Consider the following 72,089-nt stretch of genomic DNA (forward strand, 5'->3'; position numbering starts at 1 on the left):
TGCTAACAGACATAAACACAATAATTCAAAAATATCGTTAATGCATTAAAGCCAAGCCTTTTGTCTTTGTCAGAGATAAGATAAAACGTTGTAAAAGTATTACTGTCTATACTGCACCCAGATAGGAGATAAAAGCAACGTTGTGTTGTTTGCATGGCTTAATTTGAGAGGGTAGTTATAGGTCGGCCTCACAGACACTCATTTTTTGTGGACTGATAATAATTTTTGATCCTTAGTCTTTGACCCAAAGCATGGGAGAGAAAAACACAAAATGTGGGCAGATTACAGTAGCAAAGAAATATAGCAGGGATGATAAAGAACCTGAAACCGAGCATGTGCTGGCTGGAGGTGGATGAAAGAGGCATGAGATTTAATCAGCACTATGCAACCTTGGTATTGGTACCCCAACATGCCAGCCATGGACCTTTGAGTAAAATGTTGGGCACCCAGCACTTAGGGCTGGTGATCTTAAGACTGCCAGACTGCCATACCATCAGTGGTGGTCTGTACGCCGCTTCCTAGTCGGTAAGAGTGCCCAATTACGAGAAAGATGGTCAGACTACCACAAGACTGCCACAACCGCCAAGGATCTTGGATCCCACAGTGGTTGGGAAAGCGGCAAGCTATGGAGGCAGTGCCGATGCCGCACCTTGCCTTTCCGCTGACCTTTTAATGGCGGGAACCCTGCCATGAAAAGGTAGGCGGAAAGGCAGGGAGGTGCCCCAAAAATGGCCCAAGGTTGTTGTAGCTATAGGGGCATGCATAAAGTCACATGTTGTGACTCTCTATTCGTGCACTGTGTGCCATACATGACATGGTGCATGGTACACAGCATACCAACGTGCATAGGCTGCAGGCTATCTATGAGCCAAAGCATGCAACACTGCCAGCCTGGTGGTAAACTCAAATGTGGCAGTCGAAATGCCACTAGCTTTGTGGCATTCTCCTGACTGCCACAATGGCATTCCGACGGGTGGACAACCAAACTTGTAATCAGGGCATTATTCCTTTACAAATTAAGCATTGGATGATAGAGCTGACTTTGTGAACTAGTCAAGCTTTTTGTTTTGTAAAATGGGCGCCCTTCTTACATGGTAGGAAGATGCACCAAACCAACCAATAGAATGATGTGAAAGTGAAATGCTTTTCTGGATGCTGCCAGAGCCCATTTTTGGTACATTTTAAATAACTAATAATTATAGGTCATGTAGACAACTTTATCCTCAATGTAGACTGAAAATGGAAACTTCCAAATAAATCTATCAATTAATATTCAATTAATAGTCAATTAATTAATAGTCAATCTTGTTTATGTTTCTTCCAAACTCTTTCACGAACCAAATTAGCAATTGAAATTCCACAAAAGAAAAGAGTCCAAATGTCAGAGGGCAAAAAAAGATCTCCAAATCAAAATGAATTCAGAATAAAGATTTCCCAAAGTCAACTTATTTAACCCAATTTAAAGAACATTGAATCCCAATACTTTCCCAAGGACTGACGACTCCCAAAAATGTGGATCAAATCTTCCCTTTCCAGTAACCTTTGTGAACATATCCTCGTGTCAAGTCTTGGTTTAGATTGCATTTGTATGGTAACATTTTCAATACTACCTAACAAGTCAAAAGGGTCAAAATCAACTTCTTACGTTCATAATAAAATAGACCACAAAAGTAAAGTACAAAAAACCAAAAACATTATGAGATCAAACAGAATAGGTTCAAACAGAGACGACAAAGATAAAATCAAGGTGCAAACAAAGTGCTGTCTCCGATTCAAAGCATGGCAGATTCAATCTGATCCCTCAAAGATAAAATCAAACAAGCGTGTGCAATGCAATAGGTCTTGCTATTACGAGAGTTTGAGCTATTGGCATTGTAAATGAAAATGCTAATTGCTTAAACTCTCTCAAATGCGAGACCTATTGCATTGTAAGTGCTTGTTTTGGAAAAGCTCCCCATGCGGTGCTTTCACATTAATGGCAGCCATGCCCCTTTCTTTAAGCCCAGCTTGTCTAAAGAAAGGGGCGCAGCCACCATAGTGAATGCACAGTATGGGGTGCTCGTTAAAAAACAGAAAAGCATCTGTTTGTCAAGTTGACAAACAAACGCTTTTTTGCCCCAGGCCAAGGTTTCACTTTATTAGAGGCCGTACACTTTTGTTTAGACAAACTGTGTTCAGAGAAAGGGGCAATTTATTACATCAAAGTGAAAGCGCCTTATGGGGAGCTTGTAAACCAAAAACTCAATAGTAAGAAAAAAAACAATGCAGCTGCGTTCGGGCCACAAATAACAAACTAAAGGCATGGCCACCACTGTATCAGTGTGGTGTGCCCTGCTAGGAAAAAATAAATAAAGCGTTGTGGGAGATATCGTGTTTCCAAACACTTAATCAAATAGTGCTCAGAGGTTGTAATTAAAGCAAGCGCTGCCCAAGCTCGACCTAAAAATAAACAGAGTAAGATTTCCAAGGGCAGTGGAGATATGAAAGCTAAAATGGGTCAAAGGCCAAACAAATAAGGATGTCATCAATATATATAGAATTATCCATATGATCTATTTGCCTTTAGCATCAGCTTTAAATAAGGCTTAAACAGAAATGACAATCTCCTCTGACCCCAGAGATTGTTAAAAGTGCAAAGCTTCTCTACAGTGACACAGGGAGTGCTTGATTAAAAGAAGTTTTAAAATTATTGACCTACAAACAAAGTAAAAGGCATGGTAAAAATTATATGTGAAAAGTACTTTGTACTGAAATCTGGTCGCATGAACAGGGCACAAGATTGCGTGACCAGTCATTGCACTGAGGGAAAATAACCAACCTATAACAACAGATTAAGGCGAAACCTGAGCAGAATAAATTGCTGGTAGTGCTGTGCATCGTACAACAGGAATGGTTGAATGCTCCAGGGGGGATTAAGTAGTGTATAGCAAGCAACATAATGGAGTACAAATGCCTTTGCCCACCAATCTTCCTCTCAAAATGTGTAAAACATGTTTCTGACAGTTTTTCTTATTATTGTGGGCAAGGAGCATGAAGGGTCTTCAAATAAACCCCGCCTGCTAAAGGCCACTGCCATGTTCCTGATGCCTGTCAGCCAGGGAATTTTTAGGGACCATGTGAGGGACAGGCACTCCTCACTTAGCAATTTGTTTAAAGAGATAGCTTCATTGATCCAAATCCTTTGCCATAGAAACAGTGGGCATGCTCTTAGAATGTCCTTAGGATGGCTAAGCCATAGGTCCTTATGAGCGATGAAAGAAGTGGTGGATGATGGCAAGGCCAGTAGGCAACATGTGAATTTATTTTCTGTGGTCTGTAATGGCAAAAGCACCTGTGAACTCCATAGCCAAGCAAACACATGTTTTACTGTAGATAGCCAACATGTGGACAAGCGACCTTTTGACAAGTTTAGTGACAAAGGGAATGCAGCTTTAATGCTCCTTGCTATTTGGTTATTTCTGTTTTCTATCTGTAGGTGCCAAGGCCCCCTAACAATTAAAGGTTACGACATAAAGTAATTAAAGTTAGTTTTGTGTGTGACAGGGGTAGTCTGGAGCTTGAAGACAGGTCTCGGGCCCACCCTGTAAGCACAGGACATTACAAAGGATTTAGTGGTGTTGATCTTCATGTCAAGCCATCCATCCATAAAGGATGTGTTGTATAGCTCCTATATATCCTTATATCGTGTTAAGTTAGCATAGGTACATTTGAGATTTAAACGCCATTTTTCCTTTCTTGCAACTTCTGCACACGACCCTTAATTGTTGACTTAGCTTTCAACCTAGTGGTTTGCCGTGGTGTATGTGAGAATAATATGTTATTGCTCTGATATCAGTTTTGTTTAATAAACCATGTCTGCACGGAGAGTGCTGAAGTTTCAGGAGCAACACGATATGGAATTGTTATGAGGTCTGATCTCCACGCCTTCATAGTCATAACACAAGTGCAGCCTTTGCCAACTTGGGCTTGAGGCGGGATTGATATTGCTTTGCACGAGAATTGTTAACACACTTGATGCGGTGCACATGCAGAGAGAGCTGGTGTATGCTGATGTGATTCCTTCATGCTAGGACACTAAGGTATGGGCCCGCCCTAAAACAACCCAAAGAGACCTTCTTAGATAATAATATAATATATGTGTTAGGGAGGGTGAGATATAAGTGTTGTTAACTCTTATTCATTACAGCATGTTAACATGCTGTCACCATTCGCTTTTTATGTCTTAGTAACTATGCTGATAATTTTGCTACTGATAATAAGTATACTTGTATTATCAAAGATACTGCGCCTGAGAAGACGGCATTAGTAAATAAACATTTCAAATGCACATGTGTCTTCTTTACTCCATGTTCTGGTTTGTAATGATAATATAACGAAAGAGTGTTCATGAGTCCCACGTACCCTGAGGTACTGTAAGTTCATGTTCTGGTTTGTCTAAACATTGGGTGTTTGATATGTCCAATGAGACACTGTAGCTAGCTCGGTAAGGGGTGAGTTGGTTGCTAAGGTAAGTTTTGGGACATCCTAATTTGCCGAGGTTCCACTCCTCTGTGCACAGTTCTGTGTGAGTACAGAAACCCTGCAACATGGCGCCCAACGGTTTCGGTGGTCTTATATCATCACACTCGAGTAGTTTATCGTTCATGCCTTAACCCCTTCACTTCCGTTTCCGGAAAACGGGGTGTTGGTGAAACCTACCTATTTCTTGGAATAGGTCTTTATTCAAGCTTGATTCTTACGTAAACGGTTTCTTTGGATTACTACCCAGTTGTGCTACAAAGTATTCTTTGTTTTTTCTTGTTTCCAGTTCTGTAATGGCGGCAGCGGTGGCTATTGCGCAGCATAGTCGCGTAGCGGTACGTAACCATCTTCAGACGTACCAGGTCCCAGTAGATGGGATGGCTGTGATTTTCGTGGTATGTGCAGATCCGGCGTTTCCTTACGAGTTGTTTTACTCTTGGGTTACGTTTCCGGCTGTGGACGCTAATTCTGGTTTGTTCCACTCCTACACCGCCTCAGATGTCCCAGCTGAATATACGCCGTACAGGGCATTGGAAATACCTATTGATCATTGGCAGCATCGAGTTTGGTTTGATGGCGCCCTCCCCCACTCTATGTCCCCTGCGAGGTTAGGTCCACTCTCAATTCCAGGTACTAATTGGCCTGCGTTGGGTGGCTTTACCCCGCACCCGAATCACGGGGCTTGCACCCTGGCTGAAATTCGCAGGCTGCATGTAGTTTCCATTTCCGTGATTCGTGCTTTAGTGCAATACATCGGTCGACATCTTCCTGGTGGTCCCCAGGGGGGTGCGGCCGCTCCCATGGAACGAGGCGGTATGCGTCTCAATCCAGTGATGGTAAATTCGGTTTTTGGTGCGCGTCCTGTTGACAACGATGACTTCCCATTCTGGCTAGCAGAGAAGTTTGATCAACTGGAGGCGGTTTTTCCGAATTCTACTCCTGCTGATAAACATAGAATGTTAACGATTACTCTACCGAAGGATATTACTCCTGAACTTGCTGACTGTGACAGCTGGGGAAAAACATTTGCGGCAGTTTATACAAGGTGTTTCGGCACCCCGTCTATGACTGCCCTGCCTGAAATCGTTAGACGTGTTCAGAATGATCACGGTCCAGAGGCAGCGGTTGAATTGGGTATGCGCCTGTGTGGTTCTTTTGAGATTGTAAGTGATCTCATTCTCTCCAATGTTAAAGGAGATGCAGTTAACTTTCAGGTGTCGAATGCTTTGGCTGCTCTGCCCGATGCCGACAAACCCCGCCAGTTAGCAAAGATTGTGGTGGCCGCTTATAAAACAATTGGCCGCACAAGTAGAGGTCTAAAATATTTTCCAGTAAAGGAGAAAAAACAACCACAGGGACAATCTGCAGTGACAGATGCCCAGCCCAAGTCCAAGAAACAAAATTGGCCTAAAAAACAGACACAGGGGAAGCAGACAACGCAGACTCAGGGTAATTTTCCTGCAATACAAGCTCCTGCGCCACCCGAAAAAGTTTATGATTTGCGCGACCGCGCGATGATTAAATCGCCTGATCGTTTTCAGGGTTCTGATCAACGCTCTCCTCGTTCCTTTCAGGACACATCGGCTCCCAAGACCGGTGGAGGAGGAGGGGGTGGACGTGGACGTGGTGGCCAACAAGGACGTGGCCAGTCCCGCCAGACGGACGGCGCAGTGAAGCAGGAGGATTCTACGCCTAGGCGTCCGCAGTTTGCGAAAAAGAAAGTCGCAGCCTTAACAGCGCATCGATATGCCACAGATAGTGAGAACGCGGCTTCGGAATCTGACGTGGGCTCTGACCTTGCTGGACAGCGCGGCGGAGATAACCATAGTCAGAGAGGCGCTGCGTCCACTACTGAGGGTGACAGCGACTGATGTCTACGTTGTGATAGAAACAGCGGATACGAGACTTGCTCCCCCTGAAAGACTATATGAAATTGTCCTGTTAATTGAAGGTGACATACAGCGTACCGTTAAAGGTGTATTTTGGGAGAATCTGTCTTCTACATATGATATTTTACTTTCGGAGGCTGACTGGCCCCCACCTTTTGTGCTCGCGGCGCCGCGAGGGGAGGAGGTAATCCTACCCAGTTTCGCGAACACTGTCTCGAAAGAGCATGCGCAGCATTTTGCAGAAGAGTGGGCTCGGGCTCTCGCGCCGGCTCTGTACCGTAACCAATGTGGTTGGGATAAATTGTCGCCTTGCCACGAAATTCCGTTGCGGTCTCAGCCGCAGCCTCAACCTCAATATCCCATTCGGCGTGAAGCAAAATCTTCCGTCGCGGAAATCCTTGAACAATTGGAATATCAGGGAGTTATTGAAACGTGTGTGTCACCGATGAATAATCCCCTTTTTACTGTGAATAAACCTGACGGATCATATCGTTTGGTTTTGGATTACCGGCATTTAAACTCGCATTGCCGTAACTGTGCAGTACAGAATACCCACGGCTCTGCCCTAGTGGATAGTCTCGTGCGTAAGCGTTTCAAGACAACGCTTGACATATCCAATGGTTTTTATGCCCACAGATTGGACAGCTTTAGCTCCCAATGGACCAGTTTTACAAGCGCTGGAGTCCAAAAGCAATTCCGGCGTCTTCCAATGGGCTACAAGAATAGTCCTGGTGTATTTACCGCTCGAATTGTCTCTATTCTGGAGGCACTCGACCCTGATGCTTTTTCGTATGTGGATGACATATATCTCACAGACGACGATATTTGGGAGCATCTGTGTCGTGTAAATTCTCTTGTTTGCAACTTCGCAGACATGGGTTACAAATTCAACTTTGTAAAATCGCACATTGCTGAACACACAGTGTTGTTTTTGGGCTATGAGCTCAACAATGAAGGTAGAGGTTTGGCTCCTCACTTCTTGGAGAAGTGCGCACAATTGCGCGCACCAACAACTCTGAAAAAATTACAATCCTTACTGGGCTTTTTGAATTTCGGCAGAACTTACATTCCGGAATATGCCCAGCGTATCAAGCCTTTGTATGCTTTGATACAACCAACTTTGTCAAAATCATGCTGGCTGCCTGAGCATTCAGCCATTTTGCAATCCTTGCAGGCTGATCTGCTCGCTTCTAAATATTTACTGACTCGTGATAACCACACCAACCTGGTCATAAGAATAATTCCTGGGACGGTGGGTTTCACTTACCTCACTTTTAATGAAGGTGACACAGTACCTATTGCTTACAAGTCACACTTGTACACCTCGGCTGAGATGCGGTTTCCAACCATAGAAAAGGTTTTAACTGCTGTACAGATGGCTATTCTAAAGGAACGAGCTCTGTCACAGGGGAAACGCATGCTAGTGGTAACACCCTGTCCTCATTTGGAGGCAGTCACGAAAGCCAGTGTACCAAATTCAAAAGCTTTGCACCCTCGGTGGATTCAGTGGGCTGCGTCATTGTCATCCTCGGATGTCATGTTTATTTTTGACGCTTCCTTACGGTCGCAGGAGTTCTTGCAGTATGAATTCGTTCACCCTGCTCCTCTGGCGATGCGACCTTTGGAGGACTTCCATTGCATCATTTACACTGATGGGTCGGCGCAGGTTGCGCATGGCTCTAAACATGCCTACGTTTCCGCTTGCGCCATTGTGGTCGGTGCTATGTTGAATGATGAGTTCATTTCCAGGGAGGTACACACGTTGCCCCTGGGCGATTGCACTGCACAATTGGCAGAGCTTCGTGCTCTCTTACTAGCTTTGGAGTACGCAGATCCAAGTGTTACTACTCTAATTGTAAGTGATTCTTACTACTGTGTCCAGTCTTACAATGAAAACTTGTTCTTTTGGATTCAAAATGATTTTCATGATTCCAAGGGTAGCACAATAAAACATAAAATGATCTGGGTTCGAGTGGCAGAGCTTAAGGCTATGTTGCCACTCGTTTATGTGATTCATACTCTCGGTCATCAGCGCGTGGGAGTTCACGCTGTTGGCAACTCGCTTGCTGATGAAGCAGCGAAATCAGCAGTATCTACATACTTAGTTGCAGCAGTTACTAGGTCGACAACCAAGATTGATAGCGACATCTTGGCAGCGATTGCTGCCTCTGAGAAGGGAAGTAAACATCCTTCGGGATTCCCTTCGAAGTATAAATACCACTTAAGTCCCGAAAAGGTTCCTTTTGTGACAATTCCTGATGTTGGGGAACGGCTGATTCCCAACTCTGATCGCAGAACAGACTTGATTACAGCGGCTCATGAAGGTGTGGCGTCTGCGCATGCGGGCGTCTCAGCCACTGTAACGCAACTACAACAACGTTTCTGGTGGCGGGGACTGTACAAACAGACGCGTGATTATGTCCTTCTTTGTGACATATGCCAGCAGATTAAACCTTCAACTGCTACGCGTCCGCCTCAGACTCAGTTGTACATTTCTAATAAACCACTGGGCTGTGTTTATTTAGATCACTGCGGTCCATTTTCATCTGATACTGCGTATAAATACATCTTAGTAGCAGTTGACTCATGCACACGCTTTGTGTGGTTATGGCCACATCGCAGCGCTGATTCCCGGACTGTCATCAGAGACTTGCGTATCTTTATAGGGATTTTTGCCTGTGGTACCTTCCATTCGGATCAGGGTCCGGCTTTCGCCTCTAAGGCGTATAAGGATGCCATGACTTCGATGGGGGTCCAAGTCAAGTTTTCGTCACCCTACAGACCCGAGGGTAATAGTGTAGTTGAACGAATGAACCGTGATTTAAAGCAATCTTTGACAGCCCGAGTTATAGGCACTGGCAGAAATTGGCTGGCTCACCTCTATGGCGTGCAGCGTGCTCTTAATAATCTCCCTAGAAGGTCTCTGGGTGGGCGGACCCCATACGAAATGCTCTTTGGCATCAAGATGTTCGTCCCTGACCTTGACGGTCTAGACTCGGTGGTTCGCGCCACTTCCTTTGACGCAGATGAACATTGCAATGTTTTACAGAATCTACAAAAGACGAGAGACACTCTTGCAAAGGAACATTTGCCCTCCACATCGGATGATGCGTTGCAGATCCCGGTAGTTGGCTGGCTACCCCAAGTTGGAGAACTGGTTCGAGAGAAGATCGACAACAAGAAAGAATTTGGTCCCTCCTATCGAGCTCCGGTCCCAGTGCTTGGAGTGAAGGGCACAAGAACAGTCATTTTACCACCACTTCCAGGTCGTAAGGAAAACAGGTTTATTTCTGTTGACAATGTCAAGATACACAGAGTGGCCGATTCTTCTTAGCATGACACCGGCTGTTTCCTGTCCTTCCATTGTGAGAAATTCAATTATGCCCACTGCTTCTAATAATGAACCTGAGGTGGCCATCGATTTACCTGCTGTTTCCACTCCATTCTTGACTTCTTTACCAGGAACTAACCTTGATGAGACAGACTATACATACCCCACTGATTTGTCCATGCCTGACCTGCAAGCTCGTTTAGCCACGGAATCCAGATTTTCATTTGACTCTGCTTCCCTTGCCTCGAAAAAACCCTCTAAAATTGCATTATATGCTAGCCTGTTTAAAAAACATTTTTTGATACCTCCTTGGATATACATTTGGCTGGTCCTTTTTTCAGTTTACCTTTTTATGTCAATTGGTTTTGTGTTTTATTTTTTTCGGATTATGAATGGACACTATGTCGAGGAGAGAACTTGCATTACTCATTTGAATGGAACTTTGGCCCCACTTTCCTCTTCACATTCTACACACAGATTAAAAAGAGACTTGACTTTGGTTAACATCACAGCGTGGCCTGTTCTGGATGGAATCGCGTGGGATGCAGTTCGTTTTCAGATTCATGGTCCAACGGAAGTCGTTAATGTCCCTAATGTACTAAAAGTTAATATGGGGGATGTGGTGAAACAAAACATTCGTTCTGATGATTGGGATGTTAATGCTGTGGAAAGTTTGTTTTCTGATTTGAAATATTATGCTGCTTTTGATGCTGAGGATTTATATTTAGAATCTGCTAATTATGGTGAATTGTTCTGTTACCAACATTATGGCAATCACTTCTTACACAAGACATCTTCCCGAAGGGATGCGGTTAATTTTACTCAGTGGGAACATTGCCCAGCACCAACACAAGGGAGTTCAGAAACGTTTCTTAAAAAGTATACTTATTTCACTGACTTTAATCAGTCCAATCCCGAGTCCTTTTATTTTAAATTTCACAAACAGCCACTGTCCAAGGTTCGACTTACAAATACAAAATTGTTATATTCAAAGGCCTTCCTGGATCAATTAGTTACTGGAGGGTATGAGTTATGGAAGGATACCATAGACCTTAAATCAGTTTGGGGCTCAAGGGCCTGGCAGGTACGAGGCACTGAGGCTTTGCACCGTGCATGTCTCATCCCGAATCATATGTTGTTTTTAAATGACACCATTTCCCAGACCACATGCTTTGGATTGGCTACATCTAAAAGGTTAAACACCCCGTCTTTCCCGGAGTTGGAGGAATATGAGAATTGGAGTAGTTTTACTAAATTGTCCATTAGAGATATACAGGCTCTGCTTCTGAATTCCTCCTTTAACATTTCCAGTATGACTCCCAAGGGTTGGCTGCTTGGGCACCGTAGTGCTGATTCTTGCCAAAAAAGATTTTTAAATATAACTGAAGGGTTTAAGACTGTTAGATCTGATCCCCGTTTTGATTTGAGTCATACTGTCACCTCTTACTCTGTTGGCAAGTTGTGTCAAGCTTGGCTGAAACATTCAACTTTACCTGCGGTTAAGTATCACCTTTCCAAACTGAATGCAGACGTGGATTTGAATGATTTCATTAAGGGCCCAGCTAGTGGCAGGTCGAAAAGGTGGTTATATGGTGTTTACAATGAAATTTGGAAACTCTCACAGATTGAGGCTGCTTCACGCCTTAGGGCTATTGATCAGGCAAATCTTGAGAAAGTGCTTGCAGTGGTTGACAATAGCATTAACGTGCTTTCCTCTAGAATTTACACATTAGATAATATTGTGTCGTCTGTTGTTGATATTGTGCATGATGAAGTGTCTGTATTATACCATGGTCAAAATCAATTACGTTCAATCATGCAGTTTGCATGGACACTACAGACTCTAAAAATGGGTAAAGTTCCCTGGGGATACATGAACGTTTCCTCTTTATTTGCACCGTTTAATTTGACAGACAAACAACGCTTGCTTTCAATGCGTGATGCTTCCTTTTCTATGCTCCATATTGAAAGATTGGAATCTTTACCTTTTTCTGTGGCAGAGACCACTGCTGCTACGTGGCTTATCCACGGTTTCATAACACTGCCTTTTGCTTTATATAAGTTTTCAAATTGTATGAAATATGTGCCAATAGGTCGTTTTGAACCCTTAGGTAGCGGTTTTCTTCATGAGGTCTGGTCACTCCCATACACATACAGATGTTTCAAGGATGAACAAGAGGTTTATCTAACAGGGGATGAGTGTACTGAGACGCCAGATCATTCTTTAATGTGCAGACACATACAGTTACACGGTTCATGTAACAAGGACCGACCGAATATGGCTTGCGTTTTACAGGGCACGCCAGTTCCTGCTATCATCCCCACGTTTAAATTGTTAGAGAATGGTAGTTATTTAATGCTCAATAATGAAAACTGTTGTGGTTTAATTAAAGGTATAGCTTTCATAGTAACGGTTAGTGAGCGAGTTATTTGCTGCAGAAATGTTCTTTATCCTCCCACACGTGAACATAGGGAGTCTTCCATTTGGCCACAGATACCGACCTTGGGAGCAGAATTCAGCGGCATGGCTAGAATAAGAGCTCTATTGTCCCAGAAAGAGGTGGCCTTGAGCTCGGCCCGTGAAACTTTCGTGCTTCACATTGCTAACACCCGTACGGAGGTTCAGGCTCTTTTAAACACTGATTTGCCTTTGCATTTCGGAGCCATGGTCCGTTCTATCTTTAACGCATCCTCCACAACGGGCCTAGCACATTTTTTTAAAGTTGTTAGCGGTGGTCTCGTGACTTCCTTTGAGAAGATTTTTGGAGTCATCCCTGCCTTCTTCCATTCTATTTTTTCATCCTTATTTGGAGGGTTCCCGTTTTTACTTGCTTTAGCGGCTGGCGCATTGGTGGTTTTCTGCCTTTTTAAATATGGATGCCCTTCCTGTGCAAGACCACGCTCAGCTGCTACTGACGCGGTTTCGCAACCGCATGCTTGATTATTATGGCACACTGCCGTTGGCGACTCTAAGCACGGCGTTTGGATTATCTTTTCGGTTCTCCTATTTCACCTGTGTCCAGCCTGTATTTCACTGCCTGACCTGTGATTTCCTTTGGGCCATTGATTTGTGTCTCTGCGGACCAATATCTTCTGACGTCGATTTTGATCAACTGATGAGTCCTATCATTGCTCACGAGTTGGTTTGTTCTGACGAAAGGATTATGGCCTTGGCGGTGGCACATGGACTAATGGGTCCCTGGGATGTGTTGTCGGCAGCGCAAAATTTCTTGGAACGAAGTTTTCTTGAAAACCCACCGAGCTGTCCTCTGATGGTTATAGAGGATGCGGTGCTGGAAGATCACGTATGTTCCTTTCATCTTTTAAATTGGATGGCTGAACTGTTTTCGGATGAGGACAGTGACTTCCTCCTGGAGGCTGTTGCAGCTTACTTTTCATATACAGTCTTATCATAGACACTGCCTCAAATTGACATGCTGATTGATAGCATTTCCTTGATTTTATTGACTTTTGGTCAAGACATTTTATTTTTTGCTTGCCTATTGGCTTGAGCCACATTATACTTGTGGGCTATTTTTTAGCATTAGTTTTTATAATTGAATTTTTATTCATGCTCTTTTATAAATGGATTCTGCTCTCATGTGATGGCACTTCTGTTATCTTATTTAGTCCGTTCTCGGATCATGGGGGGGTGTTGTATAGCTCCTATATATCCTTATATCGTGTTAAGTTAGCATAGGTACATTTGAGATTTAAACGCCATTTTTCCTTTCTTGCAACTTCTGCACACGACCCTTAATTGTTGACTTAGCTTTCAACCTAGTGGTTTGCCGTGGTGTATGTGAGAATAATATGTTATTGCTCTGATATCAGTTTTGTTTAATAAACCATGTCTGCACGGAGAGTGCTGAAGTTTCAGGAGCAACACGATATGGAATTGTTATGAGGTCTGATCTCCACGCCTTCATAGTCATAACACAAGTGCAGCCTTTGCCAACTTGGGCTTGAGGCGGGATTGATATTGCTTTGCACGAGAATTGTTAACACACTTGATGCGGTGCACATGCAGAGAGAGCTGGTGTATGCTGATGTGATTCCTTCATGCTAGGACACTAAGGTATGGGCCCGCCCTAAAACAACCCAAAGAGACCTTCTTAGATAATAATATAATATATGTGTTAGGGAGGGTGAGATATAAGTGTTGTTAACTCTTATTCATTACAGCATGTTAACATGCTGTCACCATTCGCTTTTTATGTCTTAGTAACTATGCTGATAATTTTGCTACTGATAATAAGTATACTTGTATTATCAAAGATACTGCGCCTGAGAAGACGGCATTAGTAAATAAACATTTCAAATGCACATGTGTCTTCTTTACTCCATGTTCTGGTTTGTAATGATAATATAACGAAAGAGTGTTCATGAGTCCCACGTACCCTGAGGTACTGTAAGTTCATGTTCTGGTTTGTCTAAACATTGGGTGTTTGATATGTCCAATGAGACACTGTAGCTAGCTCGGTAAGGGGTGAGTTGGTTGCTAAGGTAAGTTTTGGGACATCCTAATTTGCCGAGGTTCCACTCCTCTGTGCACAGTTCTGTGTGAGTACAGAAACCCTGCAACAGATGCAATGTGTCCAAAAGGCACTGCAGTGCTAGGGGCATATGACGCATGATGATGGCATCATCGGCATACAATTGGGCTGGAATTGGGTGCTTTCCAGTCTGAGGTATATCCCTAGTCCTTGAGACTAACTCCCCCTATAAGCGGTTGATGTAGATGGGGAATAGAAAAGGCACAACGACACACCCTTGCATGATACACCTGCACAGTCTGAATGCTTCTGAGCACTAACCCCAACCTAAACCTTACAGCAGCACTGGATTAGCGGTAGATTTCCCTACTGGTAGTGATGCCTGATCTATCAATTCCCACCCCTTTCTTGATGCCCCACAGTTTATAGTGGGCACATAGTCAGGTCCATTAAGCCCAAGTAGATCCCGCTGCACAGAGCAATTGTATATTTCCCCAGAAAGAGACAGATGTTGATACATTAGCCTTTTGACCCATCCCTCTCCTGATCCCATACTGGATATGTGAGAGAGAGCGCTTCTCTTCTGCCAATGCCTCAAAACAGGAGAGTAAGATGCGGCACAGCACCGTCAAAGTAGAGTGCAGGAGGTAGATTGGGTGATAACAACTGGGTCCTCCGAATTGCCATTTTTAAAGAATGGGATGAGTGAATTGGATCAAGAAGATGGACAAGCTTGCCTCTTTGAGGACGTTTGCTATCAAAGGAGCCCACAGTTCCAGGTTGCTGTTGTATAGCCCCATCGGGCCAGGAGCTTTCCCACTAGGGTTGGCTTTCATTTCTAATAACTTTTATTGGCTTTTACAAAAAATTGTTGATTGATTTACACTGTAACACTGTTCAAAATAAAGCATTACTCCACAATGAACAATGATATTTGTCAAAATAATACAACACAAGTGTCCTACAGATGGTAAATATGCTGCACTTACAAGATTTCAGTCTCCAATAAAATGTAAACACTTGTTTTATAATGATAGGGAGTTACAACTTGGAAAGGGGAAACAAAGTACACAAACATATAACCCAAAATAGTAGGCAGGTGAACAGATAGAAGGGAATTCCGGATACGGTTTGAATCCGAATGCATGTTAAGCGTTAACATGCACTAAGCTTCTCAGTACCCACCATGAAGAACAATGGTCAGGATGCGGGAGGAGTCCCTGCACATCAAGATTGTTAACCATCCATACGAGTAAAGGTCTCTATATACTATATTTGTCACTCATCTCCATAAACAACACCCACTTGCAAGACAGGAAACCAGGAACAATATAGTGTAAGATTGTCTTTATCCGGTTGGCTTGATAACCACAATCACCTCTTCTAGTGAGGGTAATATTTGGGGAGGAAGCAGTGGGGGGGATCGCTGGTATTTCCTGGCTCATCACTAGTGGAGTAAACCCCCCCAAAGAAAGTGGCCAAATCAGTGCCAGATCTGACAGAATCAATCAGTGGTGTGTTGCTGTTTTTAAAGAATCGGTAATTATTGATGGTCCAGAAAACCTTCAGACCATTCCTAAGGCTTGCTTCTTGAATTACCTCCCAGGCTTTTAATCAAAGAATGTTTTTCCTTGCTACAATTGTCCTACAGTGCTTAACATTTTGCAGCAGACCTAGGCTAGTTAGGAATCGAGACCATCAACATTTTATCTGACTTGGAGCAAGCTGCATCAAACAAATGCCTTGTCTTACTAGGTCCCACACCGGACACCCTATGTAGTGCATGTGACACTGCTTCTGAAAAGATGCTAAAAGCTCTCTTGATACTAGCTGATACCAAGCCCCTTTTTGGGTGACCGGAAGAAGATGGAATAGTTGGTAGTTGAAGTGTTTTGAACCCATTAATGTGAGCAGGAAAAACACCTCATGTTTCCTGTAGACAAATACTTGAATAGGAGCCCACACAGTCAGACCACATATCATTGTCAATGTTCCCTTTAATTTCATCCACATTCCAAACTAGAAAGGATAACTTGGGGATGTTATTGATTTCGATGTAATGGCCAGGTAGTTGCATGCGTCCATGTCACATTGTAGTTGGGGTAGGATGAGCAGTCCATCGAGCAGATCTGCTGTAGGAAGAGGTGTGGGCATACCACTCACATTTTCAAAAATTGTGTTTCAAGCTGTGTGTGGAAAGCTAGATCAAGACCCACAAATGGGAGATTATGCACCTCCAGGGATGGTGGGGAGTATGTGGATAAGCACCAGGGAAGGCCTATTGTGAAACTCTTCTTAAGTTCATGTGCTTGCGCTTGCAGGTGGGCTACGCATTCCTCTGGAATTGCTTACGGCCTGCTGGAATAAGGAAGTAACTTCTAAAAATTGACCCCCTTTGTTCACATTAATGGATGTCAGAGGTGCCGGTAAGAACATACAGAAATCAGAGCCCGAGGCTCCTCTCAAAATTCCAACAACCAGTGCATTATGACTGCTAGGATTTGTTAATAGTGGGCTGGGATATTGAAGCAGTAGTAACAACTTGATCCCCTAAAGGGAGAATGTGTCCATACAAAGTTAACGAAGTCAAGGGAGGACCACGTAGTATTAGTGATGTCTGTCCCCTTTTGGACTGGATTTTCCCTGAACTCAGTAGACTCTAGGGGCCAGATGTAGGTAAATCTGATTTACCGACTCTAGAATACTGAATTTTACCGATTCGGTATTCTAGATTCGGTTAATCAGATGTAGGTACAAATTCAGTAATTTTTACCGAATCTGTATGATTCGGTAATTACCGAATCTGTATTTACCGATTCGGTAATTGCCATTGATTCCTATGGGCCTACAGGCCCATAGGAATCAATGGCAATTACCGAATCGGCAAATACCGATTCGGTAAAATTACCGAATTGTCAAGGGGGACAGGGTTTCACCTTGATACCCTGTTGCACCCCTGATTTTGGCTTGTGTGCCATGTGGCACACATACATGCCCTAAGGGCATGTATGTGTGTCACATGGCACAGGTGTACATGCACAGATGTGCATGTATACAGGAATTCGTTATTTACCATGAAATAATATTTCATGGTAAATAACGAATTCTTAAGGGCCTGTGGCACTGTTTTCAGTGCCACCTACATCTAGATTTACCGATTCGGTAAAATTACCGATTCGGTATTTTACAGAATCGGTAGATTTACCGAATCGGTAAATTTACCGATTCTGTAAATTTTAGGCCCCCTACATTTCAGTCACCAAATACTGGTCGGTAACGGCCGAAATCGGCCGTTACTGACCGGTATTTGGCAACCTACATCTGGCCCTAGATGTGTAGAGTTGCTGTGTCTAGTGCATACCACTGCTCCAAGCAGTTTAAAATGGTGCTCCTGTTGAGGATATCTTGTTTGCCACTGGAAGCATAATGCAGGATAAACTTGAGCTTGCTCATTGGAAAATTTTGATGAGTGCCGCCTCCTGGGTTGCCACTTCTGATGTCTTGAAGTTGTTCGTCCAATTGCTTTGTGGAGCTGTTGAAGTCCTTGCGGAAGAGAAAGAGTGGGTGGTGGTGAAAATGGACCTTTGATGGTTTGTAAAAGGATATTCTTTGCAAAGTTGATGGAGCTCAGAGGCTGGAACGGGGATAATAAACTGTTTAGCAGTTAAAGGCAATGGCGATGAATCAGTTATCAATTCTGCGAATATATGGGGCCAAGGGGGCATTATGTCATCGCTCCTTGTGGAAAATGTAATTCGTCCAGCAGCAGCAGCAGTGCAGTTCAATGAATGTATATTGCTGATGTAAGGCTTCCCAGTTGATGATTCTGATGCATAAGGTGAAGGTGTCAGTGCTGCATGCATGCTGGTGAAGCAGAATTAGGATCTCCCTGCCCTCTTGTCCTCTTTGTGGTCTAATGTTTGGACTAGATTGCAGTTGAACAATGAGTAGATTTTGATTTTAATTTTGCTGGAAGACTGCTTGCCCGGAGACAGAGGAATGGCTAAATGGCAAAATGGCAATATTATTGATTTCAGCCTGTACACCAATGTTTATTAGGTTCAACTATATTATTTAGGTTCTTTGGACAATAATCAGTGTGTGCTGCTTCGTGTAAAGGACCTACCACTGTCCTCTACCTCTATCTGCTATGCTTAGGGTGCAGATAGCTGAACACTTTGTACAAAGCCCACTACGTAATGACCTCTAGAGTTTCAATGCATTATAATGATATACTTTGTATATGAAGATAAAAGCAACACCTGCATTAGTAAGTCCATGATGCATTACATGTGCATGGACACCAGGTCGAAATTAAAGGGAACAGCAACAGGTTTTGGCAATGCTATGTGAAAACAAAGTGCAACACAAAAATGGGTTATACTTTTAAACTTTCAAGCTTGAAAAACTAACAGAATTAGATGCTTTCCAAACACAGAGGAGGATAAGTCCACAATACCATGGACATCTCCGGTGATAGGTATAAGGGTATTATGGACACGCACAAACACTACTCAGGAGACCTGTGAATAAATACCAGATGAAACGTTGGTGGTGCCATCTTGCAGGGATGCTGTTCTGGAAACCGAACTATTCCTGGGATCACAGTATGCCAGTATGTAGAGAGTGAGACACCATACCACATCAGTACCTATGAGAACAAATTCCGGTTAGCCTACCCTACTAACCTTCCAAGTGTAAGAGGTAAGTTGGCACCCCTGAATACAACATTCCAGTCCCCTCAGGGAACCGCAGTAACAGGTCATCCCCTTTCATTCGCTCACTCATACATGTCCATAATATACAACTGAAAGACACTAGGAAAGTTTACAATATTTATCAAAACTATTATTCTCTATCATGAAGCAATTGTGCTGCAATTAAGAAGCATATCCAACTTAGTATCATGGTTAGCATTAACAGTAGAATGTACACAATGAAAAGACCTACTATGATGAATGATATATTTGCCTTAGCCTAACCTTACTACATGAGCAGAATGAGTTAGCACAGATACCTGGCATTTGCCGTTAGCTGTTCTGCATCTCATATTGTGTAATGCTGGCATTCTCACCAGGGTCTTTTCTCTGCAAGAAATTCTCCTCTCAATTTTCGAAATGGCAAGTCTTAGCCTATATGATAAGAAATGCCATACTAGAAAACAGCAGCTGGGTCTCTTTGTTATGTCCGTGTGTTAGGTGTGTTAGTGACCGACCACAGAGAAAAACAATGCACAGTGTTGTTCAACCTTGTGTGACATGTTCAGGCTGAATGCCAGCAGAAGCGCTGCATAGAAAAAATCATGTGCAGCCTATTTCTAAAATAATTATGTGTCACAAAAAAAATGTAACTTTGAAACACATGCAAATCAAAAGTGTTCTACAACAGACAGCTAGGACAACATACGCGAGCACTACAGTGGGCCCTATAGGTAACTCTCGACAGGTGAGCTGCAATCCCTGCGTAGAGAGCATTGCCGTAGTCCAGTTCCCTGGAGATGAGTGGGTGGGTGATGCTGCAAATGAAGCTTGGGGGTAGGCATTTGAATATCCTATGAAGTATGCAGAGGATGAAGAAGCAGGAGAATGAGGCAGAGTTGACCGGAGTCATCATGGTTATATTCTTGTTCAGAATAATGACATGATTAGTGGGGGTAGGAGTATCTCTGAGTTCTGAGGGCCACTAGGATGCAAACCAAGCGGAGCTTTTGGCCTGCTGCGCTTCCCTACGACAAAACCTCATAAATGAGGCTCCCGATTTCCCACACTTAGAAAGCTCATAGAGGAAGAAGTCCAAAATGTATGCCCAAGGAAGGTCTCTGGTTGGCCAGATATATTGAGGCCTTCGCCTGGTGAAGATTTCTAAGTTGGGACTGAATCACTTGCCTGTAGCTTGCATTCCTATAGCATGGAAAGACTGCAAGCCGGAAGTGAATTGTGCTCCAAGAGGCTGGATTCCCTCTCAATAATGGCCGACTGAAATGGGTTTGCTGCAGCAGAAAAGCTCCTAGCAGGCTGAAACCTGACTCCTTGGCCCAGTGGCATCATGCATTGGTCAAACAAATTTGGAAGGTTTGGGCGTGTTCTTCAGAAGGCTATGAAGCCAAAGAAATTCTATGTCTCGAGTCTCTCAAGATGCTAGGAGGAGTTTACTTTGACACAGCCCTTTGGGAGTCAAGACATGCTCACACAGACGAAATCCGCAGGGTCAATTGTAGGTCCAATTGAAACTGGTTATCTGGACACTTCAGAAAAAAATATTTCTAGTACCTTGTTGTGTCCCTTCAGCTTAACAGCAGGTCAGCCAACTGACACTTGGAGTCTACTTCTTTGCCCTGGGTAGATGTGGGACCAAGTCCAGCCTTGCAGGTCTCCTCACAGGTCCCAACAGCAGGTGTAGTCCATCTTCAGTCTTCCACAGTTCCAGCAGTGTTCCGAAGAGAGTGTCCAGGGTTGCCACATTTATGTCTGTAACAAGCCTGTAGTTTCGGACCACTTCTGCCCTCCCCCCACCTAACAAGGAAAAAGTTACCAGTGGTAACCCTACCACATTTCTACGCAGTCCTATGTGCCCTACTGCAGAACATCACACAGTGCCCCTCTCTGCCTAAACCTAAATGGTGAACCCTTACACCTCGGTTGCAGAGTCTGTGTGCTCAACCAAGAAATGTGGCCAGGAAAATGAAACACCCCTCTTTTTTGTTGACCTCAAAGTCGGTCCTGAGGCAACACTTCTCCCACTGTGATTGGTGCCTGACTGATTGGTGGAACAAAGAAGGGCACTACTAAGAGTCAGCAAACATGTGCTTGTGGCAGAGTAGGCCTCTTTGAAGTTAATCAATTCCTGGGTTCAGCCCAGGTGGTTATTGTGCCAGAAGAACAGAACACTTTATGTTCCAACAACCAAGGCCTTCATATCAGCTCTGGAAGAAAGTTCACACCTAAACAAGGGGATTATTCAGCTCCTTTGTAACAGTTGGAGCTCATGCAAATGGGCCTGCTGAGGCTTGAGGTAGGTAAAAGGTAACTTACTAAAGTAATTTTTACATAATAAGTATTGCAAATCCGACTTCAACAGTAAATTAGGCTTGTAATAAATATGTCAGAAAAGTTCAGAAATTAACTGGAGATGACATTTTTACATTTCATATTATATTTCATAGATTGTATTTTTGTGCTTTTCTATGGAACAACCAACCTTGCTAAAGTCAAAATTGGTTTTGGTGTGGGGCCTTTTTACTGTAAAGACGTATTTAATGTTAAACTTTTGAATGCTCTGCTTTTAAATATTTTGCACCCTGTTTTAGTGCAGTAAGGCCTACTTAAGGGTGACATAATAATATTTAAATACAAAGTTTAGGCCTGTCAAAATGGGATCTTTTGAGAGGTCTAATTTGCAGTTCAGAAACTGCATAGACTGGCTACAGTGGTAGGTCTGCAGTCACATGCAGACCGTCACTGTAAAAGGTGGTACAATGGGTGCTGCAGTCCATAGGTGACATTTAACTGACAGGACCAAGCACAATGTGGTATGCCAATTAGGAGTATAGACAATTGCAGCATATTTAGTAGTAATAGCAATCAAACTTGGACTTGGATAACACTCCCAGTCAAAAAGCAATTATTTGTCCCAAAAATAGGGGTGACCATGCAAAAAGAGGCCTTTTCCACACAGAAAAATTACACAGTGTAAGAATCACACCAGGTTGCAGATGTGTGACCGTTTCTACTGGTAACGTTTGTTTGTTTATATCCTATGTGAGTTTGCAATATATATCAGCCTTTTCCAGAGTTCGAGGTACATTAAAGTAAAATACATGCACTATTAATTAACTTGTTTAAGCTCAAAATCATGAAAAAGAACCCTCAAGGTGGTCTTGATGGACAGGTTGCTTGAACAGTGTACGGATTTCCTATTTACTCTAAAGCAGAGAAGCAACCTGAGCATGCAAACATGAAAAAAATATATGGCAATTGTTTAGTCTGATTCTTAACCTATATTTTACAAACATTATGGAAATAGACAAGCAGGTTAATTAGGCATTGGAGGCTTAAGGGTTGCTGAATTCATTTCAGAGTTCAGATGAATAAGGTAATATGGAAAAAAACAACTACAAAAGGCTTTACAATTGGGGTACCAAAAAACATACCCTAAGGAACTATTTGGAATAAATGCTCTAAGATTTTGTTTATTGATAGCTAGCTTACCCTACAGAATTAGCTAGATGTGGACGCTATGTAGGTGCAGAAAACTATACATGGGAAATCAGATGATTGAATCAGAACCCTGAAGACAAAGGAAATAATTCTAACAGTGGCTCATTATCAGGGGCTTCGGCACATGGAACCCAGCCTCCTTTGAGGCCTCTGCACCTTTTTCTGTTTAGCAGTGACCATTAAAATGCAAGTGTCATGTTTTCATGAATAGGCTTGGTACACAGTGCAACCCTCTCCACCTTCCCCCATGTGCTGATGACAGGAGTAGGAGGAGGGGGCTGAGGCATGATCCAGAGTGTTGTTTCAGAATACAGCACTCTGTAACTGGATGTCTGCATTGCCCAAGCTTGAGGGGCGTAGTTCAACTACAATGCCCTAACACAGGCTCATAATGACAGAAGGAGGAAGGGGGAATGAGGCATGATCCAGCTACAGAGTGTTGTTTCGAAGTCAAACATTCTGTAGCTTGATGTCTGGATTGCACATGTCTGAGAGAATAGTTCATCTTGGACCCCCAAACACAGGCACAATACATTTTATTTAACAGACATACAGCACACGCCTCGGCTAACATACAGCACTGTATATCGGCTAAAATGTGGCTGTCAGGGCACACATCAGTGCATCCCTGAAGGCAATGAAAAGTCACACACTGAAACAGGGACTTGAGGGTCCCCAGCACTATCCACTTTCCTTACTGAGTTATGCTTCTAGTCCTGTCAAGAAGCTGGGAGAGGATCTGAGGTGGGGCTTCAGCTTTTTGAGCCTGCCCTTGCTGCTCTGTCTGGTTTCTCATTTCGACATATTGCTTGTTAGGTCAAATACTCCGCACCAGATTCTGCTGCTGCAATGGAGTCCCCGTGTTGCCAGCTACGCAAGCACTCCAAGTAAAGAAAAAATATATTTTTCTATGCATGCGCTTGTGAGTATGTTTGTGTGTGATTTAGTGAATGAGATTGCATGAAAGTGTGTCTCTGAGTGTGCTTGAGTGTCAATGAGAGTAAAAGGCAGGAGAGCATCACCCCACTGCTCCAAAGGAAAAATGTAATGATAATAACATCTTGTTATTATCATTTTAGTTTTCCTATTGCAGTCAAAACCTCTTCGGCTGGGCTGGCCAGAGCAGGGGTAGGATTGGTTTGCACTCCCTAAGTATGCGTATGTTTGTGTGTGGGTAACAGTGAATGGGAGTGAATATCAGTGAGAATGAGTTATTGAGAGAATATGAATAAGAGTGAGTGAGGGGAAAGAGAGTACATATGAGAGGGAGTGGATTTTAAGGATGGGTGTCCCCTAGCCTGATTGTCATTCGCTAAGATAACACTCAACGCGATTTACCAATGCGGCCCATCACAGGTGGTTGCAACCATTCGTGGTCAGCAAGCTGCAGTCTGAGTAGAAAATCTACATGAGCAACAGCAAGATCAACTGTAGAAGCAGCGCCCTCTGGTGCGCCACATGGTGCCGTTGTCACTGATTCTTCAATGAAGAATAGCTCCGGGCATTACAATTCAGCATGAGCAGTGCAACGTGCCTAATTCCACTCACTAGTGGAACTCCGCATAATCTTGCAGAGTGTTCGTGGAACTCCATGGAATTCCACAGAGTGACACTCCGCAAGTTCTGCATACCCCAATGAGTATGAGTAAGGTACATTTCTTTGAAAAATGGTTGAACTCCTGGCTGGAATTATGCCTCCGCCACTTTGAAATATCACAGGCTCCCACTGAACAATTCACCAAAAATACCCAATGTTAAGAAAGGAAACAGTACTAAAGATGTTCTAAAAAAATGGTGAAGTAACTCATCTCACAGACTTGCACAGGGTGTGTTGCAATTGGTGGATCCACAGTCACAGGTAAAATGATATGGTCTGCCCTGGGCCAACCCAAAGTAATGTAATGGTTAACATTAGTTTCTAAGTAACAAGTGACCCCTTGGGAACAGGAGAGCCTCAGGCTGCAAAGGTTTCCTTGGTGGAGAAGCGATAAACATAGATTCTGTAATCCTCTGTAGCTTCCATCATAAACTCTGAAAGATAGCTCGAGGAATCTTCTGATATTATCATACTTATAATCACATTTAAGTAGAATACAGCTAAGCATACCTGGTTAGAAGAGACATTTAAGAGATCTAAGCAATATTGTATGGTCCAATATCTTCTAATGATCATGTATGAAGGACACTTACATAGTAGGGTTTTGCAGCTCTGTAAAAAAATGAATCCAAAGCTAAACCATTATAAATTACATTGTGAATATATACAGTTTTAAACTCTTCCAATGCTCAAATTCCTCACTGCCACGACTAAGGGGTAGTCAATGGGGTAACACCTTTATAATTGGAGATAGGTCAGTCATAATGTTGAGATATTTGAGAGACATAATGTTTGTTCAACTGTATGTTCCTGAAGGAGAGAGAGCCCTGATTTAGTGGAGGAAGCCATAACATCTGATTTTAAAGAAATGACTGTACCACCTGCCATGCAGGGCATGAGCGACTCCATCAAGGTAGATATCTGCCACATTACATTAAGATATACCATTCTTGGAGCCCAACTGATACACCCCACAGACTCAATCAACAGGTAAGCCGAGTCAATGCTTGCAGTTGCGAATTGGCAGCTACAACTCGCTAAATAAAACTTAAAAGTCCAATCACACATATTTTGGTGTTATTTGTGATCTGATAGACTTTAAAAATAGATTATTTGAGATTTAGTAACAAATACACAAAGAACACCAAACCATGGTCGTCTGGAACAAAAACTTCACCTTTTTTATGGTTGTGTCAAGTTTTGAAATTTATACTACTCTCCATATCATAATATTAAAAATAAAAACAACTGGGAGCTTTGTAATTGGTGAGACATGGAAATATATTTATATTTTTTTTAAAGAAGAGGGGCAACAACTTTATAACCTCTGGGTGTCGAAAGGAAGGGCCGTGGCTACCAGCCAACTTGGCAGATGCGATCTGAAGATGCTCTCGCCACTAGCCCGTAAAATCCACTACCATCAGTTCTAGGGAGCCCCCATGCAACAGGCATCCAGTTTCCATGAGTAAGTTGACCCCTGGAGAACCTGATGGTGTCCAGCCAGGTGTGCTGGCCAACAAACCATCTAAGAGTTCAGCTGTAGCTGGAGCCACATAGAGAGCTGCTTTCTGCTAGCGCCTAGAGCAGTGACCTAAAATATACTGCTGCTTGGAGTGAGATGCGATGGAGGTCATTTTTGGAGTCCTGGTTAAATGCAGAGTAAAGTCCCCTCCCTGCTGCTTTGATTAATGTTTCCCAAGGGCAAAAGGCTGCAGATGGTGCATACTCCAATGGAACCCCCTAAAAGAAGGTATGTCATCGAAAGAGGTTACATGCGCTGATCCCCGGGGGCATAAAACAATGGTAGCCAGTCCCTGTGACTGCTGGAGAACATGAGGCAGCATAGAGAGTGGAGCCCATAAAAATAAGAGGCCCTATAGGCTTCCCTGCTGGCCTGTGCTGCTTACTCTATCTACATCTAGTGCCCTGACACCGGGACCAGAGTCCAGGGCCTGGGGAGCCCTTCCTTGGTGCAACAGCAGAGAAAACCAGAGAAACGTTGCAATGACCAGCAGATCACAGGACTCCTGGAACACTGTGAAAGAGATAATGCAGAGCAATATGTTGAAACATGACTGCAAACAAAATTTGTTGAGTATGGCACGGGCCACCCGCAAAGGTAAAACCTGGTCATAGACGGCCCATGAAGAACACCTCCCAAGGGCGGGGACTGCCAGAGCATTGAGGCAAAGCCCGCAAAAGGAGCCTGGAGCCTGGGGAAAAGCACCTGGGGGGAAGCCAGAATAAAGAAGGGGGTAAGGGGGAGGAAGGCCCACCCACCGACACCAAAGAGCAGGGTGTCGCAGCCTCAGCCCTCAAGTTGGGGGAGGGCAAGGAGGCCAGCAGAAACAGCACAATGAATGTCACAAAAGCTGCCCACGAAATGGGCTCAAGAGCCGGTGCCATAACGGTTGCCGTGCCCCCCCCCCCGGAACAAGCCAGTCCACACCAGTTTGGCGCGCAGAAGACAAAGGGCGTGAAAGCAGCCCGTCCTTGGAGACCACCCCCCAAGGGCTGCCCGGCACGGTCAATGGGGGGGGCAACACTATTTTTCAAATCCCCCAGTGAGGGCTAGCCCGGCCAAGGAGGAAACAGGAATGGGGGGGATATATGGCTGCTCCCCCAGGTGAGCTACATATTCACGGATGGAGCGGGGGAGCAGCAACTCGCCCAAAAACGGAGACTCCGCTCGAAGCACAGCCCCCGCCGGATGGCAGAAAACAACCAGAACTGGATAAGGTAGCGATTCGTGGCCTAACTCCCGGTACAGAAGCTACTCCTTTCCCCCCCCCCCCGCACAAGGGGAGCCCAAACCCAACCGGACGAAAACACCAAAAGTGACTAGACAGCAAAAGTACAAAAGCTTAGGTATGTTGTCACTGTATTCCTAATAAACTGCGGCCAACAAATGACCACCACAAGCCAGAAGCGTACGTTGGTTTTATTTGCAGTGTGGGAATGTAGTTGTTGAAAATGTACAAATGTGGAGGTAGGGGAGAGTGCGAGGGTTATGGACAGACTAGAATGCACACTAGCCCAGGATAATGAGCTGCGCAAACAGTGTCTTCAGGGTGCCTTTTGGCAGGGGCACTGAGGGAAGCAGGCAAATGGCCAGCTTGGGATTTGTCTGCAGACGGGCCTAATGACCACCCACTCAGATATCGATAGCAAGGAAAGACTGGAGGCCACAAGTGCCAGACACCAACAAAAGAAAAAGGGGGCTGTCACACAAAGGGGGGCTGGTTGTGCTGGAAGAATTTGATGTATTTATAAATGTGATATTGTGTGAAATCATGGAGCATACAGTGGTGAATAGAAATGCATTGTTTATGTTTCATGTTTGGGAATAAACTGCGGCCATTATGCACCAGCTAAAACTATGACTCCCATTACCCAGTGCGGGGTAGGTATTGGTACCTGAGGAAGGCTATAGGAGAAGGAGGTCATTTGCACGTTTGGGAGGGGTTATGGATTGTTTGCACTGTTAATGGCAGGCACCCCAACAATCAGGCATATTCCCATCACCGGGTGCTCCACCCCATCTGATTGTGGCATGAATCTTAAAGTACTGAGAAAGGGATCCATTTTGATGAAAGCTAGAACGGCTCCACCACCGGTTATAGAAAATTCCTAAGTAATGACTGTCCCAGAATTTACACTGAAAGTACAATGTTGTCAGGCTACCTTTATATCAGTTAAAAATGTCTGTGTGAGTGTGGCCTTAAATACGCTCTGTTGTACCCAACTCATCAGAAAATAATTACAGAACAGAAAGCTCACTTCTTTGCGATGCCTGAAGATGCCTGGCTATTACTTGGAGTCCTTGGGCTGAGACAAACTGCACACATTACCATGAACACAATGCAAACACCCTCGAAAGTGGTGAAATACAAGAGGCTCGACAGTCACAATTAAACTGACCACATCCTTTCATAGAACTGACAGCAGCCTATCAGAACAAGCATTGGCATAGCCCATAGGTCTCGCCTTTGGAACCTTATAAGTGTTTAACCCTGCAAAAGTTAATGTTGTTGCACCAAGGATATTGTGCTGCATACCTAAATATTTATAAGGTCCCAAAGCGAGACCTATTGGCTATGCCAATGCTTGTTTTTCTTGTGGGGTGCTTAATTCCCTAAAGCAATCTCTTCTTTTATTTATTTGTGTTTCATCTTCACCTGAGAGGTATACTTATGGGAGTTGGGATGGCTGCAGTAGTATGTTTACTTGCAGAGCTCTATGAAGTGAGCACGTACCTAATGTAACGGTAGATGGTTAAGGCACCACCAATTTCTGGTCATCAACAAATGGATTTTAGAGCAATGGTCCAGAAATTGAAGTATTTCGGGTGATAGCTTGCATAATGAGGATACTGTCTTCACATGTATGGTATGACTAAGAGAGAGCACAAGTCATCGAGACAACTCTCAAGGATGATTCACAGAGAGAAAAGGGAAAGACAACACTGGTTCTTGTGGACCACACAACTCCACCATCTTTCCCTGCCAGTTCTTCTGCTATTAATGTACTCACTGCATTAGGACTGGGGCTCTGGGGGCAGTGTTCACAGTGTGTAATTTGAGCCAGTGCTTTCCAGTGATAAGCACCGGCACTTAATAGGTTCCCGGTGTTCTGCACCGCTACCTAATTATCCACACCATACATAGAACAGTCTACCACATGGTGACGATGCTCATCTAATTTAGAGATGGGCAGGACAAGGGTTGTTTAGGAATGCAACAGAGATTAAAATTGCAAATACCTTCCTCCCCAACCACTCCTTTAAAATGGACTGTTTTCTGTTTACATTGAAAAATAAAATATCACACAGAGCCCTAATGATAAAAGAACCTGTTTGTCAGTGGAAGTGCCTTGTCAGAGCTTCAGGGCGCATGTTACACTGACTTGAATAAGCTAGGCCAAGAAAGGAATTACCCTGCTCCAAGGGCTGCACAGAAACAGTTTCTGTGAAAATGAGCATGACTCACTGCATATAATTCAAGTTGTGCCCTGTCATTCATGAGTATTTCATACTCTTGAATGAGTGCTGCATGCTGGGGCTTGAAGTCCTGCAGTCACAGCTATCTGAAGAAATGTCCGACCATGCCTGTGGTATTTCTTCTCTTGGCGCAAACTATGCTCTGTTTTGTCACTCTTACTCTGCGTGAAGCAGGAAGATGCAGAAGGTTGTTGAATTAATTTATGGATAAAATAAAAGGTTTTTATAGTTGACGGGATAGCTGAGTGAGTTAAGGGCTCGTAGTCCTGAACATTGATTCATAAAAAATGCCAGGCGTAGCGGAAGTAACAATACTCACCCTTTGAGCTTAATGACACCACTGAGAGTGACACCATGTGACCTTTGACCCTAATTTTCTAAAGAAGTAATGCATTACATCACAATACTTGATACTGCTGAAATTCCTTAATCACAGTGTGATTAATATAACAACACAATCAAATGTTTGTATTAAATGCCAACTACATTAGGGTGCAGGCATGGATTTTTTAAAGCAGTGTTGAGCAATGCTTTCCCTGAACCCTAGTGAACATGTCAAGCGATTATGAGGGTTTGAGAATATTTTTAAAGAATGGAGCAGATTGGTACATTTTAAAGCACGATTTCACACACATTTGTTAAGAAGACAAGCGCGTGCGCCTTGCGCTAAAAGTAAAAAAAAACGTGTTGGCAAAAGTGAAAGCATTTCCCTTGTGGGAGTGAGCAGCGCCAGGAGTGATAATTGGTAACACATGGTGCCAAAGCTAGCTCCCACAATGGAATTGCCAAACGTGCACGCGTTGCCATTGAAAGCAATGCAACGAGTGCAAATTTGTAGGGCCAAAAGTGAATCGATTCCAAAAGGTCTTTTTCCTATCAGCGCATGGGCGCTGTGTAGGTGAGATCTGAAAAGGGGCAGAGGACGTCCCAGATGCTTCAGACTCTGAAAAAGACCTGGTGATCATTCCCAAGATCCTCTGATGCAAACCAACAGGCACTGGACATCCCAAATACAGAATGAAAAATTAAACAAGGAATACAGGAAATGTCCAGAGTGAAAACGGATGGCTTAATTCCTTCAATTTTATGCTACATACCAAGTGATCCTAATACCTTAAGTGCTGAAACTGTTCAGTGCAGCCCGGTGCCAGCAGTGCTCCGCAGAGACCACTAAAGCAGCACTGGTGCCATCCATACTTAAAATGGGCAGAGACTCAACAGACAGGACCTCTCATAGGCCCCTCTTCATTTTAAATACAGACTACAAACTACTGACTAAAATATTAATGGCTAGGATTCTTCCCAATAACAGAGTTCTAGTTCATATAGATCATAACAAGTTTTTCTATGATAGGAATACTTCCCTCACTGTAGGATAACTCTACCAAATTCAAGACATCACCACTACTGCTTGGCCCCACTCAGCATGTATAACCCTGGATCATGAACAAGTGTTTGATGGCATATAATGGTGATGTATCTACTAGTCCTTCATGGCTTTGGCCTTGGGTTAGAAATTATTTATTTGATCTGATTGTTATACAGAGTCCTATGGCCATACTTCAGTGTGGAATAAGCAGGCTGCCCAAGATGCGGGGTGAGGGAGGCACACATACTCCACATGCGTTGGGACTGCCCCCAGTGCAGACTTTCTGGGGAGACATACAACAGATACTGGGCGACCTAATTGGTAAAGCATTGCCACAGGCGCCAGAGCACTTCCTCCTGGGATGGTTTCCACACACAGCTAAGAACAAGGTGAAGAGGAAGTTTCAGGACCTTGCTTACGTCCTAGCCAAGAGGGACATAGCTAGAACTTGGAAGGCCCGAGAGGACCGCAGATTGCCACCTGAAGCAGAGAGTTAGAGAGATGGGCAGGGGGCGAAAGCAGGCTGCTGTTCAGGGAAGCCAGTCGAGGGATTGGTACAATGGACAGGGCCAAAGCTTGGGAAACCTTAGTGGGTGAACTGACAGCCTCTGACCAAGACGATGTTGTGGAGGTGGGCTCCCCTGGGGCGGCTGACGCGGCTCTAGCCAATGATCTAGGGGGACGTCAAATTTAGCTCATGAGACCCTGGCCTCCACTAAACACGACTGCGAAACCTCACATGTACGAGCAGATGCCAACAAGCTGCCCCTCTGCAGTCCTTGTTCCATTGCAACCCAGGAGAGGGAGGGGGGAGGGGGGTACTGTTTCTACGTTCTATTTTTTTGTTTTGCAGGTGTTGGATTGTAACATCCTACGACTGGTCATGGACCCAATTCTCATGCATGCTGAAAGTGGTACAAAAGATTAAATGGCAATAAAATATGTTTAAAAGAAAATACAGAGTCCTATGGTAATGTTGAAAGCTGGCTCACATATTTATGCCCCCACTACGAAATAGCACTGGGAACCCAACAGGGGTCCCATTATCACCCATACTATATGCATTAGCGATGGAGCCTGTAGCACATAAACCAAGGCACAGTTGAGCAATATGGGGGATTCCTCATCAGGACAGCACACATGCAACATCATTATATGTAGATTATATGTTAGTAATATGAGACATAAGCCAGGATCTATCACCCATTGCCCAAATTATGGAGGACTTTAGCAGCATGTCAGGACTAAGAGTGAATTATTCCAAATCACGTGTCTACCCCTTCAACACAAAACATTGGCATGGACACAAATAATTGACAGGGAGGACACTGAGATGGGAGCTACACACATTCGGCTATCTCAGTATCCAAATAAACCATTCGTAAGAGGACATAATAGAAGGCAATATCTGCAGAGATATTTGATCATTCAGAGCTCAAGCAAGATTTTGGGCTGGCCTCCCTGTCAGAAGCCGGCCCGATATCGGCATCTAAAATTGGCACACTGCAGCATATGTTAAACTTCTTTGCCAATATCCCATGCAAACTCCCAGGCACTGTCTTCCGTGACTTACACACTATAACAGGAACCCTAACCTGGAGAGCCAACAGAAGGAGGCTAGGGCTAGCCAAATTGAGGTTAGCAGCTGACAAAGAGTGGATGGGGTCCTAGACTTCAGAAGCTGCCATGTGGTGGGCCAATTGCAATGGACTATGCTAGCAGAACACCATCTCCATGAGTCTGGTTACACACCCCTGCTTTGAGTTGAGGAGTACTACAAGCCCTGCTTTTGGCGCCGCTGAGGGCCGCCAGAGGCACGGCGACCTTACACAAGGCAGCAGGGCTATTCTTGAAATGGAGTATAAACTATGCAAAGCATTTTTTTTTTCATATATGCCTGCAATGCCCCTGAAAGGACTCTCTGATGCGGCAAGATATATTACATGCTAAGAACTACACAATTGGGAGGCAGCGGGTCTGACTACAGTGGGACACCTACACCATAATAATATAGGGGGCTTTCAAACCCTGGTCGGTGGGTGTGACCTCCTCCAGGACCAGTGTTGCTGTATTACAAGATTCGAGCTACAATCACAAAGCTGTGGCATGTGTATGCCGTATAACCTCCAGTGCATATGGTTATTCAAACACGTCACACTGTGAGAGGTGGTCGGAGCTTAATTGCCTAGCTTCACAGGACCAAAGAGGAACATACAGGTTCCTCCCTGCAACCTTTGTGTGGAAAATGGGAGGACAGAGAGGGGTGAGTATTTCATGAAAAAAGATTGGCTGATGGCTTTGGGATACCCCCATATCCAATGTCCGTTTCAAATACAAATAATACAAAACGCTCCATAGGAAATATCTTACACACCGTAAAAAAAGATATGATTTACCCAAGCGCCACGGCGTCCTGCCCCAAATGTGGAGAAGAAGACGCATCGTTCATACACTCTGGGATTGGCCGAATCTACAAGATTAGTGACATGTTGTTATCATCATCATTGAATACAGATCAGGACGTACAGAGATAGGGACCATTGAAGGTGTACTGATTGCCATACACAATCAACCTAAACCGACGAAAGTCCAGATGAAATACATGGATTTAGCATCATTGCTGGCCAACAGAGCAATTACGATGAAGTGGAAGGCGCCTACAACCCCCCCACAATAGATAATTGGCGACTGGATATTGTGTGCTGGGCAAATATGGAAGGCAGATTCTCTGAACAGAAGGGAAGTAAGACCTGCTTAACAAATGATAGCAAAACAATGGGATAAACAAAAACCCAGGTTAAAAGAGAGGAGAAATACAGATGATAAACCAACCTAAGGAGTCAATAACAAACTGCTTGAAAACCAAAACACATGCAGGGCCCTAACACCAGGTGAAGTGATATAACACTTCAAGAGATAAATCAAAGGATCTGTAGGGACAATATTGTGGGGGCTGTTCCCCGCCTGCACACAGTTGCCCTGCTGGACACCACGGCTGACCTAGGAAAGACAGTGTAGCCCATTTATTCAAACACACAGAAACTATGCTCCATGGAGCACATTTACAAACCCCTTGCAACATCAGAGCATCAGTGTTCTTGGCACTCCGGCGGCGCACAGTGCAGGGCCATATCTACAAGGCCATGCAAAGCCACCCTGCGTGGTTTTTCATGGCCTTGTTGATAAGGTGTAAGGCCAGACACAACAAGTCGCTGTATTGCCTTACATTGGTAGACATTTGTCCTGTGTCGGGGCATCCCGCACTAGCAAATGTCGTTCGTGCTCATAGCAAGTAAACTAATTTATACTGTTGAGAAGACTTTTGAACCTGTATATTCGAAATTGGAATCAAAGATCAGATATGAACCTGTTTTAAGCCCTGAGGAAGCCCTGGTCCGAATGACCACATAGGGGCAAAACACGTGTTGGCTGTGTGAAAGTGTCTTTATCATACTATGCAATGAACTTTGGACAAATAAACAGACAAAACCACAACCAGAACTCTGGGAGCATTACTTTGTCGTGATGGAGCTGAAAAAAGGTGGAGGAAGTACTCACTCACTCCTGTAATGTGGAGAAATGTTTACATTTCTCCTAATTGTTTCCACTTTCCATGTGTGCTGCATTCAGCTGCAAACATACAACAAGGAAAATGCCTCTCATGATTATTTTTGTGCGGGAAGATGCCCCTTACTGCACAAAAACATTCATGGCAACAACACAGACACCCATGCACCATGGTGCAAGGGTACCTGCATTGGCACACAGCTGCTGTTTTTCTGCTGGCAATGGCTAAAAGGACAGGAATGCACCATATCTTGTAAATACGGTGTATTTCTGTCCTTTCATATCGGCATAGCATAGCGCAGCAAAATGGCTTGCGGTGCTGCCCAATGCCAAGTCATTGTAAATAGGCCCCAAGTTCTTCCATTGGTTAGACACTAAGGGCCAGATGCAGGTAAAGTACATTTACCAAATCTAGAACACCGAATTTTACCGATTCGGTATTCTAGCATCGGTAAATGCTATGTAGCTAAATATTCGGTAAGTATTACCGAATCGGTAAGATTCGGTATTTACTGAATCGGTATTTACTGATTCTGTAAAATGAGGAACACATTCAAGGGTGCCAGGGTGTCACTTTGACACCCTGTTGCACCCCTGAATCGTGCTTGTGTGCACATGTGGCACACATACATGCCCTAAGGGCATATATGTCTGCCACATGGCACAGTTGAAAATGCACAGATTTGCATATTCGTTATTTACCACCAACTTGTGTGTTGGTGGTAAATAACGAATCCTTAAAGCACATGAGCACTCACAAATGTGCTTCCTACATGCCATTTACCGGTTCGGTAAATACCGAATTGGTGAAATTATGATTTGGTAAATACAGATTCGGTAAATACCGATTCGGTATTTACCGAATCAACACCTACATGGCAAATGGCTCAATACCGGTCCGTAAGCCTGAAATGTCCCGAATTTCGGGTTTACCGACCGGTAATGACACACCTACATCGGGCCCTAAGAGGCATATTTACAGTGAATTGGCATCTTGCAGCACCGCTAGGCATTTTCCTGGCAGCCCTATGCCAATTTGGAATGGGAAATAAATGAACCGTATTTAGAAGATATGGAGCATTCCTGTCCTTTCAGCCAGCGCCGGCGCAAAAATTGCAGGCGTGCACCAATGCAGTCAGTGTTATTGGCATAATTGTATGTGTACAGGAAGGAGCACCTTACTGCACTAAAACAATCACAAGTTGTATTTTGCTCGTTCCATGTGTGCTGCAGAATGGAGAGCATATAGAAAGAGGAAAAAACGAGGAGAAATGTAAACATTTCTCCCCATTTTGTCTACTCTGGGGAGGCGTTCGTTTTGGTTGCTGCCCCAGATTCATGAAACGTTGTAATCTGGGGCAGTGTCAAAATCCATGGGCGTTGCGTGGGAACACCCACAGCAATACCCATGGCACACCTCCCTGCCCCTATGTAAGGCAAAGCAGCAACTTGCGCGGTGTGGCCTTACACCTTACCTAAAAGGCCATAAAAACTACGCAGTTTGATTTTGCGCGGCCTTGCAGATATAGGCCTTCACTGTGTGTCAAAAAATCTGACGCTCCGGTGGCACAAGGGGCTTGCTAATATGCCCCCCAGTTAACTTTCCCTCTTTAGGCACTTGTAAATTAACGCTTTCAAAATTCACATGGCAAAGCACTCCAGGTATTTTTTTCTATCCAGTCCGTCAACTCAAGACTGCTCTCATTATAGTAGGAACTGAAGTATGTCTCCATTTCATTTGCCATTTTGATACACCCCAAGGCCTCAGCAGCACATTATTGCCAAACATTAAATATGAATAGTACATGATGTTCCGACCAGGAGCTGCAGTTCTAAAGCGATGCAGAGATTTTACTTTTCGTGCCTCAAACATCTTTAAAAAATGTGTTTCCCTAGGTAATGAAGAATAGAAAAATCAATGTGATTTAATCAGCTCACTGCAAGGCAACGAGCGATTAGAAAACCACGTTAGTTAAACGCAAGCAGCAGTAACATCGAATTTCATCGTTTCATGGCTATTGCTATACACTAAGGGCAGAATGAAAATGAATGGGCATACTAATCTGGTAAAGGAAAAGTGCGTAAAAGCGATTAATCCACAGGAATGTAAAAATACTCTAAATTATCTTCAGACAATGGTGGCAAGGATGGGTTATTTATAAAAACAAATATAGACTGTATTTCATGCCCTCTGATCATCAAATCTGAGTACTCATGTTTGTGCCTATTATCAATCACTATTTATCATCCTGACGTTTACCATAACTATATGAGAAAGTGTTTATGTGATATCTCTTCCATTGAATTACATTGTGCACCCTTACCTTATAATTTTGAGGTAACAATACGGCTGATCCGAGCAGATTTTTAATCGGATCAGCAACTAGCACTTGTAGTTGACAAAACATGGATTTTCACTCTTAAAAAGGATTTACTTGCACAATCCTTTTGTGATTAGTAAAATCCCTGGCAGTGGTGGGGTAAGTGTTTGAATTCCCTGTTAACTTTGGGAACACCCACAAGGGTAGACTATTTATTCCATCTGACATTTCTCGGGGGGAGGCGGAGGGGGTTTCCTTCATGAGCCTTTGGGGCTGTTTTAAAAAAAGGCCTGGGCCTCTACTCTCCCCTTTGTAACTTTCTCCAGCTCCTTGAGGATAATTACAGTAAGCAAAAGGGAGGGAGTTCATGATCGGTAGCTGGGATGTCATGAGAAGAGAGAGAGGCATTAGAGAGAAAGATGCGAGAGAGAGTGGAGACACACAGAGAATAGCCTGAATGGATGGATGGGTTTTGCAGTGCTTAATTTATTAAAAAAAAATATATATATATATATGTATATAAATAAGTGCCAGGACTCTCGTTAGGAGGCCTTCGCAGCTTAAACCAATCATTGCCACTGCTGACGTTGCTAGTGACAGTACCTACAAAACTACTAACCAGCAGACTCCTACATGTGTGACAATTCGGACTATTCCGAGCCCCCAAAGCTTTAAAGATAGCTTGGGTGGCAGGTATTAGATGCATTTTAGATATAATGAATTATTAAGCTATTACTGTTCTGCTCATCTTTAAATTATACAAACAGTGCCACCTTGTGCCATCTGCCATAAGTTCCAGTTGTTGGCAATTAATGTTCCAGTTGTTGACAATGAAGTGCTGTCACCGAAAAGCACTGGCTCAAATAAAGCACTGATGGATTGAGAGACAGAGAGAGGGGAGGATGCAGGTCGGTCAGGGTTCATTATGTTTGATTCCCAGTCCAACCCTGAAGGTACACCTTAATTTATCTATTGTCATGTTTAAGTAAGGGAAAATGTTTCGACCCGATTTTTCATAAAATGGTTTCTGTTAACCCTCTTTGTTAACCTTTTGCTCCTCGTGGGTTTTTGTACAAATTTGGAACACTTGACAATGTTTATGGAGCGTAGGTAACGTGGAAGTAAATAAGGGAAAACTACCTTTAATTTTTCTATAGTCATTTACATTTTCTTGATGGCTCGGTGACTCCTTCCATGGACTTTACCATAAATGCCACTTGCTTTGAGAAAATGCAAACTATCGGGCAGCCTAACAGCGTGGGATGTGTCTTTGTGAGTTGAATAGGAGAATGAGTGTCTATACTGTACAAAGAGTCCCTGCTGACCGGTTCTGTTTCTATACAGGTTCAGATACCTGATCATTATATGGAAAATTACACATTTTCAACAGTGACTTGGTCAAGAGCCTGTTTCCACGTCAACCGTACCACTATTAGGGGCTTTTCCAATGTCTATAAAACCTACATATTCAGGTAGCTCAGGTCTTCTTCTGCCTAGAAATGAAACCGTCCTTATGTGGGTGACAAGAACGGACCAATAGCCATCCAGTTTCAACATCAAAATAAGACTCAAGGCCAAGATACACAAAGAATCGATTCAGTAAAAGTGGTTGCAGATTGCGAACAGACATTTACTGAATACATTGTGATTTTACCAACTGTCCTGTGTACTTATAGTTCGAGTCACAAAATCCCCAATCATAGTAGGTCACAATCCAACCTAAGTTACTAATATGCGCGAGTTAAGTTACAAATTGCAATCCACTACGATTAGCTACCAGCACAGGAATGATGGCCTACAGGGGTCAGCAGACCACCATGTCTGTGACTATTTTTCAATAAAACAATCACTGTTTTATTAGCCTGTTTTCCTAGAGGAAAACAGGGACGTTTTTCAGAAAACAGAACACTTTTAATCAGCATTTTAAGGAAAAGGCCCCCTGCCTACTCCTAAAAATGTTTTTTTAAACATTCACATAGTGTAAGCATTTTTGAATGGGTTACTGTTAATTAGGGTAAATGGTAGTCCGCCACAGTGATAAGGTCACTGTGCTTGTTGGTTCTAAAAAAGGTTTCGGTGATTTAAACCAGAGCTCAATCCGGCTAGCTGTGGCACAGAGCACACAGACTTAATTTAGGGAAATGTATAAAGCATTTAGAAGTAAAAAGACAGTTCATAAGTCAAAAACACAAAAATGCATTAAAAATCCCACTCCAATTGATAAAAATAGAGAATATTTTAATCAATAAAAAGAAATCAGAACAAGAAACACACAATAAAGGGAACCAGAGATATGAATTTTCAAAGTTTTAACAAAAAATAATGTCATAAAGAAGTAAGCATCAATTACAGTTATCTGATTGCATTTGCCGAGAATCTAGGTGTGTGTTGAGGCCAACCACGATGTAGGACCGGTCGGCACACAGAGGCCGGGTTCATCCTGGTCAAAAATGTTACCTTCCGAATAAGTCTCTGATACGAAATTCAAAATCATTTGAATGGCCAAGACAAAAGGCTGTGGCGGTGATGGGTTCCTCAAGGGCAGATAGACGTTGGACGAAGTCCTTGTAAAGCTATTGACTTTTCACTGGAAAGCTTAGAGTAGAGGCAACCTGAACCTTTGGCCGAACATCCAAATCCTGGCGTGCAGAGCTAAACAGCCAGCAAACAAATCCCAATATAAAAGAGGGAGACAATGCAATGGAGGCATTTTCCTCCAGTTACCACTAGCTTTCACTAGTATTAATACATCCCATTGCGGATCATTATTTGGAAGGGACACCCTAAACACACTCCCTTCAAATAATAGTCTGAAATGAATTACCAAACCAAATTGCGTGTAACTGAGTCACAATTTGAGTTTTATACATTGCAATAGGTTGTTTTGAGGTTACAAAGGGTTACATTTTTCAAAGTGGACCATTTACGATCACAGAAAGATTTAGTACATGCATGTTTTCCCTAATCTCTTTCAATATATTTCTGCAAATTGCCCCTCCTTCTATAAAAGTCATGCCTGTGCAACCTAATAACACTTAATCTTCTGTAGCTCATCTATTAATTTCACCATCCATCTTCATGTACTCAATTACTTGCTAATAATAATCACACCGAAATCCTATTATTTCAAAATGCCACAAAAAAGCTGGATAAATGTTTGGAACGGTTTGCTTCACAGCACAAAACTAATCCTAATAACCACCAAGTATGGATTCCGGAGCAGGGTGCTGCCAGGCATAAACAGCTTCAATGGCTTGTCATGATTGTTTGTTGAGTTGGAGCCATTTTGATGTGTCCACTAGCAAATATTTCGTTTTTTTTAAACAAATTCACAAAGTGAGTTTGTTTTCAGAACAAAACATAACAAGAGCAATAAGGTAGAGAATTATTTATTCCCTATGTAGAATCGTCATAACCCGCTTAGCTGTCACAGGTGGGAAAATGAATGACGGTTGCCCAAGCACATTTGGGTCACTTTGAACTGATGTCCAATGGCAGATGGACTGTCAAATCCCACCTAAAAAAGCAGGATGGAAGGCTGAATTTGATTGGTGTCAAAAGGCGTAAAAGTTGGTATGTCTAAGCCGGGGATGTCCCAAGATGTGGGAGAAAATCTAGGACCCCTGGCAGGGATATAGAGGGTATTATCTGGGTGGGCTGGGATCACTGCACCACCAATAGATTTGGATGTGGTGGGAGAAGGGTTGCTAAGTTCTTGAAAGAATGGGCCATACAGGCAGCCCCTAAATCCAGGATTACCGCACTACCATAAAGTTCCTTTACATAAAAAACCTTTTCTCTTCACATAATGTCAGTAAACGGAGAAGCAGGTGAGGACATTGAAGAACAAGTAGTTGCTCTAAGTATTACAGAAAATTGCAGACAGGCAGTTACTATGAACTTATATCAACATGGCCTCCTGGCGATGGATGGAGATGTTACCTTCATGGTCGAGGCACACAAAGCATTCAGAACAGAGGTATTCTACTTTTGGGTTAAATTCCCGCCTGCCGAAGCACACACCCTGAAGGGTATTTTCCATACATGGACATAGAAATACCATTACCTTACCAAGAGCACATTCATTAGTTTAAAGGCACCCTACCCGATTCCCCAAAACATGTGAGACTCAGTCTGCTCAGCAAAGAAGTACCAAACTTTCCGGTCCCAGCTTCATATACACTACATCAAGACATTGCGACTTTATCAGCAGCAGGAATGCATAAACTTTATTGAGATTTAATACAATTTTACCGAAATCGTACACAATACATGAAAATAACTTTGACTGTCCAGCCTACGAGGGCAGCTCAGGCTGCACAATCTCAATTGGCTACTACAGGCATTAGCTCTCAAACGCTGAACACCGTTATGGGAAAAAATCCCACCAGCCAGGAGCAAATCCCATTCTGGATAGCGCAGAAAACAGCTCAGCTTGAAGCAGATTTCCCCACACGGGCCACAGGAAAAACACAGAATACTAACAATTTACTTGCCAATGGGATGGCTCCCCCAATAGAAGACTGTGTCACTTGGGGTACAATCTTTACTCCCAAACATACCAGAACCAATGCTACACCTTCAATACCAGTTATACCAGACGTGGTAAAACAAATACAGAATGAGTATGGGGAAGAACCTGCCCTGGACCTGGGAATGAAGCTAATGGTCAATTTTGCCCAAGTTTCTACAATTATGTTAAGTGACATAAAAGGGGAGGCAACAGCAGTGGCTATACACTAATGCCTGAGTGACTTCACTCCTGCTCAACAGGAACAAGAGTTGTCTAAGATTATCGAAGAAACATTTGCTTCACTAGGTAGAGATAATCTGGGAGCCAACCCTGGGAAACTAATAGTAAAGGGTAGTTTTGAAAAAGTTAACTCTAAGCAGACACCTATTTCTTCCAAGAAGAAACGGGATTCTAAACACAAAAATAAACTAAACAAAACAAAACACTGTGACAGGGTCGGTCTCCTCAACAGAAGCACACCGAAAGAAAATACAATTTGCGAAACCGCTACAATACTAGGAAGCCTGACATGTATTAGGATACTGATATATGTTCCTCTAGTTCCTTTGAAGGCCATCCGGAAAATGTTCGGAGCGAGATGGACTGTCAGAGCACAGATCTGAAGAGTGAGTCAAGCCTAAAAGGGAGACAAATTACCCTTTGGACTACATCATTAAACAGGAAGACAAAGAAAAGGCTTCTAAACCTCAATTTAAAAAGAAGAAGGTAGCAGGGATTAACATTTGAAATGCCCAAGCTAATGAGAACTCTGCTTCTGAATAGGGAATGGGCAGTGATGATTCTAGACAGTGCAGAAGACGTCACAATGGCTTGCCGGAAACTGATGGATTTTCTGGTGGCATTAGCACTGAGTGAGGATATCACTGTGAAATAACCTTCCTAATGTAGGGGGAAATACTCAGGTGAGTGAAGGGTCTCTTTTGGGAGAATGTAACACATGGTTACAATTTTCTTTTGGTTGATTTTGTAATGAAGTGCCCAATGGGGGAAGAGGTAATTTGACCTGCCTTCTCCAACCTCGTACCAGAATCAATAAAAAATGTATAAGTGCAGTAGTTGGAGTTAGTGCTAGCTCCTGCACTTTGCCGCAATCATGTTGGGTGGGATGATAAGTCATCTCATCACGAAATACCATTAAAGTCCATTCCTCAACCACAGAGGCAATACCCAATAATGCATGAAGCAAAGGAAAAAGTCAGGGAGATCCTTGATCAACTTAAGTAACAGGGTACGATAGAGAATTGCACCTCACCCATGAATAATCTCCTGTTTCCCATAATGAAACCCCGTAATTCATATTGTCTGGTCTTGGACTACAGACATTTAAACTCTTCTACACATACATTCACACATAGTGCAACACTAACGAATAACATTGTGCAGAAAAAATGCAAAACAACACTAGACATCTCAAATTGATTTTTCTACCACAATATAGCGCCTGGGCAGATATATGACAGCATTCTCAGCTCTAGGTTCTGCATGCCAATCTGTTGACTACCTCAGGGGTATAAGAATAGCCCCGGGTTGTTTTCAGCCAGAGTGACAGAGTTACTTAGAAAATTTGAGGATGCATTGTCCTATGTAGATGATATTATTCTGATGGAAGATGAATTAATGGAATCCTTGGGTTTGCTCACCTGGGCTATAAAAACAAATAAAAAAAATCACCACCTCATGGTCCAATTTCCAGCATTAGTGTTGTCAAGTGAAGGCAAAAGTCTGTTGACACATTTTTTAGAATTTAGGATTTTTAAATTTTGGCAGCACTTACATTTTGGATAATGCACAAAGAGTAAAACCTTTCTACGAATTAATTATACCTGATTTCTCAGTGCCTCATTGGACTCAGAAACATACAGATTTTTTACGTTCCTTACAAGCTGACATTTTCACACATGAGTAAACACAGCTATCCTGGTGATCTGCATAGTCACTGGACCAACCGGGTACACATATATCACTTTCAATGAAGGCGATGCTGTTTCTATCGCATACAAATCACATTTGTTCAGAAACGCTGAAATGCGTTTTGCACCAACTGAGAAAATACTCACAGCGGTACAGAATGCTGTAGTGAGAGAGAGAGAGTACTAGCGCTGGGGAAACACATAATGGTTGTTAGCCTCTGACCCCTTTTCTCCCTATCCCCCTCCTCTTTTCCTTGGGCTTACTTGCTTTCAGGGATACTTCCTTGGGGGAGAGGTCTTCCTCCCTTCAGCTCCTCTCCCCCATGCCTCATTATCTTGACTCTCCATTCTCTCACTTGTGCGTTATTTTTCTATTGTCCTCCCGCTATCACCGCTGTCCCACATAGCGTTGCCTTTCGCCACTGTCTTAGGAGATTTTTGGTCATTTTAGCGCTACGCTGCCTCACCCCCTTCTCTGTCCTCGGAGAGTGCTGCTTTAGAGGAAAGGCCCTTGGCAACGTGCTTATTGTGTGTTCATGTTGCCGAGGTGCTTTCCCCCCTCACTGCTCTAACAGCGAGAACCAGCTGATCGAGCGCTCGAGCCTTCTGACAGTTGCTTGACCCGATCGGCTGGCATTGGAGAGTCCATTCACTGTGCTCATTTTCTTTAATATTTAGAATTTAAAATGCTAAATATAGTGTCTTTGGTGTTTCACATCCTTTCCTTTTTATTGAAACACCCTTGCATCCTTGTGGCTATCATCTACTAGCTGTTCCCTACATAAACCCCCATAATTTCAGATTGCTTTCTCTTGCCTTCTATGTAACCTTTGTTTTAATATATAAAAAAAGATATTAATAATTAAGGGGTGCCTTTTACATAATTTTAATACAAAAAGTAAATAAATAAAAAAGGGAATAAGACATCTTACTATTCACTTAATATTCCTGGTCATCTATATTATGTTTGATATTGATTCCGATGAGGCTAGCGTCCCCATCCCTATGTGGATAATGAATCATTCAAAAGCATGATCCATCAAGAAATGAGATCTTGTATGTTAGAAACCCTTTCTAAAGTTAGGGTATCAAAGAGATCACTACCCTCTGATGAGGTTGATACCAACGAGGACCAACATATCTTATCTACCGATGATCTCATCACAGTAAGAGGGACTTAAAAAGAATACGACTATTGATCATGCAACCCCCAAGAGCAATGTGGGAGGTCCCAGCACCTCAACTTTTATGGGAGGTCACCGCACCTCAAATACGTTGGGTGTCCTTAGCTGCACAACTCTTAGTGGTGTCCTCAGTGGCACAAACTATCAGGGTGTCCAAAGCGGCAAAAGTGCTCAAAATAATGATCTCCAATTGGGAGACGACAAATTTCGAGATGATGATGCCTCTGATCTCCCTGATGAATACGTCCTAGATTTAGATGAGGATGACCAGGAGTTTTATTCCCAACCTTTTGAGTACGACCTCCATTCATCGTCAAAAGACAATATTTTAGATCCCCTTGGCGAGGAAATATTTTCTCCCCTAAATATAAAACACCCCAGAAGCTCTGAGTGGTTTCCCTATGAACACGTGGGCAAATTCATTAAAAAGTGGCTAAGGAACCCTTTGGAGAGAGATACTCATAATCTTCTAAAAGCTGAATGCTCCAGACATTTCATAGAAGTCAAAGTCTGCCAAACCCCAAACCTTGACCCCAAACTAATTAAATATCTGTTTAAACTCGGAAGAGACCCTGGTAAAGGGATGGAGAGGATAGCCTCAGCCAAAGAGCTTTAATTTTACTCAGCAATGCTAATGAGTGGCTCGGAAGAGACCCTGGGGATCTGGGTTCGAGTCTCGGTAACGGTAACGACGCCAAACATCCTGTGATTCTGGGCAATCACTTAATCTCCCTCTGCCTAACAAAAATGAATGTGTGCCCTCATGTAACGTAACTGCTGCTCAGGTAAAGCGCTCTGATACCCGATTCAGTTTGGGTCAAGTTAGCGCTATATAAAACTGCCCAAAAAAAAAGAAAAAAATGCCAGCCTCAATTTCAAGAGGAGAAGAGTGGTTCTAATCAAAATCAGCCCTAAATTGAGTGATTTGACTGTCAATGAGCCCTCCCTTAACCCCAAAGGATTACTCTTTGGGGAAGATCTTATTAAGACACTAAGTGAATATGTGTCAACCTTTACAGCATTGGACAAAGCCCACAAAAATATGAGGAGAGTATTTAATACCAATAACCTTTTTGGAAGGGCCGGGAGAAGGGGCCTCTCTTTCAGCTGCTTAAACCGCAGGCCCTACCCTAGATCCAGAGGATATGGCGGAAGAGGTTACCAACCCTCAAATACCCCCAGTTTTATCCACCAAGAGGAAGAGGCTTTCGCTCCAGAAGCTTCAGATCTCGAGGAACCCTCTAGTGACAACATCCCTCAAAGTGAGTACACAAATTCCCTTTTCTCCCCTTTCTTTTCCTCCAAAGGTGGGAGGCAGACTCAGATTCTTTTTCACAATTGGAAACTGATAACTCAAGACCCATGGTTTCTGAATACAGTGAAAGGCTTTATGAAAGATTTTACAGAAATTCCCCAGAGACATCATGCTCACCTTAGATTAGGAACAAATAATAGAGGAGGAGATTTCCTCCATACTTCAGAAACGTGCAGTCATAGAAGTTTCCCTCAAGACGTTAAGGTTTATAAACACACTCTTCCTGGTAGAGAATAAAGACAAGGGCAGGAGACCTGTTATAAACTTGAGGGAACTCAACAAATATCTTGTATACAGGCACTTCAGGATGGAGGGCATTCATCTTCTGAGGGATTTACTATTAGAAGGAGACTGGCTGTTCAAACTAGACCTAAAAGACGCTTACTTTACCATCCCTATGGCCAAGGCTCATCAACCTTTTCTTCAATTTCTGTGGAAAAACCATATTTTGCAATTCCAAGCTCTACCTTTCGGCCTTTCTTCAGCACCATGTTGTTTCACCAAAGTGATGAGATCAGTCACCTCTTCCCTAAGAGAAAAGGGCATATGTATGATCATATGCCTAGATGACATCCTCATTCTATCCCAGGACCATTCTCAAATCATTCAAGACCTGAATACAGTAATAGACCTTTTAGAAAAGCTAGGTTTCATGATCAACAGAGAGCTCGATATTATTCCACTCCATAACCCTAGAATTCTTGGGGTTTACCGTAGATATCACAAAAAGCTTTTTTCTACTCCAATCAAAGAACATTTCCAAAATCAAGAAAGAGATAAGACACATTCCGAACTAACAGAATTTTTCTCTAAGGGAACTGGCCAGGTTACTCGGTCTCCTTGCTTCCTCTATCCAAGCTATCTTTCCGGGTCCCCTAAATTATCGAGCTCTTCAAAGAGTAAACGCGAGGGCCCTACAATCAGGACTCTGGCATGGGGATCGCATTTCAATGGACCAGGAAGCAAGATTAGAACTGACCTGGTAGCTAGAGAACTTGGATGCTTGGAAAGGGATAGCAATTTTTGGCTCAATACCAGAATTTTCTTAGAATCCGATGCGAGTCTTCATGGCTGGGAAGCCTGTATCCTAGATCAGAACACGGGCGATGTTTGGTCTCAAGAAGAATCTTCTCACCACATAAACTACCTAGAATTGACTGCTCTGATGAGATTCAGACATTCTCTTCAAGGTAGATTTGTCATTCTAAAGATGGACAATATGTCCGCGATTGCCTATATAAATCGTCTGGGTGGAACAAAGTCTGCAGACCTCTCTAATCTAGCCAAATAGCTTAGGATTTTCTGCCTGGAACACAAGATTTCCCTAAGGGCCAAATATCTTCCAGGGAAAACAAACATTTCTGCAGTTTGGCGGCTTCTTTTAGACCACAGCGATTGGAAACTCAACGTCTCTGTCTTCAATTCGCTCAACAATATGTTGGGGTCCTCTGGAAATAGATCTCTTTGCCAGCAGATTGATATTCCAGCTGGAGAATTATTACAGCTGGATGCCAGACCCGGGTGCTCTAGCAGTGAACACCTTTCTTCAATGCTGGAAGGGGACAAATGCGTATGCCTTTCTTCCTTTTGCAATGATCCAGAGAGTCTTTCAGAAAGTGAAACATCAATGTTGATCAATTGTCCTAGTCACTCCCTTCTGGCCATCTCGGGCTTGGTTCTCCACCACCCCGGAACTGGCTTAAGGCCTTTCCTTCCTAACTCCTTCCCTAGTGGATCTTCTTACTGACGTAGATGGACAAAATCACCCACTAGTTCAAGCAGGGACTTGAGCCTCCTTGCCTGGAGAGTGTCAGGTGATCCAATGATCTCGCAGGACTTTCGTCAACAGCTTCAACTCTCCTCGGAGAGTCTTTGGCCTCTGGTACACACTACCGTTACAACAACATATGGAAACTATGGGTACGTTTGTGCATGGTAAGGTATCTGGATTCCGTGGAAGCACATATCGTTGACATAGTTAACTTCCTTGTGGAACAATTCAAAAGAGGCCTTAGTTATGGATCCATCAATTGTTATAGGTCGGGATGTTAAGATAATTCTTGATCTTTTCTCTAGCAGGCCTGATAATATTCATTTGAATAGGAAAAATCTGTCCATCAAAACTTGCTACACTCCTTTGCCTAGTATCTTGTCGTAGGGTCTCGAATAGATCCTACAACATGTTTGGAGTCAATTTTGATTTGTTTAGAAGAACCAAGACTATGTCAGATTCTCTATTTTATCCACGTTTTGATTTGTGCAAGAAACTTTGTGTTGTTGATTGTATGAAGGAGTACGACTGCAGAATGAATGCTCTTCGACCTTTAGGTGTGGATCAATTACTTATTTCCTTCATTTTCCTTTGGTGTTCCCTGGATACATCTCTGGATTACTTTTTTTTGTTCTCTGGATTGGTTTAGTGACTGTCTTTTTCCAACTTCTAAATGGACATTATCTCCCAGAATGTCCACAGTATATCTCATTAACTTGGTTCTTAAACCACATGAATCATCACACCATGAACTAAGGGACCTGTCCTTTGTAAACATTACAGCAGTTCCAGTTTCCGAAGGCATTGTATTGGACATGAAGTGTATGATCTTACTGAACTTTTTAAAATTCCTTATTTATTTAAAATGTCTTTGAATTAAATCATCACCTCTAGTACTGTTTATTGGGGCATTGCAACTGTGCATAATTTGCTTGCAGATGTAGAGCATTCAGCTGCATGTTATAATGATGAATTGTTGGATGGCACATTTAATTATGAAGACGTTCTGTAATCAACATTATGGTCACCATTTTTTACACAAAGCTAGTTTCCCTCAGGCTGTTTATATTTACACCAAAAGGTAGTTCAAAGACATTTGTTCAAACGTTTGCTTATCTTTCCGGTCTCGATACATTGGATCCAGCCTCATATTATTATAGGCTTGCACCTACACCTGCAAGGAGAAATATTCTAACAAACACTCTTCTTTCTTTATTTCCCAACTGCCTATACAGGGTTTTGACTTTTTGAAAAACACCAAAGACACAAAATCAGTCTGAGGAACAAAAGATTGACAGGTTCAGGGAACTGAGGCCTTATTTAGATGTCTATCGATCCAAATTTCCTTGTTTAAACTCCGAAGGTCAACACATAGACGGAGTTCGCCATTACCTTTGAGGGATAAAACTACTGGCGAAACCCATGGGGATGATTCCACTGGTTCTATGATTTTCTTGTCGACTAGATCTGTTAAAATTTTCTTCAATTTTTCGCGGTAGGCCAATGGAACATTTCTCACTCTGTGCCGGATAGGAATAGCAGAATCTTTGAGGATGATGCGGTGCTTGAAATTTGTGAAAGTACCCAAATTGTCAGAGAAAATGGATGAAAATCTTAACTTTATTTGTGTAATGAAATCATTTTCAGGAGGGACGACATAGACAGGGGGTGAAGCGTTTGGATCAAGTTTGATACCAAGATCATGTTGATGAGGCCAACATAGTAGTGACGCTCCCTTAGAAGAAACATAAACTTTCCCTTTAATGGTTCTGTCTTTAAATTTTATGTCTGCCCACATATAGCCTTCAATATCAATCTTTTTACCTGTGTACCCACCAGGATGTACATCAGATGGTATTAATTTAGTAGAGTGCCAATAGCGATCAAAGACATTTTTACTAATTAGTGTATACCAAGCACAAGAATCTATTAACATAGGAATCTCCTTACCATTAATAGTAATGATATCAGAGGGAAACCCTTCACATTTTGAATCACTCACACACAACAAGGTGTTGATTTCGGAAAGTTGTTCGATATCTTCATATTCTTCATAGGATAAAAAGTTAACATTCTGAGGAGACCTGCACATTTTACTAAAATGGCCAGATTTTTTGCATTTGATGCAGATTTTGTTCCACGCAGGGCATCCTCTGTAGTTGCCTACGTGGTCGTTTGCGCCACATCTATAACAGATAATTTGAGTCTTTTTAATAGGAAATCTATTTTCTCTTCCAGGAAATTCCTTTTTAAAAGGGGTAGGAGTTTTCTTAAAATTGTTAAAACTTTTTACTATAGAGACTTCAGGGATAGCTACTTTATTTTTTGTGTCCTGGTTCCTAATTTCGTTTACAAACAGTTCGGATTGTTCTATACCTTTGGCAATGTTTAACACAGCATTGAGGGAAGAATCAGTACCCATCCAGAGGCGCTCTTGGATCTTTTTACTTTTAGTGCGCATCATAATTTGATCTCGTAGAACTTGATCAAAATTTATAGTTTCGAAAGCACAGGAGCTAGCTAAAGTACGTAAAGCAGCTATGTAGTTTTCTATGGATTCATCGTCTTTTTGTATTCTGGAATAAAATTTAAATCTTTCCATTACTACGTTGATTTTCTTTCCAAATCTAGTGCTTAGTTGTTTTATAAATATATCAAAAACATTTACATCACCTGAACCATCATTTTCAATGGGAGGTAAGCTTTTTAGTTCCTTGAGTCCTGCACCGCCTAGACAGTTTTTTAATAAAGCTAACTTCCTTTTAGGAGAGCAGCCATCCTCTTCAACAACATCCACATAAGCTAAAAATGTGGGGTACCAAAGATCCCATTCTATCTTTGGATCTCCAGCAGTTGGTAAGAAATGTGCAGGTGAACTAATGGTGTTAGACATTATAAATCAGGAATATTTTCTGTACTACAATTGATAGGATTACAAGTATAGACGTGTTTAAATAAAAAAAGTAGTCACCGTTGTCTGTAGTGAAGCGAGTAATTGTGAATATCTCACAGTCCAGTCTTACAATGTCTGTTTTCTTCTTCTTCTTTTTGTAAATGTTAAATATATGTAAAATTGGGGATATTCCTGAAAGCGGAGTTCTTTGTTGTTGAAACAATAAGGAATATCATTCAAAATAACTTAAAGTGGATAAAATACGATCGTGACTTAGTTACTATGGAAACGAAGGAATTGTAGCAACAAAGATGGCCGCCGAGACGCATACGTAGGGACGTGATGCGTGGTGACGTTGTGTTAAGTGTTGTGCTTCTTCGTTGTAGATCGTTGTTGGGGAAGCGGGAAGTAGCGCGCTGCGTTCGGTGAGTGCACGGTTTCTTTTTTAAACAATGCCGGTATGGAGTAATTGACACAGCGCGCGTTGGGTATTTTCCAAGTTTTAAATAACGCACTGCGCTAGTTCAATAGCACAACACGGGAAAATTGTCTAACGAAAAGCGGAATGTAATATATGAGCAGTACTCGTTTTTAAATAGTCAATAAAATATGGTTATCCTTGAAGGGAGTTCCCTTTTTTAAAAAAACGAAGATTTGTAAAATAAAACTCCCGCTGGTGCAATCAGAGCACTTGACGCTTTAAGCAGCCGCTGGTGCGATCTACATACACATTAAACGTGGAAAATAAATAGTACCTGGTTGGATTTGAGCTGTAAAGGCGAACGCTGTCATTTTTCTGAAACTTCTTCAAAATAGTAAACTTGAGGTTTTTCTTTTCTCTGGATTTTCTTCTCTGGTTCTTAAATCCCAAACGTCGCCAGATTTATGTAGTAAATCACTCCAGATAATCCATGAGATGATTAGAGAAGTTTATTCAGGAGACAGCTTAGACAACCACCTTCAGCATAATCTCAGTAAGATTGGAATGATAGGTCATACATAGAATGTGGGGTTAGGAATGTACAATAACAATTCTAATAGGGAATTGTTTTCTTAACATGGAATACTACAGCCTCCTACCACATCAAATAATTTTCCTTATTAAAACAGTGCAACAAACTTCCTGTTTTGGAACAGTCAAGATGAATCATTTGAATACACCTCAAATTCCTTCATTCTCATGCTTTGATAACTGGCAGCATCTAACACACGTTAGTGAGGAGACACTAGATGCCATGATACAAAATGGTTCTTTTAATTCACCAGATCCCAATTGGAAGCGGTAGTTGATTTGGCCTATGGACATAAAAGTGTGTCAATATAGATTCCTGGGTAAAACTAAAGGGTTTAGGATCAATAGGCCTGATCAGCGATATGTACAGACAGGACACTCAGGGGTGGTGACATCATATAGTGTTGGAAAGTTGTGCCTAAAAGTATTGCTGTGTTATATTATGTCATGTTATGTATAGTGGCATTTGTGTTCTTTCGTTCTTATAATTTACACCATGCCTCTGTATGCTGCAGTTTTGTTTTGTTCTCTTTCTCGGTTTGGTCAGTACCCTTCCTCCCAGTTTCTCATACCTTATGTTACATCTGTATATTGTTATTTGGAGACTCAGTTCCTTTTTGCTGTGATTACCATCTCTTACAGTGAATGACAGTCTCCCCCATTTCTGCAGAAGCTGGAAAGGCTGCTTGTATTTTCAGCCTTCCTTTGTAGACTGGCAATATGTTTTACAATTGCTTTATTAAAGATCAAACCAAAATGATGGTACTGTAGCAAGCTGCTTTAGAACCTTATTAATGGGCATACTTATAAGCCCCTATCACCACCAAAATGTCACTTATTGTGATGTTGTGGTGACGATAGGGGATACGCCTTATGTACAAGGCAGCGTTAAGGCATTAACGTGGCTTAGCGCTGCCTTGTAAATAAGGCCCCCTTTCACAATGCACTTGCTGTGGAAGAGGCGAACAATGGGTGTTGTGGTGTGCATTCCACCGCAACACCCGTTGATTTTGACGCTGCCTCCTATTTACAAGAGCAGCGTAAATAGGAGGCAGCACTAAAATTGAGACCAGGGAAAACCTGGTCCTAAACAGGCGAAATGAGGAGAAATGCTATATTTCTACTTGTTTTTGCTTTTTCCATGTGTGCTGCATTGTGCAGCACACGTAGAAACAGCAAACTGCCAATGATTGTTTATGTGGAGGAAGGTCCCACTTCCTGCACATAAACAATAATTTAAAAAAAACAAAATTCCACTTTGCAACTTCTATGTGCGCCACATTACCATTCACTCATAGAAGTTACGAAACAGCATTTAAAGGCAGTTTATGTGCATGAAGGGGGAGCTTCCTGCACATAAACAATCTTCCCATCAACTCAGGCACCTTTGCACTATGGGGCAAGGATGCCTGAGTTGGTGCTAGGCAGCTTAATTTAGTGCCAGCGCAGGGGGAAACACAGGGCTGCACCATATTCTAGTAAATATGGTGCAGCCCTGCATTTCTAAAATGGTGAAGAGTGTGTTAAAGTTTTTGGCCTAACACCACACTTTGTCTCTTTATTGTAACTATGCCTCTTAGTGTGAAGATTTACGTTTCCCTGAATTGAGTGAGCACTGTGCGGGAGATACCTGGGATTGTACCAGCACTAGAGAGCACTGTTTCTCTCTCTCTCTCTCTCTCTCTCTCTCTCTCTCTCTTTTTCTTTCTTTTGTTCTCTCTATCTCCCTCCGTATCTCTCTCCTCTGAACTCCAATTCATCTCAGTTGATTCTTTTGGTAGGAATTCAGTCTGCTACTAGCTTAGAGACTCAGAAATGGCGAGGGTCCTCATCGGGATCACTCCTTGGTGTCTTGAAACCTGAAAATAATGTGCATTTCTCTGAAGAAACCCTAGCTGCTTAAGGTAATTTTCCAAGTCTGAGACTGGGATTTTTGATAGAAACCAGTTTACCATTTGTAGTGAACGCCCTTGGTTCTTGTGTGAGCTTGCTTACAGATCGAATTAAAACTGTGGCATCTCGCTTTCGCATTAGGAAAAAATTCTAAAAAGAGCAATACTCTTGACATTGTGATTTATAACTTCAGGGGTCTATTATAGGTGGATTTAAATGCAACATCTGTGTCATGATTGTCTGGCAATGGCATCCACTGATGATGGGGATTTCCCTAATGTTAGGTTTCCCTCTAACTCCACTGTGTCTGGGCTCAGAGGGGCACTTGTGTCAGGAAATTAAAAGTTGTCCAAAGTTCATCATGTGTTGGGAGGAAAATCCAAGCATGTTAGAGTATCAATGTTTCTTTTAGGTGCCTATCTTCAGGAAAATAATCCTGAAAATTCCAACATGTCACCATTGCAGATCAACCACCATTGTCTATTTTCTAAAATGGCAGTCCCCAATGGAAGAGACACAACAGCTAAAACCCTTTGTAAACCATCTTCTCTAACTTCCATTAAAGACAGGCTCCAGTATATACTATTGTATATGTTATCCTTTCACTTAGGTTTACCGGAGGGCATTCATTTTACAAGAATCATTGCCAAATTCTCTGGGATTCACATTGTAAATTTCATTTATATTCTTCATTATAACTTGGGATCCTTCAGCATGGTTGTCATTGCTAAGTTTGAAGATACCTATTTAGAACAGTATGTAAAAGTATACTGTTTTTGTGACTGGCTGTGTTGCAGCAGTCATGATAGCCCACGTTTTTATTCATGCCCTAAAATAAGTGATTTTTAAAATATGATAATATTCTTTAATGCCAACTGTAGCCTTGACAAGCTGATTTTCATTGGTGAGCAGTTAGAAAAACTACCAAAACTGACATGAAACCATGGTGGAGTTCCCACTGATCTAAAACCTTAGGTGTTGTAACTACAATGTTTGTAAAGAAACTTGGAACACCAAAGACGTTGATATCAACGGGTTTACAGTGAAACAGACTGCTTTCTCCAAGCGCAATACTAAAATGTTGTTTATTATAGTTCTTGCCCCTGTCATATGCACTATATCGAACTTACAACATGAAGTTAAAAACAATATCTCTCAGCATAGGTCCAAAAGTTGATGCAACACATGGATGTCCCATTGATATTGGTAAATCATTTTAGAAATCACAGTCACTCTGAAGATTGTATATATCTGACCTCCTTGGCATGGTTTCCCCTAAGATTTTGCCTTCAGATCTCTGGTTTTACTTTTTATGACTTCGTTTTTTTAGGGTAGGCCCTCTACAGCCCAGAGGACAGGGTGCAATGTATTTAAAAAGCAGGACATGTACATTTTAGCTTTACATGTCCTAGTAGTGAAAAGCTCAAGTGCAATACCTAGATCCCCCAAAGGATAGCATTAGGATTACCTTATTACATTTTATCAGTGTAATTTCCAAATAGGAAGCTATAACTAGTTCACGTTTGGTGTCTCTGTAATCCTAATATAAAATCCTAATTGATGGTGAAGTTATATTTTGAATTACAATTCTGAAAATGCCACTTTTCGATTGTTAAATCACAGAAACTGTTCCCCGAGGACTCATTTATCCCAAAATGAAGTCTTTTAACTGGTCACAAAAAGGGATCCTATGACATATTTTTTTAATGCTAAGTAATGGGATTAATTGTTGTGACCATTTAAAAGACAACATTTTGAAATAAATGAGTCCTCAGGGAACACTCTTCGTGATTTAACTAATTTACCAAGTTCCATGGGGAAGATTAGGCTGCCCTATGTTATTATATAACTTTTAGATAGTTGCCATTTTTTGTCTTAGCCATTTGGTGCCTGCCGCCTGTCTCTGGTCACATGTCTGGCTGTAGTTAGCAGTTGGGCTTTTGTATTACACCTAGACAGCCATAGATAAAGGGAGCTTATGTGTGACTTGAAGGACCATACTAACAGGATGGGAGTGAGGAGCTAGGCACAGCCTTGCCTACTCTTGAATATGCAGTCTCCAGTCCATTCATAAAGGGCTGCATACCCCCCTGTAGTGAGTCTGGAGCCAGGACTGGAAGAGAGGACATATGTGCCCTTCAAAGGCATCTCTTTAAAGTCTCCCCCACATTAAAGGCACCACTGGGGATAAGTACTGAGCCTCAGACACCAGCACTTCAGTACATTTCTGGACCAATGGATACTCTAAAAGGGGGAAGGACTGAAGTGCTGCTGAAAGGACTGCCCTTCTGCTGGAGTCCGGCTTGGCTGTGCTGAACTTCTGCCTGCTGCTCTCTTGCCAGGGTGAGAAGGACTGGAAAAGTATTTCCTGAACCCAGAACCTGGCATGAATTCAAGAGCTAGTTGGCTGGCCTCCTAATCTGAAGCCTCGGGACAGGCTTCCAACAACCTTACAACTGCACCTGGACTGTGCTATCTGTGACTCTAACCTGCCAAGTGAAGCCACCCTGTTGGATGGTGGTTTATTAGTGAGAGCAGGGCAGGTATGTACCTACACTTAGTAATAACTCCACAATCACAAATAAGGTCCAGTGACATTCTTACTAAATTATTACTTGCTCGACCCTTCTTAGCTTGACTGTGAGCAGACTGGCTTACTCTAGGAGACAGGTGTGTAAAGCATTTAAAAACACCAATACAGTAAATAAGTAAAACACAACACACAAACAAAATTCAACACCAATCTAAAACAAATAGGAAATAATTTTATAGTGCAAATAGCACTCCCAGTGGTAAAAAAGATTACGTTGAACTAGGACAAAGTCAAGAGATCAGGCTGCCCGCTATGTAACTCTTTTACACTTACTTACACTTACCAGTACTTTTTCTTGATGCAGGAAAGTGGTTCACAGTACCGGCCAAGCGTTCAGAAACTCTAGTTTGCCTCTCGGGGTCTGGACCTACAACCCCTACCGTGCACCTGCTCAATCCAAGTAAAATCCCTGTGAAGCTTTTCAACTGGAGTTGTCCTTGCAGGTAGCCCCTCCAGCATGTTTCTACCTGTTGCTGATCACGCACAGAGTTCACTCCTTATCCTTTAAGATAGGCAAAGTCCTTTTCTTGTGAAGCCTTGTGACTTCAGCAGGTTCAGGCCTTATGATTTCAGTCCTCTTTTGTGCAGTCAGGGCAGTCCTTCTTCTCCAAATATTTCAAGTGTCCAGATGCTCTGATTTGCCTCTTGGAGGTTTGGGACTACAATTCCCACGGTGCTTCTGATCAAATTCATTAAAATGCAGGTTCAGCTGGTCAGCTGGGCTTGTCTTGATGGAATTGATGCAGATGACTTCTTGGAGATCTTTTGTACCTGTTGGTCTCAGGGAGTCCTCTCTGTAACCCATTTGAAGCCTAACAAAGTCCTCCTTTGTGAAGCCCAAAGTGGGCAGGAAGTGCAGCTCTTATGAGTGCCGTCCTCTTTTGGGGCAGACCAGGGGTTATTCAGGCTAGTCCTTTTTCTCTTGATATTTCAAGGTAGGGATTCTGAGTAACAGGACAGTTCTCCCATACTTAGTCCAGTTTCTGGGCTGGCAAGAAGGGGGATACCTCTCGCCAATGGGGTGCAGGCTGCCACCCTCTGTGATGACATCTGCCGTAGAAGTGAGACAAGGTTTTGTCGCAGGAAGCACTTCTCTACAAAAATAAAAATGGAGAAACTCTCCTGAAGGTTCAGGTCTGGCTATTCCATCCGACAGGTGTAGCTAACTTTTCCCTACATTTACCTCCCAGCCGCTCTCCTAACCTAAGTAAAGGGACTCCCATCTGACTAGGAGAACAGTAAGTGGGGTTGGGTCTGGTTCAGGTCCTTATTGTCTTTCTCATTTTGGAGACCAGTTTGGCTACCCAGCCCCTTTCCTGTCCTGGCATCTGCAGCAGCATATCTCCTCTGCAGCAGCAGATCTCCTCTCACCAGAGGTAGTGAGACAAAATATCGAAATTAAAATATCGATATACAATAATATCGATGTTTTAATTTTGATAGTATAGAATATCGATGTCCAAAATATCGACAGACAGAATATCGTTTTTTTAAGGTATGTATCTTACTAATATCGAATTTTACTAATATCGAAATTTTGTTTAGTGTTATGTATTTTATTATGTTGTTTATATGTTTGTTAAACATGTTTTGTAATGTATGTTTGAAAATTTGTAAATTTGTTTACATTTTGCGTTTTACTATCAGAGCGGGTTGTGGGTTTATAGGGGAATAGGGTGGGAAGTAATTTAATAATAATTAATTAATTAATATATGTTTGTAAATATTTTTAATTAATAATTAATTGGTAATTAATTAATATGAATTAGTTAATTAATTAATATAATTTTGTACATATTTTTATTAATAATTAATTGGTAATTAATTCATATGAATTAGTTAGTTACATTAATTAGAGTAATTTTTTTTATATATCATTTTTTGTTATTGTTAATTAATTAATTGGGGAAAAATAATATTAATTAGTAAATTAAATTAATTACAGCTAATGTGCTAATATATTTACTTTATTGTTATTGTTAATTAATAATTAATTGGTAATTAAATAATATTAATTATGTAATTAAATTATTTAGAGTTAATGTGCTAATATATTTACTTTATTGTTATTGTTAATTAATAATTAATTGGTAATTAAATAATATTAATTATGTAATTAAATTATTTAGAGTTAATGTGCTAATATATTTAATTTTTTGTTAGGGTTCAGGGTCAGTTTTCAGTTTTTGGGTAAAATGGTATTTTTAGTGTTCAGGGTCAGTTTTCAGTTTTTGGGTAAAGGGGTATTTTTAGTGTTCAGGGTCAGTTTTCAGTTTTTGGGTAAAGGGGTATTTTTAGGGTTCAGGGTCAGTTTTCAGTTTTTGGGTAAAGGGGTATTTTTAGGTTTGAGGGTCAGTTTTCAGTTTTTGGGTAAAGGGGTATTTTTAGGGTTCAGGGTCAGTTTTCAGTTTTTGGGTCAAGGGGTATTTTTAGGGTTCAGGGTAAGTTTTGGGTTTTTGGTATTTTTAGGGTTCAGGGTCAGTTTTCAGTTTTTGGGAAAAGGGGTATTTTTAGGGTTCAGGGTCAGTTTTCAGTTTTTGGGAAAAGGGGTATTTTTAGGGTTCAGGGTCAGTTTTGGGTTTTTGGGTAAATGGGTATTTTTAGGGTTCAGGGTCAGTTTTCAGTTTTTGGGTAAAGGTAAATTTTTAGAGTTCAGGGTCAGTTTTGGGTTTTTGGGTAAAGGGGTATTTTTAGGGTTCAGGGTCAGTTTTGGGCTTTTGGGGTACAGGGGTATTTTTAGGGTTCAGGGTCAGTTTTGGGCTTTTGGGTAAAGGGGTATTTTTAGGGTTCAGGGTCAGTTTTGGGTTTTTGGGGTACAGGGGTATTTTTAGGGTTCAGGGTCAGTTTTGGGTTTTTGGGGTACAGCGGTACAGGGTAAAAATAAAATAAATTTAAATTTAAATTAAATCAATTAAATGAAATTAAAAAAATTTAATTACATTAAATTATATTAAATTAAATTATATTATTTTCAATTTTTTTAAATTAAAAAAAGTAATATATACTTACGAATACTTACGTTGTAATGGCATGCGTTGTAAAGGTACCTGCGTTGTAAAAACATGCGTTGTAAATACATGCGTTTTAATAGTTTTTGCGTTAATTTATATGTAGAGTTTTTAATTTATTTTAAATGTATATGTATTAGTTTTAATTTTTTAATTATGTTTTAATGTTTTTATTTAATATTTGTAAATTTATATGTATTTTAAAATTATTTTTACATTATTATTAATATATTTTAAAAAAACGATATTTTTATTTTCGATATTTTTTGTACTACGATATTAATTTTTCGATATTTTTGTACTTACCTTTATGAAGATAGGACTCCGATATTTTTGATTTCGATATTTTTGTGTCGATATTTTTGTATGTAGATATTCTGTCTGTCGATATTATGTCATAGATTCCTCACCAGATGTCTATTAATTTCATACTATGAATTATTTGTATAGCTCACTCCTATTATGCTTTATTTAGGATTAATAAAGCTTTCCCATGTTAGCCTATGAAGCTAGCAATGTTCAATGGGGAAAACAAAATTGGCAGTTTTTCCCTCACCCGGGCATATAAAACATCGTTTATAATGTCCCTGCTAATTTGAATAATACACGTTACCCCGAGGGCACTAAGGGCAAACCTTAGGTGTGACTTATGTGTAACAATAAGGTAAGACTTTGAAAGTATTTTTAATTCCAAAGTTGAATTTGGACATTGTTTTATTTTAAAAGCAGTCTGCAAAGTAGGGCTGTCTTTAAAATTACAGCAGACACCACTGCATTTCACATTTAAGTGCATTACATGCACTGGGCCTCTAAATATTCATGCCTTACCATATACTAGGGGCTTACAGATTGGTTTTCAGTACCAATTCTAATTACAACTAATTATCAGGTACCTATTATACAGAGCAATGGCTTTGGGCCTTGTTAGGAAAGCCCATGGCAGAATCAGAAAACCAACATCTTGTAGTCCAAATGGGGGCAAAAACTTGGGGGACCTCTGTAAAAAGCCCTGTTTTCTCACACCCCCCAGTGCTGGACCTTTGGAAGTGGGACTAACATGCTTACCAGTGTATCCAATGTATCTTCTCTGCTGAGCAGTGAATCCTCTAGCCGTACCAATGCAACTCCTCGGATGAGCGGTGCATCCTGTGGAAAAACTGATGCAACACTGCTGCCGAATGAATTGGACCCGAAGCAGAAGGTCCATATCGCACTTGTAATCCTCAAAACCAACACACAGCTGACAGTGCATTACATCCCCGACCCAGGTCCTTGTATGTCTGGTCGACTGCAGCTCAATAATGACGCCTGCCTCCGCATCACAGCCTCAATGCTCTGCAGAACTAAGGCACTGTCTCAGCTGCAAGAACATGCGTGATGCCTGAACTTTTCACCATAAGCACCATTGAGGAGATCCTTGACGACAATGCAAGGGACCTCGCACTGAAGTCTTGCCGCCTCTCATAACTGACGCATTGCTTTGACTGTGCAACACTTTCCTGGTTGGATGTTTGTTGTTGTGATCTTATTAAAATCAATATCTATTTTCATAGCCTGGTGTAGGATTCTTTTTGTGAGATGTTTTCATTTTTTACTGTTTGAAGTGTTGCATAAATATGTTATACATTGCCTTCAAGTTAAGCATGACTGCTGTTTGCCAAGCTACCAGAGGATGAGCACAGGTTAATGTGGGGTTAGCTAGTGCCTTACCTTGACTAGGATTGTGGTTACTGCTTGACTAATACTCAAACCCCTAACAACCAGGGCTCACACCCCAGTAAACCAGAAACCCAATTTCTAACAAAGAGAATATCAAAAGGACAGTGATGGCAGTAATGACACAACACCCATACAGGTGGGTCAGTTGGGGCCAACTTGGCCCATCGTGATACTACATTTATTGAGAAATTCGGGACAGCCGATAGTGGTCTCAATGACCCTAATTAATTATTCACTCTTATAAGGAAATTGTGATTACCGGGAGCAGTTACGTTTTTTGTTACTCTGTACAACTCGCACTAAGAGATATTTGGAAATGAAGTTTCCTTTATATTGCATATTTCTTGGTCCAACATACATGCCAACAAACCCAATTCAGGTGGGAGACTCCTGATTTGAGAAGCCAAAAATAGCTTTATTTTAACTGTCTACCACCTAAAATGCCTCTATTTTAATGTATGCCAATAGTGGAAAGGCATTCCTCTGATTATCATTGCGTTTAGACCTTCCCCTGCAGCAATGAGAACTGCTCAGCTCTGGGATTTAGGAGTACATACCAAAATGTAGGCTTGACAAAACCGTGATATTGACCTTTGAAAAATACCAATCTTTAACCATGAAATTGGATGCATCCAGCCAATTTACCTAACTTCCTTCTCTAAAGAGGGTCTGTCCTTCAGGTAATTTTCACCATTGTTTGCATGAATTGCTGTTTTGCTCCTTGCTGGTGTGTTGCTATTGTAATCCGTATTTAGCTCCTCTCTTTTATGGCCAACATTCTATGCAGGTGGTACATTACCCACAGCACCCTTACTCCCTGCAGTGCTCGTACACTACCAGCTTCTTATCTTCCCACACCCATCTGTTATGGAATGTACCCATAAAACGCAGTCACGAAGACGTAATTGTCTTATCTGTTGTTGTCCAGCAAAGTACCATAAGCTAGTGACACCCACAATTGTATTATGGCTTTTAATTTTGTCATGAGTTGCCCAGCATTGAATCATGACGTGCTATATCACATTTTGCTGTCACAGCCATTGATGACCTAATACAGTCCTTCCTGGAGTCAATTTATGTTAGTATGCTTGTTTTAATATTTAGTTTCAGTATGCCTTGGTTTGTCACAGTTGAATTTTCCATTGACGTGCCTCAGAGTTTGAATACCTTATTCTGTCAGTACATCTCAAAATGTTATTTTTTTCCTTTGCCTGTTGGCACGTTGAAGCATTGACCTTGTGCTACAACCTATTACCCCATCTGAGCTGGTAAATTGCACTCTGATCCATCAGCAAGTTACCCTTTCCATGCACGTCTGCAGTTGATGTACATTGTATTGTGTTACTAAGTACCACTTATCCAATGTATCATATTGGATTATGAATAGGTATAGATGCAAGTGTCCCACATAACTTTGTGTTAAGAGTAGCATCTTCAGTAGTGGTTGATTGCAGTACTGTACCTCTGTGCCATTTGCAGTGTGCTTAATCTGCAACAGACTATACCCAGGCCCTATCCTACATGGTATACTACAGGGAGATGGACTATTTTCCTCATGACATTTCAGAAATGTTGCTTGCCTATAAAAATAACGAACTGCTATTAACAGGCCATAAACGAAATACCCTATCATCTTTATTAGTGTTATCTAACAATCCATTTTTTGAGGACTCTGTTATGATTTACAGTAGTAATGGAATGCATGTCAAGAGAACTTAGTGAGGTCATAGAATGCTAAAGGTGGAGTCAGGCAGAAAAGAATTAGACTGGGAACTGACTGGACGTTGATGCTGAAGTATCTATCTTTTGAATAAATATCTTTATTCATCTTACAACCTGCGTGGGTTTTACCTTCTTTTAACATTGGCGACGAGGACAACGCTACTTGATTCGGGACAAGTTTGCAGCATCAATTCCCCTGTTACTTGGATTTTAACTACGGATTTTCCTTTGATGAACTATACTTTGGTGAAAGTATTAATCTACTTTTATGAACGTACGGACTCTACTTCGACAAAATTTGGCTTATCTCTGAACTGAATTGACTTACCTACGTGTGCATATCCTGAGGTATGTGATTTCACGATGTTCGTCAGAGTTGGAGTGCATTGGTGATTTCATCATAGCAGATATATTTTCGAATTAATAACGACAAGGAATTACTGATATTCACCACATCAGCATAATAATTTCTGAGACTTACATATATGATTGACTTAATGCTGGCTGTTGGTAACTGACATGGCCTAATTTGACTGCAAGCAGAGTTCTATCGTTGAAAGCAGCGATTGTTTTGCATGCGCTCATCAAAGCTCCACGCGCATGCGAAGACTGAAGCTGACATCAGAGCGGAACTCTGTAATCGCGTACAGACGTAAGGTCATAATGTAACCTTGCGTAGAAGCCATTTTGGATGAGTTCTTTATTTTGACATTATATCTGACAAATGCTTCACGATCGACAGTGGATTTAACAGCATGGATACAACCCAGCGATTATACAACTGAAGGTATTGGCCTCAATGAAAACACATGGTATTTTTTTTTTCTTTCTCTTCTTTTAACCCAGTGATTTTGTGATTGACTTTATTAACAACTATTCATGTAAGTTTTCTGTGGAACTATAAAATATATATTATTTTTAAAGGAAGTACATTTAGACTTTGATATTCATATAATACCTTTGGAATACCTATCACATGGCGACGGTGACTACATTTTTTATTTTATTTAATTATTTTAGGGACACAAGACTTACTATTCTTACTTATATTTTATTGGATTTTTATTGTCACAATTGCTAATATGTGATGACGTGACTATATCTAGAATTTTACCTATCTGAACTAGACTATGTAACTTGTTTTTAGAGGATTTAATATTGTAACATTTTGGTTATTACTATAATATAAATTTTTAACATGGCAACATACACAAGCATGTCTCAACCTCCACCTTTTCTTTCGGAGAAGGGTGATCCTGTACTTCCATGTAAAAGGTGGAGAAATCTATTTCATTCCTACATATTAGCTATTGGTGGTGAGAAATCTTCTGCAGTAAGAAAACAAGCCATCCTTTTACACAATTTGGGAGTAGAAGGATGTAACATTTATGACAGTATGGATCTACTTACAGTTGGTAATGGAGAAGGTGAGCCATGTGATGTATATGAAATGTCAATGATGATGTTAGAGATGTACTTTGTTCCCCGCATAAATGTTGTTTTGAAAAGACATACATTTTTTCACTAGAGTGCAAGCACCTAACGAATGAGTTAAAAGGTATATTGCCTCCCTCAAAACTTTAGCAAGAACTTGCGAATTTGATGATCTTTCTGATTCATTAGTTAGGAATCAGTTAGTGCGATGTACTAATAGTACTCGAGTTCAAGAGAAACTTTTGTCAAAAAATCCAACCCTTGATGAGGCTATCAAAATTGTAGAAGGGATGGAAAATACTTCATCATGGGTGAGGGAAATGAAAAAGGGTCATGAGGATAAGAAGGATGGGGATAGTGAGATTGTATAGAGAAAGGCAACAGGTGATAGGGCGCACAGCTAATAATTTAGGCTATATTCAATAGATACGTAACTCCTCTTGCTACTAGGCAGAATAGGGAGGTTACCTATCTCCCTAGCTAATACACTGTTCCCAGGTATTTAAATGATTCAAAAGGTTTTCTGCCGAGCAAAAAAATATATTAAGTAGCAACACTCTCAAAGACCTTAGTCACAATGTTCTTATATTGTCCATTGGATACATTAGCTAATTAGACACCAGAATCCAGTATAGATTGGTCCGTATTTATTCCCTCTTGATCTTACGAGCTTTCCTTCTCTTGATGTCTGCCTGTAAATTCGCCAGTATCTCATCTAGTTTATTATAATTTTTTATGGTTGCCTCTGGTAGGTTTAATTGCTTAATCTCATCCTCAACAGTTTGAATTTCAACCAGTAGTTTCGCTATTTTACGTTCAGCATTGTCGATGAGAATTCTTATCAGGTTGCATGAGCTGGTAGTTAATTCGTGCTCCCATTTGTCAAGTAGGTCTGGTTCCAAATCTTCATAAGCTGGCAGAATAGATGACCTTAATCCTCTCGGGATTCTATTAATGGTTAGGTACTGCTTTAGTGTTACAGCATCCCACCATTTGTTAAGTTCTGTAATTTTTAATCTTTCCAGTTTGACAAATTTGGCTCTAAGACCCTCTTGTTTGGTGTGTGTTGTCGAGGCTACTGCTACAGATAGTGAGATTCATGCTCTTACTGAAACAGGAAATTCAGAACATAGTGAGAATATAGATAAAGTCTCGTCTAATGAGAAACATAAGAAAATTGAAAAAGATAGTCATACACAAAACTTTTCTAAAGGATTGCTGAGCAAAAATGATCGTGAGTTACACTTAAATTTCTCTACTGGAAGGACAGATGATAGGAATAACAAAGAATCTCTCAAACCAAAATTTTACAGATGTGGAAGTTTCACAAATTTTTCTAACTATCCAGAATGTTATGCAAGGGAGGCTGTGTGTATGAAATGTGGTGTCAAAGGACATTACGCACGAGTCTGTTAATCTACACGAGTTCTAGAAAAAAATTCTGAAAATGTACGCATTGTGGTCTCAAGCATTAGTTGTGAAAATGGAAAAATTTATAGCGATAAAGTATTCATGCCTGAATGTGATATCATGGTGAATGATTTTAACACAAATCTTTTCTAAAAGATTGCTGAGCAAAAATGATCGTGAGTTACATTCAAATTTCTCTACTGGAAGGACAGATGATAGGAATAACAAAGAATCTCTCAAACCAAAATGTTACAGATGTGGAAGTTTCACACATTTTCTAACTATCCACAATGTTATGCAAGAGAGGCTGTGTTTATTAAAGTGGTGTCAAAGAACATTATGCATGAGTCTGTAAATCTACACGAGTTCTAGAAAGAAATTCTGAAAATGTACGCATTGTGGTCTCAAGCATTAGTTGTGAAAACGTAAAAATTGATGGCGATAAAGTATTCATGCCTGAATGTCATATCATGGTGAATGATTTTATCTTTGTAGTGCTGGCTGATTCAGGATCTCCTTTCACCATGATAGGGAACAAACAGTGGGATGAGATTGCTGGTTTGGACAATACAGAATTTTTACCTCCTGACATAAATCCAGTCAGTTATGGGGGAAATAAAATTAAAGTTTTAGGCTATGTGGAAGCTTGTATTAAATTTAAAGACAGGAAAACTGTAGGAAAAGTCTATGTAGCGGAGAGAGGAGATAATCTATTAGGGTGGAGGCATCAGCGAGATCTTGGGATCATGCTCAATCCCAGTGCAAAAGATCCTAAAGACCAGTTTATGTTAATTGATAATGATAAAGGTGTGTATGAAGACCAAAACTGTATGTATTTCAAAAGATTTCCTGAAGTTTTTAATGACAATTTAGGGTGTCTCAAAGGTTTTGAGCATAAAACATTCTTAAAGACAAAGCTGTACCTTGTGTACATAAAGTGAGGAGGGTTCCCAACATGATGATGGAACCTCTTACATTGGAATTGGAAAGATTACTGAAATTGGATGTTATCGAAGAGATTGAAGCATTTGAATGGTTGGCCCCCATTGTTTTGGCCCCGAAGGATGGTGGGACCAAGGTTAGGATGAGTGTGGACTTGAGGGGGTTAAATGAGTGGATCTGGGTTGACAGACACCCATTACCGAACTTTTCTGAGTCTCTGAGTACTCTGGAAGGCGCACGTGTGTTGAGTGTACTGGAGTTATCATCTGCGTACCATCAAGTTGTTTTGCATAAGGATTCTAGACATCTTACATCCTTCGTAACACCTTTGGGAGCATACTGCTTCCGAAGAATGCCCTTTGGGTTGGCATCGGCGGTGGCGTGTTTCCATGAAGAATGTTTTGGATGGCATAAGTAATATTATGTTCTTCCAAGATGATATTTTGATTTATAGTATGAGTGAAGTGGAACATGGCAGAACTCTAGTTGAAGTTTTAGAGAGGTTAAAGGAGAAAGGATTAACAGTGAAAAAGAAAAATGTCGGATTGGTATAGAAACGGTTACGTATTTGGGTCATGTGATTTCTGGTGAGGGAATCCAGCCAAAAATTGAATTGGCAGAATGTGTAATGAAAGCATCTACACCTAAAGATAAAGATCAAGTAAGATTATTTCTTGGACTTGCCGAGTTTTATGCTAAGTTTGTTCATGGTTTTGCTTCTGTGACTGAGCCAATTAGAAGTTTGCTTAAAAAAGGGACACACTTTGTATGGTCCAATGATTGTCAAGCAGCTTTTGAAAAGATTAAGACAGAAATTGGTAAAATGCCTACTTTAGGACATTTTGATGTAAAAAAAAACGATACTGACTACTGATGCTAGTCTTAGAGGCCTAGGAGCAGTACTCTCGCAAGTTGTGAATGGAGAACAAAAAACAATTGCATTTGCATCCAGGGCACTTAGAGATGCAGAAGAGAACTATTCTTGCATTGAGAGAGAAGCGTTAAGTGTCTTTTGGGCAATTCAACACTTTAAATTCTACTTGTGGGGAATTCCTTTTTTAGTAAGAACTGATCACCGACCACTTGTCTAAATGTTCTCATGCAGACAAAGTGAGCACTTAACACCAAGAATCAAGTGTTGGAGTGAGGGCTTACAGGAATATAATTGTCAAGTGCAATATATTCCAGGATCTAGCAATAAATCTGCAGATTGTTTATCCCGATTACCAATTGAACTTACTGTGAATGAAAGTAGTGAGGGGAGTATATTGTGGTTTGCGGAGTCAACTTTGACAGAAAATAAATGGTTAGAAGGTGTAAGTAAAGATAGTGTTTTAACATTACTCAAATCATGGGTCACACAAGGTTGGCCAGAATACAAGACTTTAGAGAAAGAGATGAAAATATATTGGTCTGTTAAGGATGAGATTTCATTTATTGGTGGAAATTTAATGAGAGGCATGAGAGTGATTCCTCCAGCTGAATTTTGGAACAAAATTATCAATACCGCTCATGAGGGTCCCCTTGGCCGTGGTTTCACAAAAGCGAGAGTGAGGGAGAGATATTGGTGGCCTAGGATGGATCACATGATTGAAGAAGTTGTAAAGGATTGTGTGTCTTGTGCCACTAGTGATAAGTCATATGTGTCCAATAATCCTCCTTTTTCGTCTGTTGATGTTCCAGAAACTGTGTGGATGAAGTTGGGCTTGGACATAATGGGACCATTTGAATTATTACCATCTTATGAGCGTTATGTTATTCTGTTGGTTGATTACACTTCCAAGTGGGTGGTAACAAAATGTGTATCTGTTGCAAATTCTAGGTCCGTCATTAATTTTCTCAAGGAAGTGTTTGCCTCTGAGGGTATACCAACATTTTTAATAATCATAGAATGCTAAAGGTGGAGTCAGGCAGAAAAGAATTAGACTGGGAACTGACTGGACGTTGATGCTGAAGTATCTATCTTTTGAATAAATATCTTTATTCATCGTACAACCTGCGTGGGTTTTACCTTCTTTTAACAGACTCCCAACCAAACCAGTTACTATAGAGGTTAAAGTTCCAGCCATGGAAGCAACTAACAGCAGGAACCACAGTTGGGAGTATCGTGAAGTTAAGAATAGCTGTTGATAAAGGCACAATGACCATTTAGCCGATGAAACTCCTAATGTTAACTTTGATGCAGAACACTATTTGAGATAATTTAATCAGATTGATGTGTAATCAGCATTCTGAGCCAGTAGCTCTGTGAACAACTGTAGTGCGGATAGTGTGGTGGGTATATGGCAAGATCCTCTTTGGTTTTGGGGCGACCAAATAAGCAGGTATCGACTAACATCTCAGAACAATGCTATCCCCTTATATGGCGAAACGGAATGCCCAGAAGTTCATTTATTAAGGATTATGTGCAATCTCCCCAGATGTTGGCCTTGGCAGTGTCTCAGCGATTGTTTTATATTAGAAAACCATGACATTGTGTGTTATATTACCAGTGGCATCCACAAAATGGCTGCGTACTGTGGCATTGTGTTTTTCCAAAGGAACAGTGGACGTAGTGGGTGGTGTACTACAAAAAAGCTGTTAATATCTATGGTATGGCGCTGGAGCATCCCACAAAATGATTCCACTTTGCTTTAGAGCAGCTGCCCATAAAATTACTAACTTGGGGGTTTGGGTGTGGTATTAAACAAAACAATATTTATTACAATCATCAGGCATCCTGATAAATCCTTGGGGTTGGGCATAGAAACAGGATAGCAAAACCTTCTCATGCGTGTTCTTACTGAGTCCTGATTATTTACAGACATGCATCCATTTTTTGACCTAATGTTTCATCAAATTAATTTCCACTGTTTAAAAAAGTTACACAACTGTTTATGACTGCCAAAAGATATAACCATATCATAGATACTCCTGGCCCTCTCATTTGATAAATTCCACATTCATCAAGCAGTTAATGAATATTAGAACATTGGATTGTTGAGAGCTCCATTGCAGACAATGGAGTGCTCCCTGCTTCTACAGGCCGGTAAAGGTCCGCAGAGCAACATTCTAAAGTTCTTCAAAAGCCTCTCGAAGCTCGAGGGGCTTTATATCCCTCGAGCTTCGAGAGGCCTTTGTTTAATTTGTTAGAACATTCTGCCCTCTAGTGGCAGAATGTTCTAATAGCCTTATAGCCCTTCGTAGCAGGGCTATACCGGCTATTAAAGTCCCGCTGTCTCGTTAAAGTCCATCGCCTTCGGCTCGGGCCTTTAACGATTCAGCTGGCCTTTAATAGCCGGTATAGCCTGCTACGGCGGGCTGTAAGGCTATAGTAAAGTCTCGGACCTCGCCCTGCGTTGTTTTATAACCTTGTTATCATAAAGGTCTAATCATCTTTTCTTGTCTCCTTTTGAATCATACAACGTCAGCTTCCTGTTTAAAATTGGGATACTGGTTGACTGGGGCGTAAACCCTGGACAGGCAGCAACTGCAATCCTAGTCAGGGTTAGGCACAAAAAAGCCCCAAAATAATCTGTGCTTAACCTTCTGGTAGCTTTGCAGAGAGCAGTTAGGCGCACCTCAGAGGCAATGTTTAAAGTAGTTGTGCAATGCTTCAAACAATAAAAAAGTGAAAACATCACACACAAATACCCACACTAAATTATACAAATTGTAATAAATATAGCAAGATCAAATAAACAATTAATCGAATTCTTAAAAAATAAACTGTAAAATAGCACCTAAAAGAATAAAGTGCCAATTGCGGCTATCTAGTCTCATAGGACTGGGTCATGTCAAAAGTTCAAGCCAACCATGATGGAGTACAGGTCAGATACAGTCCAGATTAGTCCCGCTGAAGATTTGCCTTCTCAAGTCATGTGCCACGATTCCCATTCCCTTTGGGGGGAGTCATGTGGTTCAAGGAGAGCATTGCAGTAGAAATGGCATGAAGAGCAGTCCCTGTGTCGCGAACAAGCAGGCTGGTGCTTCACATTGACGTGCCTCAGAAGTGATCGATGCTTTCTGTGTGAAGAGACGGGCTGGCATTGTCTCACGCAGATATTTGGCGCGAGCGGCACAGTCTCAAAATTTTTAATTAAGAGCCCCTTAGCCACACCAAGGAACAAGGACCTGAGAGTCATCACTTTGGAATCAGAAATTACTATAGCTGGACCCAGGAACTGGTGGGAGCCTGTTGTGTCCCTGAGGCTCCGATCAGAAAGACAGCAGACTAGTCCTTTGAGTCACTCTGGGTGTACCAGGTTCAATATAATGTTGCAGTTCCAGTTTTTCTTCCCCAGCAAGAGGGCAGCAGGCTGCAGGTCAGTACAGCAGGGCAGCAGTTCTCTTAGAGCAGCAATCCGACAGAGTTGCAGTCCTTGTAGCAGCACAGCAGTCCTTCTGTAGTGTAGTTCCTAAAGTACCCTGTAGGACCTGCGCTTTTGGATAACATACACTGTGGGTCTGGTAGTAGACTGATTCTGTGGACCCCCAGCGCGTATGTTTTTTAAAGCTTTATTTTTCCGTTTTATACATACATGAACAAGGTATATAGTACATTGCGATATATAGTATCGGAGGTAACAGAAAATATATGCATTGTGAAATGTATGATACGCTACATTCACTGGTGCAGGTGATCATTGGAATGCGGGAGTAAATATAAGACATACAACATGGTGTTCAACAGAGTAATATGTAGTACATGGAGATCTTCGTTACAACCAGCTCCTACTTAGCACAGACCGAACTACAGTGCGAGTGGCGGTTAATACAGACCTTGCAACCTCATGAATATTTGTTCCAGACAGTGCCTCTAGCCGACCCCCTCAGGAACCATTCCACTAGCTGTCTGTGATTCATGCTCAATTTGCTTCTTAGCAATGTAAGTCTTGTATGGACCCCAAATGTCCACTGGTCGCAAACGAAGCGCTAGGGACTAACGTAGCGTATTCCTCGCAATTAGTATTGCAAAATGCCAAACTGTGAAGCCATGATTGTAGTGAAGGGGCCCTTTTGCTACCCCATAGTAGAGCAATCTCCCGCTTAGTTAACAGGAAACCTAACGCTGCCAATTTCCTGACCTTCTTGGGGAAATTAACAACATATCCCAATAGTGCGATCTCAGTAGTGGGTGGCAGCTGCATGGAGAGTATTTCCTCTAACGTGATGTGTACCTGAGTCCAGTATTGGTGTATTTTAGGACATGTCCAGGAGAGGTGGGCAAAATCGGCGAATGAAGTCAAGCATTTCTAGCAATGATGAGGTCTGGTATGGTCAATTCTATGGGATCGTGCAGGTGTGAGATACATTCTGCTGAGAAACTTAAAATGAAGCAATTTATGCCTGCTGTTCAATGAGACCTCTTTAGTTGCCCTGCAGCAATGTTCCCACTGGTCGTCTGTAATAGGCCTGCTCAAATCCACCTCCCAAGCCATGCGTACTTTAGCATCCAAGGATGGTCTGGACGTCCCACATTGTTTGTATAGTTTCGAAATCAAGTGTGCGCCTGTAGGGCATTTGATAAGTAGGATCAGTGGTGGTGCCTGCTCAAGGGCCGACGGAAAGGAAGGGAACGTGGCCCGAAGCATGGAGTACATGCGCTTAAGAACAAAGGTGTCCATAAAGGAGCGTTCACCGAATCGAGCCTCCTCAGACACCAGGAAGACATGATCATCAGGAAACAGGTCGCCTATCGTGTGAATTTGAAATTTCTCGAGTGTGCGTTGAATCAAATCCTCCCCCGTTATGGGAAGCAATGAAGGGTTTGGCAGGGGCAACTCCGGAGAATACAAATGGGCAAGGCCCAACAGCCTACGCAGCCTTTCCCATGCCCAGCAGGTGGTGGAGACTGTTTGAATGTCGCAGGGGTCCCTGGGGAAGCCCGTGGGTAGAATATCAGAAAGTTTTTGTGGGAGTATAGGTCAGCCTCCGGTTTCAAATATGGGACACGTGCATCCGGGTGGTACCAGGCATATGCAGAACAATATTGTGCTGTCAGGTAGTACAAATACATGTCTGGAACCCCAAAGTCCCCTCCCTCCTATGGCAGGGTCAAGGTATGCCAGTTCACAAGTGGGGTCTTGTCCCAAAAACGAGACACAAGAGACGTGTATGCAATAGAAGAGAAAACGTCTGGGTGAGAGGAATGGGAATATTATTAAAAAGGTATAAAAACCTGGGGAGGACCACCATTTAATTATAGCCACTATTCCGGCCAGTGATAAAGGCAGCCTCAGCCATTTCACAATCTGCGATTCAAGGGAACTAATTGCCCTGCTATAATTTAGTCTGATCATAATGGTGGTGTCCAGATGGATATAAACTACGAGATACTTGACAGCATCTTGGCACCACTCAAGCAGGAATTCGCATTTCCAGGAAGTCGTGCTAGCCGTCAATGGGAAAATAACCGATTCGTGAACAATACCCACTTCTAGTGCCTCAGCATACACCTCCAC

This window comes from Lissotriton helveticus, chromosome 11 (genome assembly GCF_964261635.1).
Source record: "Lissotriton helveticus chromosome 11, aLisHel1.1, whole genome shotgun sequence".
NCBI lineage: Eukaryota > Metazoa > Chordata > Amphibia > Caudata > Salamandridae > Lissotriton > Lissotriton helveticus.